The 68584-nt window shown below is 46.5% G+C and overlaps 2 long non-coding RNA genes across 2 annotated transcripts; one reads left to right on the top strand and one right to left on the bottom strand.

Moving 5' to 3' along the window:
* Positions 1 to 29771: 29771 nt before the first annotated feature.
* Positions 29772 to 31679, bottom strand: LOC134943397 (uncharacterized). The gene is made up of 5 exons (XR_010181516.1): positions 31645 to 31679; positions 31171 to 31268; positions 30607 to 30703; positions 30406 to 30511; positions 29772 to 30223 (listed from the first exon to the last, which is right to left on the bottom strand). It is a non-coding gene; the product is annotated as an uncharacterized LOC134943397 (long non-coding RNA).
* Positions 31680 to 31703: 24 nt separating this feature from the next.
* Positions 31704 to 32901, top strand: LOC134943395 (uncharacterized). Its single transcript, XR_010181515.1, has 4 exons — positions 31704 to 31714; positions 32182 to 32278; positions 32374 to 32479; positions 32662 to 32901. It is a non-coding gene; the product is annotated as an uncharacterized LOC134943395 (long non-coding RNA).
* Positions 32902 to 68584: the final 35683 nt, after the last annotated feature.

The raw sequence follows: 68584 nt of genomic DNA, 5'->3' as shown, positions 1-68584 counted from the left end.
GCCCCCTTAACCCTTGCATGCCTTTCTGGGGGTCAATATTTGTATTATATGGAGTATTACCTGCATTCCTTTGTTAGTGGTTAAATATTGCACAATGAAAGGGCGTGCGATGGTGAAGGAGGCGCAGCCCCTTGCGACGGCGTGAACAGCACCTGCAGGGCACGATGTACAGAATGTAGCGGGTGCGGGGGGGACTGCGGATGGGGGAGGGTGTCTGTAGATGCTGCGGTGGGGGAGGGTCGGATGGGGAAGGGTCGGGAGGTGCTGTGGGTGGTGGAGGGGCAGAGGAGTGGGGGCTGCAGATGGGGGAGGGGTCCGGAGGCACTGCAGGTGGGGGAGGGGCAGGGGTGCCACGGGTGGGAGAGGGGCAGGTGTGGGGATGTTGCGGATGGGTGAAGGGTTCCGGAGGTGCTGTGGGATGGGGGTGCCGGGGGTGGGGTAGGGGTCTGCTGGTGCCGTGGGTAGGGGAGAGGCAGGTACGGGTGGTGCAGCGGATGGGGAAGGAGGTCCGGAGGTGCTGCAGGTGGTGGAGGGGCAAATGCGGGGGTGCCATGGGTGGGGGAGGGGGGGGGGGGGGCGCGGATGGAGGAGGGTTCTGCAGATGCTGCGGGTGGAGGGGGGCAGGTGTGGGGGGAGACATATATGGGGGGTGGATGGTGGAGGGGGTCTGGAGGTGCTGTGGGTGGTGAAGAGGCGGAGGAGTGGGAGCCGCGGGTGGTGTAGGGGGTCTGGAGGCTGTGCGTGTGGGGGAGGGGTGGAGTGCCGCATGTGGTGGAGGGGAAGGTGCAGAGGTGTGGTGCATTGGGGAGGGGTCTGGAGGCGCTGCGGGTGCTGTACCTGCCAAAAAGGTAGTTGGAGGGTATGCAGTAACAGGGCCAGGACAGGGGTGACAGAGTCAGAACAGGGGTGACGGGGCCAGGACAGGGGTGACGGGGCCAGGACAGGGGCGACGGGGCCAGGACAGAAATGACAGGTACAGGATAGGGGTGACAGGGCCAGGGTAGGGGCGGCAGGACCAGGACAGGGGTGACAGGGCCAGTATAGGGTTGACAGGGCAAGCACAGGGGTGACAGGGCCAGGATAGGGGTAACAGGGCCAGGATAAGGGTGACAGGGCCAGGATAAGGGTGAAAGGTCCAGGATAAGGGTGACAGGGCCAGGATAACAGTGACAGGGCAAGGCCAGGGGTGACGGGTACATGACAGAACACAGGGCACGGGAGAGATTGGTATTAGGGACAGAACAGTGGTGACAGACAGATGTGTCTTACCGGAGTCACTGCTGCTGACTGCTGCTGTTCCACTCCAACCTGTTGGGATCTGCTGCTGGTGGAGACTTGGCATGGCTGACTCTCTCAGGCTGGAGTCCTGCTTCCTCTGCCCGTCCGCTCCCTCCCCCCCTCCTCAGTCACACACCGCAGACCTCGCGCAGCTGCCGGGCAGTGTGGTAAGGGGAGACTGGGAGTGACTGGTTAGCCCCCAGGAGACGCTGCGGCTGGAGGGAGGAGGGGGTCATAGCATGCACGCGGCGCGGACCTCTTGGCAGCTGGGCACTGTGGTAAGGGGAGACTGGGAGTGACTGGTTAGTTCCCAGGAGTCACTGCGGCTAGAGGGAGGAGGGGGTCGGAGCCTGCAAGCAGCTCGGATTTCTGCAGCGCTACCCGCCGGCTAAATTGTGTGAAGGAGCTGGGCGCACCTCACTGCGGGTGGCAGCGCTGCAGCTAGCGGTGGGGTTGCCGGGGCTGGAGATAACAGAGGCAGTACGGAACCTGCACTGCGGCAGGTGCCCCACAAAACTGCAGCTAAGAAGCGTGGAGTGTGCCAGAAAGTGACGCTCCTCAGCGCCAGAGAGACCCTGCTGAGTGTCCTGATGTGGGGGGTCAAGCACACAGTGAGCCGGTGCCTGTCTGTCTGTACGGCATACCCCCTCACACACCCCCATACCTCCCAACTGTCCCGATTTTCGCGGGACAGTCCCATTTTTTGGGGTCTGTCCCGCTGTCCCACCCGCGGGTCGCAGTGTCCCGCGGTGGGGGGGGGGGGCAGTTGGGAAGCTCCTGTACTTGCTGTTCTGCTTAGCAGAGCAGCGGTGAATAGTGGAGACAGAGGGAGAGGGGGCATCAGGGGGTACGGATTAAGGGGGGGTTCCAGCAGCAGAGCCGAATTAAGGGGTGGGGGCAGGGGGTACGTACCGTTGGACCCACAGTTTTAGGGGGCCCCCCCGGCTCGAGTAGCTCTGTCCCAGCTCAGAAGCTCCCCCGTCCTGCCAGCAACAGCAGCAGCATTGTCCTACAGTCAGCACACGCTGCTGCGTGTTGGCAGGTCTGTGGTGTTGCAGGGAGGCAGCAGTCTCCCTGCTTTCTTCTGCCTGTGCGGGTGTGTAGGGGGGAGCGACCACCTCCTCTGTATTTAGCCCTAGCTGAGGGGCCAAAATTCCATTTAAAAAACAACAACAGGAATTTGCATAAGGGGGCGTGGCCCCGCATCCCGCGATTAGGCCACGCCCCAACCCCACAGCAGGCTCAGCAATGAGATAGGGCTCCCCTGTCTCAAGTGCCCTGGGCCCCCTGGACTCATAATCAGCCCCTGGGGGCATGCCAGCAGCTCACAGAGTGCTGGGCATGCCCCCTCACTGACGAAAACAGGGACCCTCCCGTGAAGCCACGCCCCCTTTTCGCCGAGTGTGTGTCCCTCCTTCTGCCTGAAGAAAGCTCCTGAAGAAAGCTGGGAGGTATGTACCCCTGCCTGTGCCATGCCCATACCATCTGCTTCTGCTCCTAGTCTCCTGTAGATTTGGCCAGATCTGTGACTCATTTGACTAACTCCGCCCAGTGTTGTGACTCCGCCCAGCGTTAGCAAATGAATCACAAAGTCACAGATCTGGGCTATTATATAGGAGATTTTCTGGTGGGAGGGCAGCTTGCTTGACTGCAGATATATCAAGTTCCTAAAATTAGATTTCTTAGCTTTGAATGGGATAAAAAAGAAACTAGAGTAGAGTCCCACCTTTCAGGCGATATTGGGGACTTGGGGATCAGAGTTCAGGAGCCAGAGCAATTCACCAATGCAAATATAAAACTGCATACCAGGCGTGTGAAGCTGGAGCAGGGACCAGCTGCTGGAAGGCTGATATCTCTGGTTCTGGGCATAGTAGAGACAAGCTGCCAATGTCTTCCAAAAGGGGAGAGTTCCAGCTTTTGGAGTATACGGTCAGAAAAACTCTAAGTCAGACAGAAAGAACCCGAGATATCTGCCTGGGAAGAGCAATTAACAGGCTTGGATGGGGACCACTGCTTTCAAGTCGGATATCTCCAGTTCCCCAGGGCCGATTTAAAAAAAATCTGGTACCCCTGGAAGAGGGTACCCTCAGCTATCAGACTAGGGCCCATATACTCATGGGGCCCTTGGGCAAGAGCCCATTGAGCCCATACGAAAAGACGGCCCTGGGCGAGTGTACATTCCAGCAGCACGCCGCCACCCCTAACAGATCCAGAAGAATGAAGAGTGGTGAGTACTGAGCCAGCGTCCCGGTTAGCGGGGTGCCGGCCATTACAGCGGCATGAGGGTACGGAGACGCATGCCTTCTAAACGGGGCGGAAAGCGTCTCCAGACACCGTACACAACCTTAAAACGATTTCTGTCCATTTTAAGCACCAAATTCTTCAGCCAGTATAAAAAAAGCGGGAAGACAGAGTGCTATGGAAGGGGCGGGGCTTCACTATGAGAGGATCCAGCAGCTCACCAGTGCCATTTTCCCTCTGCAGTGGACACAGACGCTGACTGCCAGGGACGCACAGCTCATCCAGTGTGACTCCAAGTTACCTCATCAGTACCAGGGGGTCATAGCAGGGGTGGAGCGATTACTAGTGTACTAAGGGGCAGATTTATTAAGCTTGGTGGAAGGTGATAAAGCACCAGCCAGTCAGCTCCTGTCATTTTTCAAACCCAGCCTGTGACATGGAAGTTAAAATCTGATTGACTGGTCCTTTATCACCTTCCACTTTATCACTTCACCAAGCTTAATAAATCTGCCCCTGTGTCCCCTATCAAGGTACTTAGTCTGCGACCCGGCTAAGCTTGGCATTAGCGGCAAGGGTGCGGTGGGAGCTGGCTCCAACCAACTCTGTGTCTCCCTGAAGGGCTCTTTGTGGGTTAATTGTGCTTAAACTTTGTGTGTGTGTGTGTGTGTGTGTGTGTGTGTGTGTGTGTGTGTGTGTGTGTGTGTGTGTGTGTGTGTGTTTACATTATGTCAGGCAAAGAGTGTGTTTCTTGTACAGTGGAGTGTTCCTCTTCACCAGGGGGCTCACTACTGGGTACTCAGGGTTAACAGACTAGCGGGGCTGAACGGGAATGGGTTAATTCTCTGAAAAGAATGATCTCCACTTTTTCTACAAAATTGTCCCGCAATGAGAAAGAGACGCAATACTTAAAAACAGACTGTGGCTGAGTTTATGAGCAGAGACTCAGGGGGACATTTACTAAGCAGTGATAAGAGCAGAGAAGTGAGCCAGTGGAGAAGTTGCCCATGGCAACCAATCATCACTGAAGTAACATCTATAATTTGCATACTATAAAATGATACAGAGCTGCTGATTGGTTGATGGGGCCATTCTCCACTGGCTCACTTCTCCGCTCTTATCACTGCTTAGTGAATGTCCCCCTCAGTCCCCAAAACATCGTCTCAATCCCCTCCCATTTGTCCGCAAATGCGATCTCTGGCCCATATCTTGCGGTCTGACGCTGAAGGGTCAGACTTGGAGGAGGGTGAGGTAGACTTGGAGTGGTGGGGATGCGGCTCTGTCACAGGGAATAGAGGTTCTTATAGAAGCTATCAGAGATGTTCTGCATATTCCTGATAAGGTGTCAGAGGAGTGTGAGGAATCTTATTTTAATGTAAAAAAGAGGTCCTCAGTCACTATTCCTGTGTCAAAGGAACTGAATGCCCTGTTTGAAGAAACGTGGGTTAATTCTGATAAGACATTTCAGATCCCTGAAAGGTTGCTCTCCTCTTTTCCCTTTCCTCTGGAGGATAGGAAAAAATGGGAAAATCCACCTATAGTGAACGCATCAGTCTCTAGGCTGTCACGAAAAATTGTATTCGCTGTTCCTGGGGCAGCTTCCTTTAAAGACACGGCTGATCGTAAAATTGAGACTACACTCAAATCATTGTACACAGCTGCTGGGGTGGCCCAAAGACCCATTATTGCATGTGCGTGGATCACAAAAGCCATTGCAAAATGGTCAGGGAACCTAATTGAGGGGTTAGATTTCTTGTCTAGGGGGGATGTTGTTTTACTCCTGCAGCATATACAGGACTCTGCAAACTTTATAGTGGAAACCATAAAAGAGATAGGCTTGCTTAACGCACGCACCACCGCTATGGCAGTGTCGGCACGCAGGGGCTTGTGGCTATGCCAGTGGACTACTGACGCGGACTCCAGGAAAGGCGTGGAAGGCCTACCATTCACAGGAGAGGCCTTGTTTGGAGATGAACTAGACAAATGGATCTACACAGCTACTGAGGGTAAGTCTACGTATCTTCCTTCCGCAGCCCCCCCCCCCCCCAACCAAGAAGACTTGTTCAGCTTCTAAGTTACAGTCCTTTCGGGCAGCCAAGTTCAAGGACAAATCCAGAGGTGCTTCTACGTCCTCCAGCGGCGCAGGAGGTAAACCACGCAATCCAGCAACTGCAGGTGCTCAGGACCAGAGCCCAGGCTCTGATTTCTCAAAGACTTCAGCATGACGGTGGACCACAATGCCTGGAAGGCTGTCAGGTGGGAGCCCGACTACAATTCTTCAGTCAGATCTGGTCAAGTTCTTGACAGGATCCCTGGGTCATAGATCTTATTTCCCAGGGCTACAGACTGGAGCTCCAAAAGCTCCCACCTCACAGATTCTTCAAATCAGGCTTGCCAGTTTCACAAAAGGCAAGTATACCTTTACAGTATGCCATCTTAAAACTGGTACAGACTTTGGTCATTGTTCCAGTTCCACCTCATCTGCTCAACAAGGGTTACTATTCCAACTTGTTCGTAGTACCGAAACCGGACGGTTAGGTAAGACCGATTTAGAACCTCAAGTTTTTGAACCCGTACTTACGGGTGTTCAAATTCAAGATGGAGTCTCTGAGAGCGGTAATCTCAGGTCTGGAAGAGGGGGAATTCCTAGTGTCTCTGGATATCAAGGATGTGTACCTTCACATTTCCGATCTAGCCGCCTCATCAGGCCTATCTACGGTTTGCACTGCAGGAATGTCACCACCAGTTCCAGGCCCTGCCCTTTGGTCTCTCCACGGCACCGAGGGTGTTCACCAAGGTGATGGCAGAGATGATGTTTATACTCCACAAGCATGGAGTGAACATAATTCCGTACCTGGACGATCATCTGATAAAGGCACCGTCCAGGAAAAGGTGGCTGGACAGCATTGGTCTCTCAACCAAACTCCTCTAGGATCACAGGTGGATTCTGAACCTTCCAAAATCTCACCTAGAGCCAACAAGGAGGCTCCTATTCCTGGGAATGATACTGGACATGGAGTCGCATAAAGTGTTCCTTCCGTTGGAATAGACATTGGTGATCCAGTTGATGGTACGGGAAGTCCTGAAGCCAACCCGGGTGTCGGTACATCTGTGCATTCGCCTTCTGGAGAAAATGGTGGCCTCTTACAAGGCTCTTCAATACGGAAGGTTTCATGCAAGATTCTTCCAGCTAGATCTGTTGGACAAATGGTCTAGATCGCATCTTCACATGCACCAGAGGATCCGTCTGTTGCCAAAAGCTAGGATCTCCCTTCTTTGGTGGCTACAGACTTCTCACTTCGTTGAGGGTCGGAGGTTCGGAATTGAGAACTGAGCCCCGCGCTCGTTCATCATTGGTGCCGGCTCGTTTAAACATTCAAACCAATATGGAGAATCTCATCCATGTTAGCATGCAGGGCTATGGAGCCAGGGTCAGGGGGAGCCCTGTCCACCCCACCCCCCCGCCACCGGGTCACCCGTATTGGCCGTCAGGCACCTCGGCAATTGTGTAGGGCCCTTAAGGGGCCCTAACGCTCATCATTAGGGTGGGTACACGCTAGCATGATGTTGGGGCAATTTGCTGTATCGTCACAATAAATCGTTTACGTCATGCCATGTGTATGCACTATTGCGCACACCTGGTCGTATGCGACTTCTGGTTGGCCGTGCTGCGTGGCCAATTGGAAGATATGACTCGGTGCAGTGTAATTGATGGCAGAACAGGAGTTGTTCCATCGCTCATTTACATCGGGCTAGTGTGTATCAGCAATCTGGCATGGTGCGGAGCGGAGGTAAATCACCATGACCATGAGCTCGATTGCTGGTCGTCCTATTGTGTACCCCCCATTAATGATCCATAGTGATGTCAGCTCTCAGAATGTTGGCTGTCAGTAGCTGCTACCCGTACGGGATTGCCTTGGACAATCCAGTCCTGAAAGGGATGGGCTGCTGCGCATGAGCTACCTGCTGGGGACTCGGGAAGGTAATCTTGCGAGTGCCACAGGGGTCCTCAGTCCAGTCTATCCGCTGCTGCCCAGACTGCAGGTCACCCACTGCTTCTCCCTGTTCATCTTCTCCCCAGCACCCTCTGCTCTGCCTGTTACCTTCTCCCATCACCTTGTGCATCTCCCCATTACCCTCTGCCTATCACCCGCTCCCTGTCACCCACTGCCTCTCCCCATCACCCTCTGCCTCTCCCCATCATCCTCTGCCTGTCACCCTCTGCAAGCAAACCCAAGAAGCTATGCTGACATAAGACACTGTTGAGTTTAAAGGGGGTACAGATTAATATTATTCTATTAAATAAGGCACAGATAATTATTATTATTATTATTATTATTATTATTGTTGTTATTATTATTATTATTATTTAATTAAAAGGGTCAGATATTTTTATTAGACACTGGTATGCTGTATGTATTGTTTGGAGGTCATGTGATGCACTGGTGTGTGCCATATTATGAACTCAGTGTGGGGCCTAGAAAGGAGAGGACCCAAAGCATAGTTTTGCACCTGGGCACATCACTTGCAAGTTCCGCCACTGCTGCGTATCCTGCTTTTAGCCTCTTCCAAAGCTGAATCCATACTAAGCGGGTCATTTAGCTTGCATCGCGATGCAAGCTTATTTTTTGCAAATGACCCCTGTGGGCGCATGTGCAGGGGGTCCTGCAGTAATTGCAAACGCCTCTGCCTGATTGACAGGCAGAGGCATTCGCAAGGTGGCAAAGCTCCGCTTTCTAGGCGGAAACAGAGCATTGCGGGGGTTGCGCTTAACCAATGGGGCCGTGGTGAAATGAACAGGTGGTGTGCCGTCAGCGTTTTCGGGGCGGCTGCGCAAAATTACAAATAGCAGGGGGTCTCGTGCTGTCGCAGCCAGGCTGCGCCGGCAGGAGGCATCTGCAATTTCAATGGTCATGCTGTATTTGCGGCGCAATCGCAATTTCAGCGTGATCGCAGTGGGTGGGCGATGGGCTGCATGCTGGGCGGCATAGCATGTGATTCAAAGGATTGCAAATTCTGCTAAAAAGCTGAATTTGCAATTCTTACTGAATAACCCCCTAAATTCAAACACACGCACACCCAGAAGAGCCAGGAGCCATACTAAATATATAGAAAGGCTGGACTCATACAACACATATAGCAAAAGCCGGATCTACAGTAAATACATAGGAGAACTTGGATCCATGCTAAGTATATTAAAATACCCGTATCCATACTATGGGGTATATTTACTAAAGTTTTGGTTTGTAGAAGTGGAGATGTTGCCCATAGCAACCAACCAGATTTTAGCTATTATCTTCTAGACGGTGCCAGATAAATGATAAGTACAATCTAATTGGTTGCTATGGGCAACATGTCCACTTTCAAAAAACTGCACCTTAGTAAATATGCTCCTAAGGGGATACGGTCATGTGTCTGCCACTCAGGATCCCGGTGGTCACCATGCCGACGTCGAGTTCCCAAGCAATGAAAATACCGGCAGACATAATGCCGACCCACAGGGACTATTCCCACTCGTGGGTGTCCAGAACACCCATAGAGTGGGAATAGAACCTGTGGCAAGCGCAGCTAGCCACCGAGCCCAGCCGCAAGGAGCTTTGCTGCGCTTACCACCCCCCCCCCCCCAACCCCCCCCCCCCCCCCGCATTCTGCTGCTGGGATCCCAGGGTCGGTATGCTGACCGCCGAAATCACGTGCGCCGGTCTCCCAGCCCCAGCCACAACCCCCATCCCTAAGTATAGTGAAAAAGCTGAATCCACACTAAAGTCACGCAAACACAACCAGACAAGCCGGATCCATCCTAAATACATAGGAAAAGCAGGATCCATATTAAGCATTTGTAAAAATCCGGGACCACATTAAGTCTATAATAAGAACCGGATCCACAGTAAGGGCCTGATTCTGTGTCGCACACAATCCACATTTAATGTTGAGGTGCACTTTTCATACATATATATGTATATAAAACACAATTCCCAAGTGCGCTATATTCGTTGACTGTTTATTCAAAATTTCTTCCAAGATGGACCCAATAAGTATAGACTGCAAATTGGAGAATTCTTAAAGTTCAACAAGAGGCTCAAGGCCAATTAGTACCAATTATTGGTTTATTAACACATGTTTTAAACATACATGTTTTAAAAAAGTTGTAAATTTGTATAGCATTGAGAAATGTTCAGAATATGATGATGGCAAGTTAGATCCTCCCTCACCTTGTGAGCTCAAAAGGGACAATCTTCACAAACTGGATTGCTAACTCATGGCTGACAAACCCTATGCGTTTCGTCTTATCGGCTTCATCAGGGGTAGTTCAATAATAAAGGCAGGACTGAAATTGAAGTTGTAATAGTATATTCCAATGGTCATGCAGCAACCTTAATATATCTTTTTTCTTTCTTTCTTTTTTTTAAACATATGTTGATTAGTTTAACACTTTTTAACACGTTTTTGTTTACAACATAATTCCAATTTATAGAAGTAGACCTTCCATGAGATGGTCTATGAAAACTGGTCCCCTGTATGGTCCACAAAGAAGCCTCCACTGGGAGCATAGCGCTCTGGCGAAAGATTTCTCTGTATTCATACTGTGAATACATTAGTACAGAGAGTCGATGCATGTCTACTAACCCTTTAAAAAAAGAACATATGTAAAGACTGTGTCGCCACTATCAGCCACAAGCCATAACGCTAAATAACAATGCAACTGATACATTTATAGAAGACCACTGTAAGAATGTAGATATATTTTTTTATTACAGTGAACACATTAAATAAATAATAACAGTTCTCTGGAGCAAAGGGGTACAAAACGTCATAAAGAGTACACACTACACAGTATAAGAATATCGACATAGAAATAGTGGAAGTAGTGCTTTGCTGTCAGTTCATCCTGACTCTGGATTCCATCCATTGTAGTGCCAGAGCTACAGATACACCCCCGGCCACTGAGGATGATCAGCCTTAACATCGGAGCCACTGTGTAGCTTGTACCCAGGTGTGTAGCTATACCAGAGACGGATCTAGACTTTTCTTTTAGGGGGGGCGCTTTACTGTTTAATCTTGACTCCTCCCACTCTCTAGTCCCAACTCCTCCCATTTGCAATCCTAACTCCTCCTCTCTCAATTCCTGAAAAACTGAACTTTTTGAGTGAGACTGAGATAGTGCTTTGTGATTGTTCTATGTACATGTTACTGTGCTGTGGGATAATTGTATTTATTAGCCCTAGTACCCACACACCTGCAAGTGAGGGGCATATGCTCTATAACCCTTGCTCTCCTGGCTCCTCTGTGCTGCTGTGGTATAGGCTGCAGGACAGCGTTCTGCCTCAGGTTCTCCCTGGAGAGCTCTCTTCAGCTCAAAAGTGGGTGTGGCTATGACTGTGTTAGGGGGGGGGGGGCGGTCGCCCCCTTCGCCCCCCCCCTAAATCTGGCCCTGAGCTATACCTATGAGAGCCTCATAGCAAAAGTTTCATAATGTGAGCGCCCACCGGCTGGCAGCATGACTGGGTTCAAGGAGAAGGCTGGACCCCAGATCTTGTACCATTGGCTACCCTGGGCTTAAGGTGCCCATACACCTAAAGATTTATCTTCCAATCTGGCTGGTTGGAATGAAAATCTGGTAATGGATGTGAGCAAATTACATGGATGGGAGCAAATGACAGATGACCATTTCAAATGTCATTTGCTACCATCCATTACCAGATTTTCGTTCCAACCAACCAGATTGGAAGATAAATCTTTAGGTGTATGGGCACCTTACACCTTTCAATTTTTCTCTGTTGCCAGTAACTATCCTTATTTACTGTCCGATAGTATGAAACAAAGTAGCAGCACTGTTGTGGTAATAATATAACCAAATTATAAATTAAATGAAAAATCTATTATCGATACACAGTAGATAGCAATATAATGTCAATGTAAATGGCTTAACTCTAAGTCAAATAATTAAACTTTTAATAGAAGAAATACAATGTGTCATAATAAATATAACTAGGGGCTGATTAAGAGAGGAGGAGGCCAATGTGCAGAATCCATGCAAGCCCACTCCTCTCCATCATCGGCTGCAGCGCTGTAGACTTTGGCTTTGTGCCAGAGTATGTTGCGCATGCTCAGGTCTCTGGGAAAATGGCGCCAGGGCTTTATCCCCAGAGACGTATCTACTACACATGCACAAGTCACAGGGAAAATGGCCCAGAGGCCATTACAAAAATAAAGTCTGTGCAGATTATGTTTTAGCAAGAAATTTTGCAGGTAGGATAAATGGCTGACGGTGATCACAGGCTGGAAGAAGACATCCACAGAAGAAAATGGTCCAGATATGGTCCCACGGCCAGGGCCGTCTTTTCGTATGGGCTCAATGGGCTCTTGCCCAAGGGCCCCAAGAGAATAAGGGCCCTAGGCTGATAGCTGAGGGTCCCCTCTTTCCAGGGGTACCAGATTTTTGAAAATCGGCCCTGGGGAACCAGAGATATCTGACTTGAAAGCAGTGGTCCCCATCCAAGCCTGTTAATTGCTCTTCCCAGCCAGATATTTCGGGTTTTGTCTGACTTTGAGTATTTCTAAGGGTATAAGCCAAAAGCCGGGACTCTCCACTTTTAGTGGACACTGGCAGCTTGTTTCTACTATGCCCAGAACCAGAGATATCAGCCTTCAAGCAGCTGGTCCCTGCTCCAGCTCCACATGCCTAATATGCAGTTTTAGATTTTCGTTGGTGAATTGCTCTGGCTCCTGAACTCTGATCCCCAAGTCCCCAGAACCTTCTGAAAGGTGGAACTCTGTAGTATTTTATTCCAAAGCTAAGAAATATATTTTCAGGAACTTGAGATATCTGCAGTCAAGCAAGCTGCCCTCCCACCGTAAAATGATATTAAGCCCACTCCACTAGTCACCCCTCCCCTACGTATTAAACACCCCCTACCACCCTAGAAGTCATGTACCAGGGCTTCTTCATTCAGCACAATGACCCCTTCTACAGTTTAGCCCATCTGTGCAGTAAAGGAGTAATTAGCAGAAATCACTGCTTCTGGTCCTATATGCTGAGCAGAAGATAGAACACCCCCTACTGCCCGCGGGACATCAAAGCTGCTGCTGATAGCTCCTCCCACCCCTACCGCTGGAGCATGGGTAGGGGGCCCAATGCATTGCTGTGCCCAGGGGCCCACACTGCTGTTAAGACGGCTCTGCCCACGGCGTCTCATTGTGCAAACAAGAAACAGGTGTGACATGTATATCTATACAATCAACCAATCCATTTTTCACAACTATAATGAAGGGGGGGGGGGCTATTTAATTAGCCCTCTGGCAGGCGAAGCAAAATCCCTGAAAACAGCACCATTTTTGTCCGGAAATTGACTGTTTCTACTGGAAACACACACTGAACCTGTGTGTTTTCAGGACCCTTTTTTTTTTTTTTTTTTTTTTGTGGGCAACCTTCTTGGATAGCCTGAAAAAAAAATGATCAAAGAAACATAGAGAATAACTGCAAAAAACGTCAGTTTTTCGCTGCTGATGTTTCTTCGAGTCAGAGACATACAGTGAGGTAAATGGCTGAGGAGGCACTGGCTAATACCAGGGCCAGATTTACACACAATGGGGGTAATTCTGAGTTGATCGCAGCAGGAATTTTGTTAGCATTTGGCCAAAACCATGTGCACTGCAGGGGGGGCAGATATAACACGTGCAGAGAGAGTTAGATTTGGGTGTGGTGTGTTCAATCTACAATCTAAATTGCAGTGTAAAAATAAAGTAGCCAGTATTTACCCTGCACAGAAACAAAATAACCCACCCAAATCTAACTTTTTCTGCACGTTATATCTGCCTCCCCTGCAGTGCACATGGTTTTGCCCAACTGCTAACAAAATTCCTGCTGCGACCAACTCAGAATTACCCCCCATATAAGGCCAAGGATGCATTTGGGCATTACACACAGGTGCAGCAGTATATACTGCTGGAAATTTGGTGAGATTTGATCAGAGATGTGCAGAAAAGGTAGGCAGTGCCTCCCTGCCACAGACTTTTTACTCCAGAGTTTTGACTATAAAAATGATTAGAATAATACAAAGAAAATATTTCTAATATATTCTTTGTATTTTCATACACTTTATATAGTCAAACCTCTGGTGTATACTGCAGTATGACAGAAAAGGCTCTGCCTCACCTCCCCGCATGTCACTGTATCACGGATAATTGAATACTGGTCTCAGAAAGGAGTTGATGGTGTTGCTCAGTAAAAATAACTGAGGTGTAAAAAAAAGTCCACAATAGATGTTCTTAACCTAATTCATTCATAAAAAAATGACCATGACTAATAAGGTTTTGTGAAAAATGGTTGCCATTTAAGTGGTTAAGATGGAAAAGATTTCCATTGTGTTAATAAAGAGGCAGCAGCTGCAGTGCTTTGTCAGTGATTTATATTTGCTGCGTTTAGAGCAGAGGAGAGGAAAGAAACAGGCTTCTGTGACATTACGCTTTCATTGTATTGTGTGGTCCTGGAAGGTCAGTATGGTTTTACATGCTCATTGCCCGCTTTTAGAGAGAGCACGGCGTATATCTCTGACAGAGCTGGGGTGAAACGCCTGTTTGATTTCTCCCTGTAACCTTGACTGCTGTCCAATGTCAAATACGAAGTCAAACCACTGAAATAACATATCCATTGAGCTCAAACCAAATGCCACAAGTTCCTGAATCACACATATGCTAATGCCTTGTGTTTTTTCTCTTCAGACTGTAATCACTTGTCTTGTGTGTGCAGTTTTGAGAAATATTAAACATTGAACATCACACATTGGGCAGGAACACATTAGCTAGTATAAGAAAAAGTGCACCTTTCTGCTTATCTGTCCTTTTTATTATAAAAGCAGCATGGGAAAATGCGGGGGAAGGGGAGGGCTCGGTTGCCTGGTATCCCCTCTCCTTTTGGACCAGTTGGTCCTAATCTGATGTCTATATTCTACAATTCTGTGAATGGTAAACTGGTGAGCAGTCTACTACTATCCAACATTATTTTGTAACAGATTAATATAACTGGTATCCCCCTAATGCAACTGTCCTTTATGTGTTGAATAATTTATGCTGCTTTGTTTTTTAGCAGGACTAAAAATAATGTGAAAATAAACAGCTTTTTGCAAAATAATATATATATATATATATATATATATGGGAAGCAGTTTCCCGATGAACGGGATCCTGGCTGTCGATATACCGACGCCGGGATCCCGAGGGAGGACACAATCCCGGCGTCAATATACTGACACCAAACAGGATGCTGGCATCAAAATACAGACAGCCGGCATCCCGATCTTCCTGACAGAGGGACGCGCTGCCGTCCTGCAGCGGGGGTTAGGGGGAGGTTATGTTTAGGCAGCAGAAGGGGAGTTAGGCTTAGAGTGCAGGGTTAGGCACCTTGGGGGTAATTCCGAGTTGATCGCAGCAGCAAGTTTGTTAGCAGTTGGGCAAAACCATGTGCACTGCAGGGGAGGCAGATATAACATGTGCAGAGAGAGTTGGATTTGGGTGGGTTATTTTGTTTCTGTGCAGGGTAAATACTGGCTGCTTTATTTTTACACTGCAATTTAGATTTCAGTTTGAACACACCCCACCCAAATCTAACTCTCTCTGCGCATGTTATATCTGCCCCCCCCCCCCCTGCAGTGCACATGGTTTTGCCCAACTGCTAACAAATTTGCTGCTGCGATCAACTCGGAATTAGGCCCCTAGTGGGGAGGGTTAGGTTTAGGCAGCGGGGAAGGGAGGGTTAGGGTAGAGGACCTAGGGAGGAGGGCTAGGGTTAGGCAACACCGCGGAGAGTTAGGGTTAGGCACCCACAAGGGAGGGTTAGGGTAGGGAAAAGAAGAGGTTTAGGGGGCTAAATTGGGGGCTGTCATTATTATGATGGATGGGAGGCCGTTGTCGGTATACTGACAGCCGGCATCCCGTCCATCGGTAACTCATACTGAATATATATATATATATATATACAGTCATTAGTTTTGGTTATGGATCAATAGGTTGGCAGTCAGAAGGTTGACAATGTTTAATTCGACACCAAATAGTCGACATGCCGAAGGTTGACATGGTTCAACAGGGTCGACAGTTAAATGGTCGCCACATGAAAAGGTTGACATGAGTTTTAGATTTTTTTTTATGTCAAAATTTAACTTCCAAATTCCCAATTGTAGTACATGTGGATGGTAAAGTATGAAAAAGTGCTAAAACTTAAATAAAACAAAACAAAAAAAATCATGTCAACCATTTCATGTGTCGACCATTGTCATGTCGACCATTTCTACCCCCGACCCTTTGACCATGTCGACCATATGCACGTTGACCATTTGGTGTCGACCTTTTAACTGTCGACCTATTATCCGGATACCGTTACTGTATTTTTTATTTCCCACATTAGAACATAAATATGCTGACACAATAAGATAATCCTAGACAGTGACGGCTAACCAGCACAAGTCACTATGCCAAACAAGCTTGCCGGACCATACGTCTAATAGATGGAGATGTCTGTAGATACAGTATCTTAAAATATAAAATAACTTGGAATTATACATTAATAAGAACAAGAAAGAGTGAAGGTGATGTCCAGGGGGGGTGCAAGAGGGAATATCTTGTTAACTCAGGGTAGTGTGAGTTGGAAAGATGAGGATGTCTTGGTGGAACCCTGGTGATGAATTGTGTAGATGAGTCGTGGATGATATCAGAAGCTATGGTCAGGGGGAGGTGGTGTTTAATGTATTGTGCATGGTGGGATGTGTGTGAAGGGGATTCCTTAAACTACATCCATGGAAACCTGGTGGCGGAAATGTCTGAAGAAGTCATTAAGGTGAAACCAACATTTAATGGAGGGTGGAGAAGACGGTCACAAGTGAGCTGGAATTAGAGCTTTAACTTCATTATTCAAATGTTGGGATATTAAAGCAGGAATATAAACAGAAACCAGGGTCAGCATCCATTCCAAAATAAATTGTTAATCTGTGTAATTACAGTATTCAAAAAGAAAGCCAACGTGGGGCACTTCGACCAACCATGAACACTAGGGTAGTATCTGGAGTAGCGTTTACAACTCTATAAGGGTAATGTTCTCTCTAATCTGTTTCCCACCTGTAGTCTGTCAGTTTATTGCCCTGTGTTGTTCTTTAGATATGTCATCTTACAGTTACTACACCATTGAGATGACATTTTTTACTGTTACTGTCTATATACTATGTATGACCCGGCGGATACATCATGGCTCCTTTAAAATAAAGGATAATAATAATAATAATAATAATAATCTGTAAAGTAGCTTTAATTGTGTTTATTACCAGGATACCTAGGGGCCCATTTATAATTCCATATTTGCGGCTATAACTAACAGGTGTTAGCCGTAAATATGAAGTAACGCCTGAATGTAAGAAGGAGGGATGGCAGCAGGTTTCTCCAATACCTCCTGCGATCCTTCCATTACTGCTCGCAGCTGCATTCCCCCTTAGGTATTTATGGGGGATGCAAAGCTGCCAGATTTAGCAATATCCAAAATGTAATGCATTCCAGATATTAGTTCCCGCAGCTACCGCCATCTGAAAATGGTGGTAGCCCATTGTACCCTATGGGCTACAGATCGTAATTGTAGCCAGCAGAGGGTTGCCCCGGAACCCTCCCTGGCTTTAGCTGACCCCGCATGCGCAGATGCCCCAGCAGCCGTCACAGCACATTGCAGGGACGGGCTCCTTTCAGAAGAGACCTCAGCACATACATACTTACATAATGTGACAGTGCATGTGCTGGATGATACACCCTGCTGATAGGATTGCATATTGCAATGCAATCCTGGGCGGTAGCAGATCGCATGCATCGCATGAAACCCCTTGTACCATTTGCTGTCTTCAGGGTTCTCTGTAGATCCCTGTTCCATAGATCTACATAATGGGGGTCATTCCGAGTTGATCGCTCGCATGCACCCCAATGTGCATGCGCGTCATACGGGTACAAAGCGAATCGTTGCTGGGCGATGGATTTAGCGAAGAATCCATTCGCACAGCTGATCGCAAGGAGATTGACAGAAAGAGGGCGTTCGTGGGTGGCAACTGACCGTTTTCTGGGTGTGTTTGGGAAAAAGCAGGCGTGTCCAAGCATTTGCAGGGCGGGTGTCTGACGTCAATTCTGGGACCGGACAGGCTGAAGTGATCGCAGCGGCTGAGTAAGTTCAGAGCTACGCAGAAACTGCACAAAATGTTTTTGCAGAGCTCGGCTGCACAGGCATTCGCACACTTGCAAAGCGAAAAAATACACTCCACTATATAGGCAGCGACTATCTGATCGCAGCGCTGCAAAGAGTAGCTAGCGAGCGATCAACTCGGAATAACCCCCTATGGGGGTTATTCAGGTTTGTTATCAAAACAAAAAAGCAAGCAATTGGGCAAAACCAGGGCCCTCATTCCGAGTCGTTCGCTCTGTAATTTTCTTCGCATCGCAGCGTTTTTCTGCTTAGTACGCATGCGCAATGTTCGCACTGCGACTGCGCCAAGTAATTTTGCTATGAAGATAGTTTTTTTACTCACGGCTTTTTCTTCGCTCCGGCGAACGTAATGTGATTGACAGGAAATGGGTGTTACTGGGCGGAAACACGGCGTTTTATGGGCGTGTGGATGAAAACGCTACCGTTTCCGGAAAAAACGCAGGAGTGGCTGGAGAAACGGAGGAGTGTCTGGGCGAACGCTGGGTGTGTTTGTGACGTCAAACCAGGAACGACAAGCACTGAACTGATCGCAGATGCCGAGTAAGTCTGAAGCTACTCTGAAACTGCTAAGTAGTTTGTAATCGCAATATTGCGAATACATCGTTCACAATTTTAAGAAGCTAAGATTCAATCCCAGTAGGCGGCGGCTTAGCGTGTGTAACTCTGCTAAAATCGCCTTGCGAGCGAACAACTCGGAATGAGGGCCCATGTGCACTGCAGATGGAGCAGATGTAACATGTGCAGAGAGATTTAGATTTGGGTGGGTTATATTGTTTCTGTGCATGGTTAATAGTATACTGGCTGCTTAATTCCTACACAGCAATTTAGATTTCAGTTTGAATACACTCCACCCAAATCTAACTCTCTCTGCACATGTTACATCTGCCCCAGCTGCAGTGCAACATGGGGGGTCATTCCGAGTTGTTCGCTCTGTATTTTTTTCTCGCAACGGAGCGATTAGTCGCTAATGCGCATGCGCAATGTCCGCAGTGCGACTGCGCCAAGTAAATTTGCTATGCAGTTAGGAATTTTACTCACGGCATTACGAGATTTTTTCTTCGTTCTGGTGATCGGAGTGTGATTGACAGGAAGTGGGTGTTTCTGGGCGGAAACAGGCCGTTTTATGGGTGTGTGCGAAAAACGCTACCGTTTCTGGGAAAAACGTGGGAGTGGCTGGAGAAACGGAGGAGTGTCTTGGCGAACGCTGGGTGTGTTTGTGACGTCAAACCAGGAACGACAAGCACTGAACTGATCGCAGATGCCGAGTAAGTCTGGAGCTACTCAGAAACTGCTAAGAGGTGTGTGGTCGCAATTTAGAGAATCTTTCGTTCGCAATTTTAAGAAGCTAAGATTCACTCCCAGTAGGCGGCGGCTTAGCATGTGTAAAGCTACTAAAAGCAGCTTGCGTGCGAACAACTCGGAATGACCCCCATGGTTTTGTCCAATTGCTAACTTTTTTGGTTTGCTAACAACTCTGAATAACACTATGGGGGTCATTCCGAGTTGATCGCTCGCTAGCAACTTTTTGCTGCGCTGCGATCAGATAGTCGCCGCCTATGGGGGAGTGTATTTTCGCTTTGCAAGTGTGCGAACGCTCTTGCAGCCGACGGCACAAAAAAGTTTTTTGCAGTTTCTGAGTAGGTCTGGACTTACTCAGCCGCGGCGATCACTTCAGCCTGTCCGGTCCCGAAATTGACGTCAGACACCCGCCCCGCAAACGCTTGGACACGCCTGCGTTTTTCCAAACACTCCCAGAAAACGGTCAGTTGACACCCACAAACGCCCTCTTCCTGTCAATCACCTTGCGATCGGCTGTGCAAATGGATTCTTTGTTAAATCCATCGCCGAGCAACGATCCTCTTGTACCCGTACGACGCGCCTGTGCATTGCCGTGCATACGCATGCGCAGTTTTGTCGAGATTTAACCTGATCGCAGCGCTGCAAAAAGTTGCTAGCGAGCGATCAACTCGGAATGACCCCCTTTATGTCTATCTATGTGAATGCACTGATCAGTTGGTCAAACTGACATCAACTGTGAGATTTATCAGTTCCTGCTGGAAGGAAATCTCGGCTGAATTTTGGGCATAATTCAGACCTGATCGCAGCAGCAAATTTGTTCTCTAATGGACAAAACCATGGGAGTCACAACGAGTTGATCGCACGTAGCAACTTTTTGCTGCTTGTGCGATCAACTATGGGGGAGTGTATTTTAACATAGCAGGACTGCGATCGCTTGTGTAGCCCCACTATGCTAAAAAAGTTTTGTGCAGAACAAGACTAGCCCTGTAGTTACTTACCCTGGGGGTCATTCCGAATTGTTCGCTCGGTAAAAATCTTCGCATCGCAGCGATTTTCCGCTTAATGCGCATGCGCAATGTCCGCACTGCGACTGCGCCAAGTAAATTTGCTATGCACTTCGGAATTTTACTCACGGCATTTTCATCGTTCTGGCGATCGTAATGTGATTGACAGGAAATGGGTGTTACTGGGCGGAAACAGGCCGTTTTATGGGCGTGTGGGAAAAAACGCTACCGTTTCCGGAAAAAACGCAGGAGTGGCTGGAGAAACGGGGGAGTGTCTGGGCGAACGCTGGGTGTGTTTGTGACGTCAAACCAGGAACGACAAGCAGTGAAATGATCGCAGATGCCGAGTAAGTCTGAAGCTACTCAGAAACTGCTACGAGGTATGTAATCGCAATATTGCGAATACATCGTTCGCAATTTTAAGATGCTAAGATTCACTCCCAGTAGGCGGCGGCTTAGCATGAGCAAATCTGCTAAAATCCGCTTGCGAGCGAACAACTCGGAATGACCCCCCCTGTACGATGGATCCAGCGATGAAGGTCCCGAAATTGACGTCAGACAACCGCCCTCCAAACGCCTGGACACGCCTGCGTTCGGATCTCCACGCCCGGAAAACGGTGAGTATCTGCCCCGGAACGCCTCCCCACTGTCACTCTTCTTGCGATCGCGCTAGCGATCACTTTCTTCTTTCTTCTGGTCGTTGCCCGGCGGCGGCTGTCGCTGGGCAACGGCGCACTTGCGCATTGCAGGTGCCGCGCATGTGCATTTCCGACCCATTCGCACCGCAGCGATGAACCACTGAATGCGAACGGGTCGGAATGACCCTCCATGTGCACTGCAGGTGTGGCAGATATAACATGTGCAGAGAGAGTTAGATTTGGATGAGTTATATTGTTTATGTGCAGGGTAAATATTGGCTGCTTTATTTTTACACTGCAATTTAGATTTCAGTTTGAACATACCCCACCCAAATCTAACTCTCTCTGCACATGTTACATCTGCCCCACCTGCACTGCACATTGGGGGTAATTCAGCAAATTTGTTAGCAGTTGGGCAAAACCATGGAGGTCATTCCGACCCGATCGCTCACTGCAGTTTGTCACAGCGCAGCAATCGGGTCGGAACTGCGCATGCGCCGTGCCATAGTGTACCGGCGCATGACAGTCGTCGCTGCCCAGCGAACGCCTCAGAGACAGAGGCGGTCGCTGGGCGGGAGGGGGCTGAACGTCAGCTTTAAGCCACCGTTTAGAAGGCACGGTCCGGCCAATGAAGGCGTGGCTGGAGCGTTGGGGGGGGGCGTGCCGCGGCGGCTGTGTGATGTGTCACGCAGCCGCTGCGGCTAGCGGCAGCAACACACAACTCCGCAGGAGCTGTGCTGGCCGGGAGTTACTCCTCAAATACAAGAGCATCGCCGCTGTGCGATGCTTTGTATTTGTGCGGGGGGAGCCGACACTGACATGCGGGGCGGACTAGCCCTGTGCTGGGCGTCCCCCGGCCCGCATGTCAGTGTGAATGATCAAAGCTGTGCTACATTTAGCACAGCTACGATCAACTCGGAATGACCCCCCATGTGCACTGCAGGGGGGGGGGGGGGGGCAGATATAACATGTGCAGAGAGAGTTAGATTTGGGTGGGGTGTGTTCAAACTGAAATCTAAATTGCAGTGTAAAAATAAAGCAGCCAGTATTTACCCTGCACAGAAACAATATAACCCACCCAAATCTAACTCTCTCTACACATGTTATATCTGCCTCCCCCTGCAGTGCATATAGGGGTTAATTCCAAGTTGATCGCACGTAGCAACTTTTTGCAGCCTGTGCGATCAACTAGACGCCACCTATGGGGGAGTGTTTTTTTTTGCATAGCAAGGCTGTGATCGCTTGTGCAGCCCTGCTATGCAAAAAAAGTTTTGTGCAGAACAAGAGTTACTTACCTTGTGCGATGGATCCAGCGTCGATGGTCCTGGAATTGACGTCAGACATCCGCCCTCCAAACGCCTGGACACGCCTGCGTTCGCCGCACCACTCCCAGAAAACGTTCAGTTGACGCCCCGGAACGCCTTCCTCCTGTCAATCTTCTTGCAATCGCCGCTGCGACTGCTTTCTTCGCTAGCGGCATCGCTGCCCGGTGATGGCCGTAGCGCATGCGCAGTTCTGACCCGAAGGCACGGCTGCGACGAAGCACAGTGAGCGATCGGTTCGGAATGATCCCCATGGTTTAGGCCAACTGCTAACAAATTTGCTGCTGCGATCAACTCTGAATTACCCCCATGTGTTTTTTGTCCATTAGAGAAGAAATTTGCGGCTGCGATCAGGTATGAATTAGGCCCTATGTTTAGATATGTATGTTTAAATATAAGTACTGGCCTGCCTCCTTCATTCCACTTTATATGGGAAAGTGCTTTTATAGGAGCAATTCTATTAATGTAATAAAAAATAAAAATAAATGTAAACGTGTTGTGATAGACAATACCTAAGCCCCCTCACTCTTTATGAGATGACAGCAATGAAGTACTCCCAAAGGGACAATAGGCCGGAGTGACCTTTTTGTTTTGTTTTTCTGCCATGTGCATTTCCAGCTGGACTCCTATGTATATTTGCTAATCAGACAGAAAGCACATTTGCTAATAATAAAATGTACATTGTGTTCCTGGTCGTAGATAACCCCCACCGCCATACACACTATACTACAGTGCTTCTAATTAACACAAGTGTTTCCCCAGTCTGTAACAAACCTATTCTGAAATATTGACTTCTGCCTTTGCTGGCTCTAGTACTAAACTCACTGCAATTTCTGGGCATCTCAGAGATATATTGCTGATAAACCTGCACAAAGCACAAGAAAACGTTTCTGCTGATTACTGGAGCCCATCAAAGAGTGAACAACATATCATGATAAAAATGGGAAGTCAATTGCTGATGTCAATAATGGTAAAATAGACAATTTTAGTGGGTTAATAAAATCTTTACACAGAGCATAAAACTAGGGACATAAGGCTCTTCTACGACGGCTTATAGAGAAAATCTTAGTGAATGCATGACTGTACAATTCTGTTGGCGCAAGTACAGCTATTTAAAATACCTGCCTCACACATTCTTGTAGAAAGATCATTAACATTTCCAGCCTTGTATTATTATAGGGGTGTGGTATAATAGATCTACAGTAAACAGAGAGTCAGTAGGCAGTTGCGTCATGAGGGGTGCGGCCCGCACCCGGGTGTCACCCTTCCATGGGGTGACACTAAATAGAGTCGCACACCTGCACCCCCATCAGCACATCCTCACCCAGTGTCACGTCCGCGGCAGTGTGCACACCCCGCCTTCCCAGCAGTAAGCGCTGCTATCAATGCCGGTCCGCCAGACACACGCGAGCTAGTTTTAAAAACAGCTACTGAGCTACACACCCGTCCGGCGCCTACAACCCTGCAGAACACCGCCGCGGCCGGGTCTCGGAAAGCGTACACAGCGTGATGTGATGACGTCATCGCGCACGCTAGTGCCGCTTGCCATGCTGGGAGAGAGAAGTGGGAGGGGACTGTGACCTGTAGAAGGAGTGCAGCCGCTGCGTTACAAGAGGAAGGATCGGCTCTGCAGTCAAGTGCGCACCATAGTCTTCAGCAGCTATCACTCCCTGGATTCTGGCTTCTGCCAGTTGAGTGTGATCAAAAGTTAGTATTTACAGTTAAAAAATTTCCGCTAAAGATTGTATTGAAATCAGTACCATTTATTTGTACCAAATAAACTGTTAATTTCAATATAATCGATCTTGAAAATAGATCGAGGAGTTCGAATCTTCGGGTGCTGGGGCTCCCTGAGTCACTGAAAGGTCCTGATTTGACTCTTTTTTTACAAACGTCCCTCCTTGATTTACTGCATATCCAAGATGAATGCACTGGCTTAGTTATCGAGAGAGCCCACAGACTGGGTCCCCCACGTTCTTCACCTAATAGCAGACCACGTGTGGTTATATTTAAATGTCTGAACTTTCTTCATAAGGAGGCAAAATGGACGGCATCCAGGAGGCATAGGAATTTACAATGGGAGGGAGCTCGTTTGGCCATTTTCCAGGACTACTCCGCGGAGGTTTCCCGGGCACGTCGGGAATTTACCCCCCTTTGCTCCCGTTTGGTAAAGGCGAATAAAAAATTTGCTCTGCTCTTCCCTGCAAGACTACGCCTGTTTGATGGAAATTCTTTCCGGGACTTTACAAATCTTGCAGATGCAGAGGCTTATGTTTCCGAGGCATCCAAGGCAGATGACGACTCCTCTCAGGCGGATGACACCCTGGATCGAGATGGCTGAGTATTGCTCCTGGACTTCTCTGTTTCCGGTTATGTCTGCCAATTTAATTATTGCTGTAGAATCTGCTGCAGGTGTTTTTTCCCTCAAAAGAGACTTTGGTCTTATACAGCGGGCTGAACCTTTTTGCCTTGTTTTATGTTTTAGATTTTTCTTATTCATCTGTTGTCTTTTTGTGGCTATGTAATCTTTCTAGAATGCTTATATATGCTTAGCGGAGATATCTCCCCCTTCTTCTTATGTGACAAGCTGCGTTTTTCTCTTTCTGTAACATGCTCTGTGTGCTCTGATATTTTCTTGTTATTTTTCCTATGTATATTTTCATATATTATGTTGCCGAGGGTGGGTAAGGGCGCCCCCTCCCTCATTTTTTCCTCAGGTTTTCAAATTCTGGCTGGCTCATTGGCGGTCTATGACGGCCTCTGTGCTTGCTTGAACCGGTTGTTCTCGTTTTCTGAAGTTATGATTGTCCTTAGCAGGACTTTCTTTCACAATGTTAATGTTATATTTTGTGTGTTTTCTATGTTTCTGTCCCTCTTTTCTTCTCCCCCTCCCCTTCTTCTCCTTATGTGTCCACCCCGGTATGTTTTGTATCCGTTTTTCGGCGGCTGTAGATATTATGGTTACTGTGCAGGTTTTCAGGTTTTCCCAGTTCATTTGATGCATGGCTAGTTTGAGTGTCGGCACGTGGAATGTGGGAGGGATCAACTCCCCAGCTAAACGCAGAAAGATTTTGCTCTATCTTCGGAAGGTGGGGATGGATGTTGTTTTCATTCAGGAATCTCACCTTATGCCAAATGAGGTGGTAAAACTGAACACTATGGGTTGGTCTGTGGTAGCCTCTTCCTCCTTCTCTTCTAAGGCTAGGGGAGTGATTATTTTAGCACGGCACACGGTCCCTATCTCTGTCCATGCGATTTTAGATGACACTCAGGGTCGGTATGTACTGGCAGATGTCACATTGTATGCATCCAGGTTCCTACTTTGTAATATTTATGCTCCCAATCAGTACTCTAAGCAATTTTATACGAACATGGTCACTAAGCTACTAAACTACTCTGAAATTCCCATAATCCTGGGTGGAGATTTTAATTTATATTCTTCTCCAATCTTGGATAAATCCCCCCCCCTCGCGCTCCCCCCTCGTTACCACGTATTGGTATCACCTATATTTGCTCGCAGTTGTCCTTAGTGGATGTGTGGCGCGCATGCTACCCATTAGAAAGGGAATTTACATGCCTCTCAGCTGCGCACCACACGTTCTCGAGGATTGATTATCTGCTGTTATCTGACTCCTTTTTCTCAAAAGTGGCTGACTCTAAAATTGAAGATATCTGTATTTCGGACCATGCTTTATGCTGGATGAAATTGATGCTCCTCTCAGAAAAATCCCCTTTTCGCTCCTGGCACTTCCCCTCTCATTTAAGTGGCTCTCTGAAATTCCGCTCCTCATTAGATGCAGCGTGGCTGGATTATCATACGCACAATGGAGAAACTCTGAGCGATGATCCTGCTCTTTTCTGGCAGGCGTCAAAATCAGTTATTCGGGGGCACATTATGTCCTATAGTAAAAAAAGGGATTTAGATTTAAACTCACAATATTTGGTAGCCCAGGCGGCTCTTACTCACTCTTTTTTTAGGAATTTAAATCCTCCCCCACCCCTTTTACTAGGGAACGGTACCTTACACAAAAAACACTGGGGCAGATGTATTAACCTAGAGAAAGCATAAGGAAGTGATAAACCAGTGATATGTGCAAGGTGATAAACAAACCAGCCAATCGGCTCCATTATGTAAATTAACAGTTAGGATCTGATTGGCTGGTGCCTTTATCACCTTGCACATATTACTGGTTTATCACTTCCTTATGCCTTCTCCAGGTTCATACATCTGCCCCACTGTTTGATACCCTCCTTTTTCAAATGGAAGCTAAATATTCATTTCCAAGAGACTGTGGCATTTACATATATGGCAACAAGTCTGGCAAACTGTTATCCCGTTTGTTAAAAGGCAGACACCCTAAAGTGGTCATTCACTCTCTGCTCACCCAAGGTGGGGACAGAGTACGGACCTCTGCCGAGATTGCTGAGGTGCTACAGTCTTTTTATACTAATCTTTATGCATGTCCTGTTATTAACCAGACCCACAAGTCCAGCTTTTGGTCTTCTACTGATCTGCCTCAAATGTCAGAGTCGCACTGTACCTCTCTTCTTGCACCTATCACCACTGAGGAAGTTTCTTTAGCAATAGCTGGACTGAAGACTGGGAAGACTCCGGGCCCTGACGGTTTCGCCAATGACTACTATAAAATTCTATCTACTAGACTGTGCGAACCTCTTTCTGTCTTATTTAATTATTTTATGCAGGGTGCTTCCTTGCCCCAATATTTTAATTCCGCAGTCATAAAGGTTATCCCGAAGCCTGGCCGGGATCCTGAGTCTCCCAGTTCTAATCGTCCGATCTCCCTTCTAAACACGGATTATAAATTGTTCACTAAAATCCTCTCTAATAGACTCAAATTCATAGTCCCTGATATAGTGCATACTGACCAGACTGGATTTATCTGGGGTCGGCAATCAGTGAGCAATATCCGAAAGGTCTTGACTGTTATGCAGGCCTTTCAGCTTTCCAAACCCACTGACACTAATGTATTATTGTCACTTGATGCCGAAAAGGCGTTCGACCTGGTCACCTGGGACCATCTGTATGAAACGCTTCACCGCTTTGGTGCACCTGAGGACTTTGTCTCTCTTATTTCCCGATTATATGAATCTCCCTCCACTCAAGTTTTGGGGAATGGTATCCTCTCATCCCCTTTTCTTATTCAGAGTGGCACACGTCAGGGCTGCCCCTTGTCACCTTTATTATTTGCCTTAGCTTTAGAACCCCTAGCTGTTTCCCTGAGAAATTCTCCCAGATTTACAGGCATAAAAATCATGGACACCACGGTAAAATTATCACTGTATGCTGACGACATGCTTCTATTTATTTCTCATCCGGATACGTCCATCCCTGCGATTGTCTCCCTGATTGAACAATTTGGTTCCTTTGCGGGATACAAAATTAATATATCTAAATCCGAGCTTCTCCTCCTTTCAGGAGACTCTTCCCTCTTTCCATTACACCCGGTCCTGTCCCGATTTCCAGTGGCTCGAGATAGTCTTAGATATTTAGGGGTTCAGATCCCTACTTTCCTCCCGGATCTATATGCGGTTAATTTTGGTCCTATTTTGTCCAAGGTGTCTAAAACCCTTACAGACTGGGCGTCTCTGCCCTTGTCTCTTATGGGTCGCGCAGAAGTTATTAAATCTGTTGTTTTTCCCAAGATTGCTTATTTTCTTCTTATGCTCCCTATTGCCCTTGTTGAGAAAGATGTCCTTTTCCTTAAACAGTGTTTCACTAGATTTCTATGGGCGGGTAAACGTCCAAGAGTCCCCTATGCTAGGTTGCAGCTATTACGTGAAGAGGGAGGTATGGGAATCCCGGATCCTGTCCTATTTAGTAGAGCAGCGATGTACCGGTATATCACAGACTGGCTTTGAGGCAGATCAGTATTTACGAACTTGCCACTTGAACTGGCCGTATTCCATCCTTTCTCCCCTGCTGCACTCTTACACACCCCAAACTCCCGTCTCCCATCTGAGATAAAACATAATATTTTATTTTGGCATACATATCGAGCACGGCAGGCCACACACACTAAAGCACAGAGAAAACCTGACACCTCTCTTCACACTACGTTTTGGGGTAACCCATGTTTCCATCCTGGCCTTGATAACGCACATTTTTTGAGTTGGAGAGAAAAGGGGATCACAGCTATTAGAGACATATACGACCCAGGAGGCAACGCAGTGCTTTCTTTCTCTGATATCCAGATAAAATTCTGTATTTCCCACCGGGAATTTTTTATGTACTTGCAGGCTAGACACTTTGCTCAATCCCAGTCTCACCCAATGATTTCTGAGGCTACCACAGACCCGCTGCGCACCTTAATGGTGCTTACTAAAGATTGTCCTTACCATCTTAGTTACTTCAGAAACACCTTTAGGGTCTCATATAGAGACCGGCTCTGGGATTCCGCGTTGTCTTCATGGTCCAGAGATATCCCCAATATGGGATCGTGCGCTGAATTGTTAGATAACATTTTACCCACTTTTAGGTTCTTATACTCTGCCTCTTTGCAAGAGGTTCACTTGAAGACGCTCCAAAGGGCATATATAGCACCTAATCAGAGGGCACACATGGTCCCAGACGACACTGGCTGTTGCATCAAATGTACTGCGCAGAGTGCCATCTTGTACCACAATATGTGGTCTTGCCGGAAAATATCTAAGTTTTGGTACAAGGTGGTCGCTTATCTCAACACAGTATTTAACTTACGGTTAATAAAACGCCCAAAGGCTTGTTTGCTACTTGATTTTAGGGAGTGGTCTCTTGGGCCTGAAGATAGAGATATTGTTCCGGTACTCTCTGTTATCCTGACAATTGCCAAGAAACAAATTCTTAATAATTGGATCAAACCGTCTACCCCTTCTTTGATGGCTGTGAAACACATGACCCTCCGGATTATTTATTTTGAGAGGCGTGCTACTCTTCCTGATATTGAATTGGGGGTCAGGCGGTTTGCCAAGAAGTGGGAGAAGTATATTGATACTCTAGACCCGGATGTACAGTCGTTCATCTATAAACTTTTTGAGACCACAACGTGGTATCTATATAGACAAATCGATAGGGCCTCTTGACAACTTAGGCCCATGTACTGTTCCTTTGGGACCTCCTGCTGTTTTCTTAGGAAATGTAATTATATTAATTTTAATACCCCATGCTGTATGTTTAGTCTGATGCCATATGGGTACTGAACCTTCTCTTTGGTTAGAATGGCTAACCATGCCTGAATTGCTTCTCTAATATTTTTACTTAAGACTGCTTTGGCCGCTACTCATTCATGATATGATTATACTTGTATTGTTTTCCCCATTTGTTTCTCCCCCCCCCCCCCCCCCCCCTCCTGTCTGTCTTCTTTACTGACCTCTCGGGTATACTGATGTCCTGTGAATCCTCAGGTAGAATTGTATGCTTAGCCTTAGGTATATGGTGATTTCTTATGCTGAGACGCACGTTGGTAATGTCTTCATCATTTCCTAGACCTCATGTAGGTTAAGATTGTTTGTCCTTTACCTCTTACGCAAGCCTACAATTACCGACTATGTATCTGTGATTTCACTGATGTGGCTTAAAAGCACTTTACGTTGGATTATTGTAACAATACCGGTTTCTCTCCGTTTTTTGGTATGTCTGTATCATGAAGGTCTTCCCTGTTCTTGTATTCCTATAAAAAAATCTAATAAAAATTGTTGAATTAAAAAAAATTTTCAATATAATCCAGTATTACTTCAAGTTAAATATATATATATATATGACAAGAATTACTCTCCCACTGCGCTATTTCAAATAAAACACTAAAATTAATTAATTATATGGCTGCCTGTATCCTCTAAGTTCCCTGTTAGGAGGAACTAAATGTGGAAATATGAAACGAAATAGAGGAGATGGCGCCAAGGGAGTTATATCAACGCCCTACCTAAAAACGGACCCTTACAGTACTCTCCGGATAAATTACATCAGATAACAAATACTAACATAAAAATTTATTAAAACAACATATAAACCCGACACAAATGTTCATAAGTATACAGAGTTGATACATTTACATTTGTCGCACAATTTGAACAATCAGTTTGTAGTGATGAGGAAAAAGCGTAGATATATCACTACGATTTCCTCCTTCTCCTTATTGTAGATTCGGAGGTAACATCAGATAATAGATAGATAAATAACCCAACGCGTTTCGTCTTGTTCCAAGACTTCATCAGGGGTAAAATCTACAATTGTAGAATAATAAGTCAAAACAAATACATAGCAATAAGCATCTTACACTCACATATAACATGACATATTGGTATCAAAAGAACATGACATAGCAACATGAGGAGGAAAACAGAATAAATAACATGAAGAAAGAGGAAAAAAGAGAACCAAAAAGCACAGGTTGTAAAAAACATACCTCTTCATTTCAGAACATATTGTCAGCACATAAAAGGTCATTCAAAGATGTATGAACAACGTTTTAATATTTCAATGGGACTTGATTGATACAGCGGGGACCATACCTAATTAAAAAACATTTAATAACCTTTATTAATTAAAGGACACTTTTTGTTCAATTAGGCAGAGATTGGGATTAATCCAAGGGAACGGCACATACCTCATATATCATCAGCTTGAGTCTGACATTCAGATATTCGAATATGGGGAAGATTCATATGTGTATAGAATCTAACTGGTTCGCAAGCATAAGGAACCTAATAAATTGATTAATTGGGTATTAATTATAAGAACACCTACGAGTTCATAAATAGACCTCTATCTTATTTTGACACCCATAATTATAAAAATTCTGGTATCATTAATGTCTGATCACTAATGAACAGATCTCATGACTAACCCGTGTGGTTTCTATATATGATACAGAACAAAGCCACAGAATTGGCTATAACAAACACCAATGTTACCACTATACAACGATCCTCTACTAAATGATCTGATTATAACCAGCCATTTATTCATATTTGGAAAACCCAGAACTAATTGTATTAACCATCAGTATAGTGAACCCACATGATATGTTTATTAGGGAAACCCGTCCTTTATGGACGGTATCACTGATCTATGATCGAATAATTCAAAGAAATTACTCAAAGTGCTACCCACAGGGGGTGTAGTTCATTAGTGCCAATCATTAAAGAAATCTCTATAATATAGCACATACCTCGTCGGTCAGCAGCTTGAACCTGACACTCAGAGACTCAGGAGTGAAGGCAATTCAAATGGGAATAATGTCTAACCAATTTAGAACACGTGGTAGACCTGGTAAATTAATTGGGTTGATATCAATTAGACCATCTATTAAAGTACCAGTATGGTACAAAGAGTTCCCACCCCATGGAGAAACAAATACTCCTTTCACTTAGTAAGGGGAAGATCTATTAACTATAAAAATTATATAAGTGAGTGTATAACTCATACAACTTAGTTTCATATTCATGAATACATCTGTCATATTTATATAGTGAATATATATAATTAGTGCATATCATATACTCTTTAAAAAATTTAATTTATAAATGATTAGTGGTTAACCAGTCAATAAAATACATATAGTTGGTACAAAGTGTATACTAATAAATGGGACCACTTTCAAAGTTGATAATATACTATTGTAAAATCAAAAACAAAACCTTACCCTCCAGTGGTGCAGTGCTGACAGCCAAGTCTCTGTATAATGAGGCATTGGACCTGATAAGACCGACGAGGTATGTGCTATATTATAGAGATTTCTTTAATGATTGGCACTAATGAACTACACCCCCTGTGGGTAGCACTTTGAGTAATTTCTTTGAATTATTCGATCATAGATCAGTGATACCGTCCATAAAGGATGGGTTTCCCTAATAAACATATCATGTGGGTTCACTATACTGATGGTTAATACAATTAGTTCTGGGTTTTCCAAATATGAATAAATGGCTGGTTATAATCAGATCATTTAGTAGAGGATCGTTGTATAGTGGTAACATTGGTGTTTGTTATAGCCAATTCTGTGGCTTTGTTCTGTATCATATATAGAAACCACACGGGTTAGTCATGAGATCTGTTCATTAGTGATCAGACATTAATGATACCAGAATTTTTATAATTATGGGTGTCAAAATAAGATAGAGGTCTATTTATGAACTCGTAGGTGTTCTTATAATTAATACCCAATTAATCAATTTATTAGGTTCCTTATGCTTGCGAACCAGTTAGATTCTATACACATATGAATCTTCCCCATATTCGAATATCTGAATGTCAGACTCAAGCTGATGATATATGAGGTATGTGCCGTTCCCTTGGATTAATCCCAATCTCTGCCTAATTGAACAAAAAGTGTCCTTTAATTAATAAAGGTTATTAAATGTTTTTTAATTAGGTATGGTCCCCGCTGTATCAATCAAGTCCCATTGAAATATTAAAACGTTGTTCATACATCTTTGAATGACCTTTTATGTGCTGACAATATGTTCTGAAATGAAGAGGTATGTTTTTTACAACCTGTGCTTTTTGGTTCTCTTTTTTCCTCTTTCTTCATGTTATTTATTCTGTTTTCCTCCTCATGTTGCTATGTCATGTTCTTTTGATACCAATATGTCATGTTATATGTGAGTGTAAGATGCTTATTGCTATGTATTTGTTTTGACTTATTATTCTACAATTGTAGATTTTACCCCTGATGAAGTCTTGGAACAAGACGAAACGCGTTGGGTTATTTATCTATCTATTATCTGATGTTACCTCCGAATCTACAATAAGGAGAAGGAGGAAATCGTAGTGATATATCTACGCTTTTTCCTCATCACTACAAACTGATTGTTCAAATTGTGCGACAAATGTAAATGTATCAACTCTGTATACTTATGAACATTTGTGTCGGGTTTATATGTTGTTTTAATAAATTTTTATGTTAGTATTTGTTATCTGATGTAATTTATCCGGAGAGTACTGTAAGGGTCCGTTTTTAGGTAGGGCGTTGATATAACTCCCTTGGCGCCATCTCCTCTATTTCGTTTCATATATATATATATATATATATATATATGTCAGTGGCGTCATGAGGAGGGTGCGTGGGGTCGCTGCCCGCACTCGAGTGTCACCCTTCAATGGGGTGACACCAAACAACAAACAAGAGCCGCACTTGCACCTGCTGGGGTGGGGGGGGGGGGTATGCAATCATAACTGTGCCGCGGCGTAGTCTTCTTGTTGCAGGCGGGGGTATAAGATTTTGAGTCGGCGAGGGTGCGATTGTAACTGCAGTGCCCTGTTTGCCATCCGGCACCAAGCACTACACTTACGATCGCACCCCCGCCGACTCAAAATCATATACCCTCACCTGCAACAAGAAAACTCCACCACGACACAGTTATGATTGCATCCCTCCCCCTGCAGGAAGAGGAAGAATCCGCCTCGGCCGGGTCTGTACGTCATCGCGCCGCCACTCCGCCGCTTGCGCTGCTGGGTCTCAGGGAGAACTGGGAGGAGGCTCTTGCTATTCTCCTCACCCCCGCCAGCCACATTCTGCACACTGCAGCCGCCCACGTTCTCCGCTGCCCAGGGCCTTCAACTCCGCACCGCTGCCGACTACACCCCCCTCCACTGCTCAGTACTCTTACCCTGTTTCCCTATGTCCCTGTCCCTCTCTCTGTCACTGCTGTCCCACTCTCTGTCACTGTCTCTTTGTCACTGACCCTGCTGTCAATCTCCCTGGCCCTGAATTGTGGATCATACCGTGTGGCATATGTGAATTTTGTCTTCATCTATGTTGTGTAATGTGAATTTCGGCTCATTCGGTGTGCTATAATGTGAATTTCGGCTCATTCGGTGTGCTATAATGTGAATTTCGGCTCATTCGGTGTGCTATAATGTGAATTTCGGCTCATAACTTATAACTTATAATCCTTATAATTTAAGGATAATGGTATTGTATGCTGGTATGTAACTGTATGTAACTTTATGTATTAACTGCTTACTGTGTGAGTTGTAATCATGTAACTATAGGTATACTGTACTTTGTAATATATATTGAATCCATATCCTTTTTAATAACAAATATATACATCAATGAGCTATAAAACTCAGATAATGTGTGGGTGTATTGTTTTCTCTTATGGGATGCAGTGTTTTGTGATGTATAGTGTACATTCATGGGATATGGTAATAAGAGGTGCAGGTATTTACAATATATATTAGAGCGGGCATTTTAAATATTTGTGAGAAAGCAATTTGGCATTCTTAGTGGTACTGCTCTGTAACGTGTATAAGGGGTACTACTGTGTGGTGCAACATGAAAAAGGGATACTACTGTGTGGTGTAACATATATAAGGGGTGCTACTGTGTGGTGTAACGTGTATAAGGGGTACTACTGTGTGGTGTATAAGAGGTACTACTGTGTGGTGTAACATGTATAAGGGGTACTCCTGTGTGGTGTAATATGTATAAGTGGTACTATTGTGTGGCGTAAGATGTATAAAAGAGTACTACTGTGTGGTGTAACATGTATAAGGGGTGCTACTCAGGGCCGTAACTAGGCGTGTGCAGAAGGTGCATTGACCACAGTGCACTTTCTCTGTGGGTGCACCTTCTGCATACACCCCAAGTGGCCGCATATCCCTCCCGCTGACGGCCGCCCTCCCGCTCCCCTGTTCTCTGCCGCTGATCGCTAACGCTGTGTATAGTCAGCGGCAGCGATGGACAGTTTATACCCTCTGTGCTGCTGCACTCCCGAGACTCTCTGTGAAGGGTACAGTGTTCTGTACAGGAGCCGGCAAAAGTGCATCAAGAACGCAAACATCACGTAAGTGCCTACACAGAGACTACACTACGCTATATTACACTACACTTCACTACACTATACTACACTATATTACACTACACTTCACTACGGTACACTATACTATACTACATTATATTACACTACACTACAGTACTCTCCACTACACTATATTACACTACAATACACTACACTACATTACACTACACTATACTATACTACAGTACACTACACTACACTACACTACACTAATGCCTAAAATTAGGGGGGGATGTAAGATGCTCTGCCTGCTGTAATGTGTAAAAGGGGGAATCTACCTGCCGTAATTTATAAAAGGGGACTGTACGACAGACTGTGTAAAAGGGGACTCTAACTGCTGTAATGCCTGCCGTATTGTGTGAAAGGGGACTCTACCTGCCATAATATGTAAAAAGGGGAATCTACCTGCCGTAATGTGTAAAAGGGGGCTCTGACTGCCGTACTGTGTAAAAGGGGACTCTGCCTGCCGTACTGTGTAAAAGGGGACTCTGCCTGCTGTACTGTGTAAAAGGGGACTATGCCTGCCATAATGTGTAAAAGGGTAATCTACCTGCCGTAATGTGTAAAAGGGGGCTCTGACTGCTGTACTATGTAAAAGGGGACTCTACCAGCCGTACTTTGTAAAAGGGAACTCTACCAGCCGTACTGTGTAAAAGAGGACTCTACCAGCCGCACTGTGTAAAAGGGGACTCTGCCTGCCATAATGTGTAGTAGGGGACTCTACCTGCCGTAATGTGTAAAAGGGGACTCTACCTGCTGTACTGTGTAAAAGGGGACTCTACCAGCCGTACTTTGTAAAAGGGAACTCTACCAGCCGTACTGTGTAAAAGAGGACTCTACCAGCCGCACTGTGTAAAAGGGGACTCTGCCTGCCATAATGTGTAGTAGGGGACTCTACCTGCCGTAATGTGTACACTACACTACACTACATTACACTACACTATACTACAGTACACTACACTACACTACACTAATGCCTAAAATTAGGGGGGAATGTAAGATGCTCTGCCTGCTGTAATGTGTAAAAGGGGGAATCTACCTGCCGTAATGTATAAAAGGGGACTGTATGACAGACTGTGTAAAAGGGGACTCTAACTGCTGTAATGCCTGCCGTATTGTGTGAAAGGGGACTCTACCTGCCATAATATGTAAAAAGGGGAATCTACCTGCCGTAATGTGTAAAAGGGGGCTCTGACTGCCGTACTGTGTAAAAGGGGACTCTGCCTGCCGTACTGTGTAAAAGGGGACTCTGCCTGCTGTACTGTGTAAAAGGGGACTATGCCTACCATAATGTGTAAAAGGGGAATCTACCTGCCGTAATGTGTAAAAGGGGGCTCTGACTGCCGTACTGTGTAAAAGGGGACTCTACCAGCCGTACTTTGTAAAAGGGAACTCTACCAGCCGTACTGTGTAAAAGAGGACTCTACCAGCCGCACTGTGTAAAAGGGGACTCTGCCTGCCATAATGTGTAGTAGGGGACTCTACCTGCCGTAATGTGTAAAAGGGGACTCTACCTGCTGTACTGTGTAAAAGAGGACTCTACCAGCCATACTGTGTAAAAGGGGTCTCTGCCTGCCATAATGTGTAAAAGGGGACTCTACCTGCCGTACTGTGTAAAGTGGACTCTACCTGCCGTACTGTGTAAAAGGGTACCCTACCTGCCGTACTGTGTAAAAGGGGACTCTACCTGCTGTACTGTGAAAAGGGGGACTCTACCAGCCGTACTGTGTAAAATGGGGCACTGCCTGCCGTAATGTGTGTAAGTGGTACTACTGTGTGGCATAATTTGAATAATGCTACTGTGCAGCATAATATGAATTGGTATTATTTTGTGACCACGATTCTTCCCCATCAAGCCACACCCCTATTTTTTTGGTGCACGTGTGCAGCACGCACTGGCCCTATTTTAGGTATGATGTGGGGGGGGGGGGGGGAGGGGGCACCAATGCTGTTTCTTGCACACAGCAGTAAAATGTCTAGTTACGGCACTGGTGCTACTATGTGGCGTAATGTGTATAAGGGTTCTACTGTGTTATGCAATGTGCATAAGAGACACTACTATGTGCGGTTAGGGTATTAGGGTTGGTGTAGCGGTTTGGGTTATGGTATTAGGGTTAGTTTAGGGGTTTGGGTTAGGGTATTACGGATGGGCTATTAGGGTTGGGGTAGCAGTTTGGGTTAGAGGTCAGGTATGGATTAGGTAATAGGGATAGGGTAGTAGGGCTGGTGTAGAGGTTTCCCTGGAGCATGCATGCTTTTGACGCACGCAAAATAACCACCCCTGTCATGGTACCACCCCCCGTCATTTTGTTCTGGACCCCTGGTGGGGTGCGCACCTCGAAACCAATAGGGTTTGAGAGATTTTCAAAGAGGCAATAGACCTTCCCATCAGGAAATTAATATTATATAATATGGACTCAAACCCAAAAACTACAACCACGGCCCATAAATAGGGCAGACCTCTTTACAAATTTATTAACAATATAATTGCCCTGGAGCACCCACAAATCTGTATACTTTACACTGCAAGTATGTCCTACAAATATAAGAATACAGGAACACTAGACAAGCGCATTGATTAGAGGTAGTCAGTCTATAATAATGTTTTTCTAGTTGCTTTTTTATAATATCTTCAGTACTTTGTCCTAATTAAAATGAAAACAACACATTGCACTGTCAGATATCAAACCTTATAGTGACCTGTTTTATCTAATTGCTTTGATATTTTGCTTTGATACTTTAATTGCTTGCATCCAGAACTTAATTGTCCTCTATAATTATGTATTCACCATTTGACCTGTTTTTTTATTTTTATTTTTAACAGAATCTTCTTAGAAAAAAAAGAATACACAGATACCTAAATGAATACATAATAATTAAGAAAAATGCACCTGGGAATATAAATTACTTGTCAAATATATTGCAGTTGGCAATCACAAAATGAAAAAAACTTATTTGACAACCCTAAAACCATTGTTACTATTTTATTATTTTATTTTATACATGCAACTCATACAACAGTGCCCTCTATGGATAATGAGAAAAACTGCACCCAATCTAAACAAAAACAAAACAAAACAAAACAAAACAGAGAATACTAAAAAACAAATAAACAATAAAAACTATAATTAAAGCAGCAATAGAACAAAATTTAATTAACCGCTTTCTTGGGAACACAGAGTTTTCTGCAGTTCTTATGGCTGATTCCACTTTGTTGTTATACTTTCTGATGAAGTCCACAGCACACCCGGGAAACACGCGTCAAGTGGTACATCATAATCACTGCTATTCTGCTAAGTTATTCTTATGCGCCCTACACACTGGGCGATAACACTGCAAGATATGAACGATCTCGTTCATTAATGAACGAGATAACGTTCATATCTGTCAGTGTGGAGGCATCAGCGATGAACGATGCGCGGCCCCGCGCTCGTTCATCGCTGGTGCCCTTGTCGGCTGTGCATGCAGGCCAATATGGACGAGATCGTCCATATTTGCCTGCACGTCTACGGAGCCGGGTGACGGGGGGAGTGAAGAAACTTCACTCCACCCGTCACTGCCCCCCCCGCCGCCGGGTCGCCCGTCTGCCGTATCGGCGGTCGGGCAGCTCGGCGGCACATCGCCGAGTCTGTAGGGCCCATTACTGACTTTGATTACAAACTATATGAATGTTGTACTATTACTGAGGTTGTGTTTGATGGCCATAGGTGTGTGGAGTTTGTATATTCTCTCTATGCTTGAGTGGGTTTCCTCTGGGTACTCCATACTCCTTCCACAATCCAAAAAACACTGGTAGGTTAAAAGGCTCCTGATAAAATGTAACCCTAGTGTGTATGTATGTGTATGTGATAGGGAATATAGGCCCTCATTCTGAGTTGTTCGCTCGGTAAAAATCTTCGCATCGCAGCGATTTTCCGCTTAATGCGCATGCGCAATGTTCGCACTGCGACTGCGCCAAGTAAATTTGCTATGCAGTTCGGAATTTTACTCACGGCTTTTTCATCGGTCTGGTGATCGTAATGTGATTGACAGGAAATGGGTGTTACTGGGCGGAAACAGGCCGTTTTATGAGCGTGTGGGAAAAAACGCTACAGTTTCCGGAAAAAACGCAGGAGTGGCCGGAGAAACGGAGGAGTGTCTGGGCGAACGCTGGGTGTGTTTGTGACGTCAAACCAGGAACGACAAGCACTGAACTGATCGCAGATGCCGAGTAAGTCTGAAGCTACTCAGAAACTGCTACGAGGTGTGTAATCGCAATATTGCGAATACATCGTTCGCAATTTTAAGATGCTAAGATTCACTCCCAGTAGGCGGCGGCTTAGCATGAGCAAATCTGCTAAAATCCGCTTGCGAGCGAACAACTCGGAATGAGGGCCATAGATTGTGAGCTCCACTGGGGTAGGGACTGATGTGAATGGCCAAATATCCACTGTAAAGCGCCGTGAAATATGCAAGAAGGAATTTACAAATACATGGCAAATATAATGCAAAGCAAACCTCAAAAAAGTGCACAGTAAGCAGTGAATTCTCTGCAGGACAGCTTATTCCCCTGCAAAACCTGCCTTGCAGTCATTTTCCACTAACTTCTCTCAGCTCTGATCACCATACTGGACTGTTCTTCATGATTCCCAACTATCATGGATGAAATATCTGGACAGCAATTGACCACACTAATGAATCACCCTAAGACACTCCATCACCCACACACGTTGTCCCACTATCTACACCCAATTTAAAATATCCCCCAATTTTTGTAAGCAAACTATTTGCTGAATTGAACCTTGAACCTGTAGGGATATATCAGGATTGTGAACCCTTGAAAATATTCTTTACTGACGATTTTATTAAAAATAAAAAAAAGGAACTGACAACCACTTTCTGTCCCTCGTTTTTTGTGCAGACGTGCAGATCTTTAACACGTTGTCTACTGACAGGTTTTTTTTTGTACTGAACTCGCGGCTTGGTTCAAACTGCTTTGAACAACTGCTTTGAACGAAGGGCACTAGGGTGAAGCGCACCAAACAGTACAGGCAAAAGAGCTACACATATTTTTTTATTTTCCTGTTTATGAACTTGCAGCTCAGTCAAAACTGCATGGTGTCACAGGGCTTATAGATGCACGTGAACAAAGCGTAACAGACAGTACAAATAACAGAACTATATATTTTTTGTTTCTGTTTTTGAACTTGCAGCTTAGTTCAAACTGTGTGGAGTTACAGGGCTTATAGATGCGTGTGAACAAAGCGCACTATGGTAAAGCACACCAAACACAGTGCCAAATTTCCCACTAGGCTTGTGAGGCATGTTCCTATGGGCGTCACCTGTCACCTGCTGGGGGCGGCATTGCAGATTCCCTTTCCCAAGATTGATCCTTCTTTTTAATGGTGACAGCCAGCCCGGATCAGCAGCTACTTTAATGGGAAGGTGGGTCGCGGGACAGGGGGTTCGCGGGACGCGGCATGGGGGGTCACGGGAGGCAGGGGTCATGGGTCACAGGTTGTGGAGGGGGGTGTCACCGTTGGGGGGATGTAGAGAGGTAGAGGGTACCTGCTGCCGGGTACCATAACGGAGGCTTCCTAACTGGGGCAGAGACAGAGACCGAGAGCCTAACAGAGCTCTGCAATTGTGAATAATTCCCCTGGCTCATCTACCCTGTATCAGCAAACTAGCAGGATCAGGTCTTGAAAGTGGCTCAGGAGGAAGCTGACAGATCTGACGGGGAAGGGGGAAAGTGTGATGGTTGTGGTGGGGACGGCCAACAATGTGGTGCCTAGGGGCAGTCTGACCATAAAATCCGCCACTGACCAAACAGTACAATTTACAGCAGAGTACACTGCAGTGTGCCCTATACACAGTCACTATACAGAGCACCGCCACTTGTGAGTCTGAACACAGTGCAGCCTATACAGCAGAGTACAGCTCAGCAAACAGCAGTGACTGTGTGCCCCCGGCCCCTATACACACTCACTTTATAGTGCACTGTCACTTGTAAGTATGGAGTCTCAGCACAGCCAATACAGCACAGCATACAGCAGCATGCGTTAAAGGAAAATGGTGGCGCCTTATATAGAATACAAGTCCCGTGAGAATCCAACACCAAAAGTATGGCTTTTGGCCTTGACATAGGATCGGGTGGACTTAGATCCCGACAGTTCAGAGTGTCCCAGAGAAGTGGACCAGTAGAGGAGTCGTCCATTGCAATCAGTTTGAGGTAGCATTTAAAAAGAACATTCTATAACATGATAGGTAGAGCTGATTGGTTGCTATGGGCAACTTCTCCACTTTTCAACTTCTTCACTCTTCACTGCTTGATACGTCTCCCCAAATTACCACTGGCATTGTCAGTTCCAGAGTCCTGTTCTAGCTGTGGAATAGAGAGATGCTATGTAACCTCTATATTCTTTACAGTACTTCCTCACCCACCATGAACTTGAATTAACCCTGAACAAAGAGCTACTGTTGCTGGACTGAGATGACACAGACACTAAAGATTACATTTAACATGAAAGATTAGGTACAGTACATACAGACAGCACATACATCACTCCAACTGCATCCACAGGTATTTGCAGGGTGACCCATCTGTTTTTTTTGGGTGGTATTCATGTGACCGCCGGTCAGCTGACCGACAGTCACATGACCTCCTCCACCAGCCCGACGGCTCACTATCCCGATGGTCGGCATGCCGACCAACTGGGACTATTTCCACTCGTGGGTGTCCACGACACCCATAGAGTGGGAATAGAACCCGTGTGGCGACCACAGGTCGCCACCAAGCCCGCAAGGGGCTTGCTGCACTCGCCCCTCCCTGCCGGGATCCCGGCGTCGGTATGCTGCCGGGATCCCGGCGTCGGTAAGCTGACCGGCGGTCTGCTGACCGCCGGTCAGCAGTACTACACCTGTTTTTTTTAGTTCAAAAATAGAATATACGTTTTTGCAGAAATACAGAATGTTACCTATATGTCACTAATACTTAGTTGTCACAAATGTTACAGGGTTTCTCATACGTCCTAGAGGATGCTGGGGACACCAAAAGAACCATGGGGTATAGACGGGATCCGCAGGAGACATGGGCACTTTAAGACTTTCAAAAGGGGTGTGCACTGGCTCCTCCCTCTATGCCCCTCCTCCAGACTCCAGTTTAAGAATTGTGCCCAGTGAGACTGGACGCACTACAGGGGAGCTCTACTGAGTTTCTCTGAAAATACTTTTTGTTAGGTTTTTTATGTTCAGGGAGGCTGCTGGCAACAACCTCCCTGCTTCATGGGACTGAGGGGAGAGAAGTATAACCAACTTCTAGTGAGTTTAATGGCTCTGCTTCTGGCTACAGGACACCATTAGCTCCTGAGGGTTTGATCGCTAGGTACGCCTAGATGCTCACTCCCACAGGCGGCCGTCACCCCCCTTACAGAGCCAGAAGTCAGAAGACAGGTGAGTAGAAGAAGAAAGAAGACTTCAGTGACGGCATGTCCCTGAGGTACCGCGCAGAGAGCGCACGCTGCGCATCAAGCTCCTGCTCACACACACAGCACTACTGGGTGCAGGGCGCGGGGGGGGGGGGGGGGGCGCCCTGGGCAGCTTAAAATCCTCAGCATAAACTGGCAAGAGAGGACATTAGTGCAAAGGGCACTGTCCTAACCCCGCCAGTATAATCAGTATTACAAAGAGCGGGACGGAAGCGCGCCATTAAGGGGGTGGAGCTTCGTCCCCACAGCTCACTCGGCGCCATTTCATCTCCGCTGGCTGCTGGTCCTTCCTCACACTGCTGAACAAGTATCAGGGTGCAAAACGGGGGGGGGCAGGTTGTTTGGTGTAATAATATAATATAAGAAGCGCTACAGGTCTGGGGCATTTTAGTAATCGTTTCAGACCCATTGATTTGGCGCTGGGGTGTGAGCTGGCATATCCCTCTGTGTCTCTCTGACTGGCTTTTCTGTGGGTCTGTCCCCTATAAGCCCAGTGTGTCTGTGGGTGTGTAATGTATTACACGTGTGTCGGCATGTCTGAGGCTGAGTGTTCTTCACAGGAGGAGGCTGTATTAGAGACGCAAAAGGCAGTGGGGGTGACTATGTCGGCATCGCCGACTCCTGATTGGGTAAATGTTTTGAATGCTTTGAATGCTAATGTAGCTCGTATTAGTTAGAGATTAGACAAGTCTGAGTCTCAGACCAAGACATGGAAGAAATCTGTGGAAGATATGTTATTACAAGTTCAGGTCCCCTCGGGGTCACAGAAACGTACGTTTACCCAGTTGGCTGGCACTGATCCCGACACGGACACTGATTCCAGTGTCGACTATAGTGATTCCAGATTAGATCCAAAATTGGCAAAGGGCATTCAGTACATGATTGTGGCTATTAAAGAGGTATTGCATATCACTGAGGACCCTGCTGTTCCAGATAAAAGGGTCTGTATGTATAAGGAAGAGAAACCTGAGATAACGTTTCCTCCCTCTCATGAACTGAATACTCTATTTGATAAAGTCTGGGAAATTCCTGACAGACAGACTTGGTATCTGCACACTCAATATAGTATTACAGTATTATGGGTATATGTAATACATCACCATATACCCATTTAATAGGAACCCCTTTTCCCAAGTAATTCACAATATTCTATATCTCAGGGGGTGCTGTCAACTACAGTATGTATGAACTAGAATTTGAGAGGAAAAACAAGAGGAAATCTGTACTGTTGACGCACTAGACAGAGGTGATTTTGTTATAAAATATAACCTTTATTAGATATACATTAAAATGAGAGATATATATATATATATATATATATATATATATATATATATATATATATGTTATTATCCCATACTGCAGTGAAACATAAGGGTTAAAATCACAAACCTAACATACATATAAGTGAAGAAAAAATAAAGAATTGTGAATGAGAGATTTAAAAAGCGTGTCCACGTGTGATTTCTTAATGTACAACCCTCACAAGGTTGTTAATGTATATATATATATATATATGTTGCTAATATTCAGTAATTTTTTGCATGATGTTGTTGAGTAGCTGTTAATGTCAAAATGTTTAGTACCACTGGGTCCTGTCATACAAGCACCCTTCACTCAATAAAAATTACCTCCCGGGAAATCATCCCCATTGGCGAGGCTGTGAGGGTAAATAGATATGACAGATTTAGCTGACCTCCAATTACGGGATATTTGGGTTGGGGATCACTATTTATCCATGTCCCCTAAAGCCATATTCCTGAGTCTAATTCCACTGCGAGGTGGATCTCCATATATCAGATAAAGAATCACCTGAAAAATAAATCCCAAGACATCATGGATATTTCATACTCTAATTCATTTGTTAGGTCTAATTGCTTAACAAAGTATGCCAATAAGTAATGTTGCTTTAAGGAATACAGCAATTCCAATTCACATATATAGCAACCTTCCTTTGCTTTAGCAGTCAGGTCTTATTCAGTCTGATCAAAATGCAGGGAATATTGCTTTCATTAGAGGTATAGCAACCTCAGTTTATGCTAGAAAGCAAACCTATCATATAGAGTTTAACTAAGAAATAATGTATTCCATGGGGTAAATTTACTAAGGTGGGAGATTTTTAGAACTGGTGATGTTGCCCATAGCAACCAATCAGATTATATCTATTATCTGCTAGAAGCAGCTAGATAAATGGTAAGTAGAATCTGATTGGTTGCCATGGGCAACATCACCAGTTCTAAAAATCTCCCACCTTAGTAAATTTACCCCCATGTGTCAGAGACTTATAGAATCTCTATTTGCACTGTTAAAGGGATAATCCTTATTATGTTACAGTGTAGTTGGATTCTCATATAGGGGAATATGACAATCCCACCTGCTACATATATAATAGCCCTTAGTAATCCAGATTCACTCGTTAAGAATTTACTTATCTCGTAGGAGTGTGTGTTATCCTGTTGATATATCAGGAGATAGGTATACCCAGGGAACTATGTATCTCAATACACTGATTAAACGTCAATTATATAGAGGCAAATTAGGCTATCTGTGATCAATTCATAGTGTAGATTTTACCATTCGTTATATAGCTCAAATTACAGATTTATGTGTATCTAGACACATTCATTTGTTAAATGGTAAAATCTACACTATGAATTGATCACAGATAGCCTAATTTGCGTCTATATAATTGACGTTTAATGTGGAGGGTAAAATAGGGAAAGATCAAGATCCACTTCCACCTCGTGCTGAAGCTGCTGCCACTAGTCATGGCCGAGACGATGAAATGCCATCAACGTCGTCTGCCAAGGCCGATGCCCAATGTAATAGTAGAGAGCATGTAAAATCCCAAAAAACAAAAGTTCAGTAAAATGACCCAAAAATCAAAATTAAAAGCGTCTGATGAGAAGCGTAAACTTGCCAATATGCCATTTACGACACGGAGTGGCAAAGAACGGCTGAGGCCCTGGCCTATGTTCATGGCTAGTGGTTCAGATTCACATGAGGATGGAAGCACTCATCCTCTCGCTAGAAAAATGAAAAGACTTAAGCTGGCAAAAGCACAGCAAAGAACTGTGCATTCTTCTAAATCACAAATCCCCAAGGAGAGTCCAATTGTGTCGGTTGCGATGCCTGACCTTCCCAACACTGGACGGGAAGAGGTGGCGCCTTCCACCATTTGCACGCCCCCTGCAAGTGCTGGAAGGAGCACCCGCAGTCCAGTTCCTGATAGTCAAATTGAAGATGTCACTGTTGAAGTACACCAGGATGAGGATATGGGTGTTGCTGGCGCTGAGGAGGAAATTGACAAGGAGGATTCTGATGTTGAGGTGGTTTGTTTAAGTCAGGCACCTGGGGAGACACCTGATGTCCGTGGGACGAATATGGCCATTGACATGCCTGGTCAAATTACAAAAAAAATCACCTCGTCGGTGTGCAATTATTTTAACAGAAATGCGGACAACATTTGTCAAGCCGTTTGTTGCCTTTGTCAAGCTGTAATAAGTAGGGGTAAGGACGTTAACCACCTAGGAACATCCTCCCTTATACGTCACCTGGAACGCATTCATCAGAAGTCATTGACAAGTTCAAAAACTTTGGGTGACAGCGGAAGCAGTCCACTGACAACTAAATCCCTTCCTCTTGTAACCAAGCTCCTGCAAACCACACCACCAACTCCCTCAGTGTCAATTTCCTCCTTAGACAGGAAAGCCAATAGTCCTGCAGGCCATGTCACTGGCAAGTCTGACGAGTCCTCTCCTGCCTGGGATTCCTCCGATGCATCCTTGAGTGTAACGCCTACTGCTGCTGGCGCTGCTGTTGTTGCTGCTGGGAGTCGATCGTCATCCCAGAGGGGAAGTCGGAAGAACACTTGTACTACTTCCAGTAAGCAATTGACTGTCCAACAGTCCTTTGCGAGGAAGATGAAATATCACAGCAGTCATCCTGCTGCAAAGCAGATAACTCAGGCCTTGGCAGCCTGGGTGGTGTTAAACGTGTGTCTGGTATCCACCGTTAATTCACAGGGAATTAGAGAATTTATTGAGTTAGTGTGTCCCCGGTACCAAATACCATCTAGATTCCACTTCTCTAGGCAGGCGATACCGAGAATGTACACAGACCTCAGAAAAAGAGTCACCAGTGTCCTAAAAAATGCAGTTGTACCCAATGTCCACTTAACCACGGACATGTGGACAAGTGGAGCAGGGCAGACTCAGGACTATATGACTGTGACAGCCCACTGGGTAGATGTATTGCCTCCCGCAGCAAGAACAGCAGCGGCGGCACCAGTAGCAGCATCTCGCAAACGCCAACTCGTTCCTAGGCAGGCTACGCTTTGTATCACCGCTTTCCATAAGAGGCACACAGCTGACAACCTCTTACGGAAATTGAGGAACATCATCGCAGAATGGCTTACCCCAATTGGACTCTCCTGGGGATTTGTGACATCGGACAACGCCACCAATATTGGGGGTAATTCCAAGTTGATCGCAGCAGGAAATTTTTTAGCAGTTGGGCAAAACCATGTGCAGTGCAGGGGGGGCAGATATAACATGTGCAGAGAGAGTAAGATTTGGGTGGGTTATTTTGTGTCTGTGCAGGGTAACTACTGGCTGCTTTATTTTTATACTGCAATTTAGATTGCAGATTGAACTCACTACACCCAAATCTAACTCTCTCTGCACATGTTATACCTGCCTCCCCCCTGCAGTGCACATGGTTTTGCCCAATTGCTAACAAAATTCCTGCAGCGATCAACTTGGAATTACCCCCATTGTGCGTGCATTATATGTGGGCAAATTCCAGCACGTCCCATGTTTTGCACATACATTGAATTTGGTGGTGCAGATTTTTTTTAAAAAACAACGGTAGCGTGCAAGAGATGCTGTCGGTCGCCCGAAGAATTGCGGGCCACTTTCGGCATTCAGCCACCGCGTGCGGAGACTGGAGCACCAGCAAACACTCCTGAACCTGCCCCGCCATCATCTGAAGCAAGAGGTGGTAAGTGTAACGAGGTGGAATTCAACCCTCTATATGCTTATACAGCTACCTACGATATAGGCAAAGGAGGGGGAATGCACCTGACTCAAGCGCAGTGGAGAATGATTTCAACATTGTGCAAGGTTCTGCAACCCTTTGAACTTGCCACACGTGAAGTCAGTTCAGACACTGCCAGCCTGAGTCAGGTCATTCCCCTCATCAGGCTTTTGCAGAAGAAGCTGGAGAGATTGAAGGAGGAGCTAAAACAGAGCGATTCCGCTAGGCATGTGGGACTTGTGGATGGAGCCCTTAATTCGCTTAACCAGGATTCACGGGTGGTCAATCTGTTGAAATCAGAGCACTACATTTTGGCCACCGTGCTCGATCCTAGATTTAAAACCTACGTTGGATCTCTCTTTCCGGCAGACACAAGTCTGCAGAGGTTCAAAGACCTGCTGGTGAGAAAATTGTCAAGTCAAGCGGAACGTGACCCGTCAACAGCTCCTCCTACACATTCTTCGGCAACTGGGGCTGCGAGGAAAAGGCTAAGAATTCCGAGCCCACCCGCTGGCGGTGATGCAGGGCAGTCTGGAGCGAGTGCTGACATCTGGTCCGGACTGAAGGACCTGCCAACGATACTGACATGTCGTCTACTGTCACTGCATATGATTCTGTCACCATTGATAGAATGGTGGAGGATTATATGAGTGACCGCATCCAAGTAGGCACGTCAGACAGTCCGTACGTATACTGGCAGGAAAAAGAGGCAATTTGGAGGCCCTTGCACAAACTGGCTTTATTTTACCTAAGTTGCCCCCCTCCAGTGTGTACTCCGAAAGAGTGTTTAGTGCAGCCGCTCACCTTGTCAGCAATCGGCATACGAGGTTACTTCCAGAAAATGTGGAGAAGATGATGCTCATCAAAATGAATTATAATCAATTCCTCCGTGGAGACATTCACCAGCAATTGCCTCCAGATAGTACACAGGGACCTAAGATGGTGGATTCCAGTGGGGACAAATTAATAATCTGTGAGGAGGGGGATGTACACAGTGAAAGGGGTGAGCAATCGGACGATGAGGAGGAGGTGGACATCTTGCCTCTGTAGAGCCAGTTTGTGCAAGGAGAGATTGATTGCTTCTTTTTTGGTGAGGGCCCAAACCAACCAGTCATTTCAGTCACAGTCGTGTGGCAGACCCTGTCGCTGAAATGATGGGTTTGTTAAAGTGTGCATGTCCTGTTTATACAACATAAGGGTGGGTGGGAGGGCCCAAGGACAATTCCATCTTGCACCTCTTTTTTCTTTCATTTATCTTTGCATCATGTGCTGTTTGGGGACTATTTTTTGAAGTGCCATCCTGTCTGACACTGCAGTGCCACTCCTAGATGGGCCAGGTGTTTGTGTCGGCCACTTGGGTCGCTTAGCTTACCCATCCAGCGACCTTGGTGCACTTCTTTTTTTCTTTGCATCATGTGCTGTTTGGGGACTATTTTTTGAAGTTCCATCCTGTCTGACACTGCAGTGCCACTCCTAGATGGGCCAGGTGTTTGTGTCGGCCACTTGGGTCGCTTAGCTTAGCCATCCAGCGACCTTGGTGCACTTTTTTTTTCTTTGCATCATGTGCTGTTTGGGGACTATTTTTTTGAAGTTCCATCCTGTCTGACACTGCAGTGCCACTCCTAGATGGGCCAGGTGTTTGTGTCGGCCACTTGGGTCACTTAGCTTAGCCATCCAGCGACCTTGGTGCACCTCTTTTTGTCTTTGCATCATGTGCTGTTTGGGGACTATTTTTTGAAGTGCCATCCTGTCTGACACTGCAGTGCCACTCCTAGATGGGCCAGGTGTTTGTGTCGGCCACTTGGGTCGCTTAACTTAGTCACACCTCATTGCACCTCTTTTTTTCTTTGCATCATGTGCTGTTTGGGGACTATTTTTTAAATCTGCCATCCTGTCTGACACTGCAGTGCCACTCCTAGATGGGCCAGGTGTTTGTGTCGGCCACTTGGGTCGCTTAGCTTAGTTATCCAGCGACCTCGGTGCAAATTTTAGGACTAAAAATAATAGTGTGAGGTGTTCAGAATAGACTGGAAATGAGTGGAAATTATGGTTATTGAGGTTAATAATACTATGGGATCAAAATGACCCCCAAGTTCTATGATTTAAGCTGTTTTCGAGGGTTTTTTGTAAAAAAAACACCCGAATCCAAAACACACCCGAATCCGACATAAAATTTTCAGGGAGGTTTTGCCAAAACGCGTCCGAATACAAAACACGGCCGCAGAACCGAATCCAAAACCAAAACACAAAACACGAAAAATTTCCGGTGCACATCACTATTTTATATATGTAGCAGGTGGGATTGCCGTATTCCCCAATATGAGAATCCAACTACACTGTAAGATAATAAGGATTATCCCTTTAACAGTGCAAATAGAGATTCTATAAGTCTCTGACACATGGAATACATTATTTCTTAGTTAAACTCTATATGATAGGTTTGCTTTCTAGCATAAACTGAGGTTGTTATACCTCCGATGAAAGCAATATTCCCTGCATTTTGATCAGACTGAATAAGACCTGACTGCTAAAGCAAAGGAAGGTTGCTATATATGTGAATTGGAATTGCTGTATTCCTTAAAGCAACATTACTTATTGGCATACTTTGTTAAGCAATTAGACCAAACGAATGAATTAGAGTATGATATCCATGATGTCTTGGGATTTATTTTTCAGGTGATTCTTTATCTGATATATGGAGATCCACCTCGCAGTGGAATTAGACTCAGGAATATGGCTTTAGGGGACATGGATAAATAGTGATCCCCAACCCAAATATCCCGTAATTGGAGGTCAGCTAAATCTGTCATATCTATTTACCCTCACAGCCTCGCCAATGGGGATGATTTCCCGGGAGGTAATTTTTATTGAGTGAAGGGTGCTTGTATGACAGGACCCAGTGGTACTAAACATTTTGACATTAACAGCTACTCAACAACATCATGCAAAAAATTACTGAATATTAGCAACATATATATATATATACATTAACAACCTTGTGAGGGTTGTACATTAAGAAATCACACGTGGACACGCTTTTTAAATCTCTCATTCACAATTCTTTATTTTTTCTTTACTTATATGTATGTTAGTTTTGTGATTTTAACCCTTATGTTTCACTGCAGTGTGGGATAATAACATATATATATATATATATATATATATATATATATATATCTCATTTTAATGTATATCTAATAAAGGTTATATTTTATAACAAAATCACCTCTGTCTAGTGCATCAACAGTACAGATTTCCTCTTGTTTTTCCTCTCAAATTAAAGACCTGACAGAAAATTTCAGATTCCCAAAAGGATTCCGGTAGTTTATCCGTTTCCCTCTGGGGATAGGGAAAAGTGGGAGTCACCCCCCATTGTGGACAAGGCCCTATCGCGGTTGTCTAAAAAGGTGGCTCTTCCGTCACCTGGCACGGCAGCCCTTAAAGACCCTGCGGATCGTAAGCAGGAAGCTACGTTAAAATCCATGTATACGACCACAGGTACACTACTCAGACCGGTCATTGCTTCTGCGTGAGTGAGTAGTGCTATTGAAAAGTGGGCAGATAATTTGTCATCTGATATGGATACCCTAGATAGGGATAACATCCTCTTGATGCTGGGTTATATCAAGAACGCTGCGGCTTGCCTAAAAGAAGCGGCGAGGGATATTGGCCTTTTGGGATCAAAGGCCAATGCCATGGAAGTCTCAGCTAGACGAGCATTGTGGATTCAGCAGTGGAATGCTGATGCTGACTCTAAGAAATATATGGAATCCCTGCCGTACAAAGGTGGTGTCTTGTTTGGTGACGGCCTCGCTGATTTGGTATCTACGGCTACCGCAGGTAAGTCATCATTTTTGCCTTATGTGCCTTCGCAACAAAAGAAGACATACCACTATCAAATGCAGTCCTTTCGGCCTAATAAATACAAGAAAGGGCGAGGTTCTTCCTTCCTTGCTGCTAGAGGAAGGGGAAAGGGTAAAAGATCACCAGCCGTGGCGGGTTCCCAGGAGCAGAAGTCCTCCCCGACTTCTGCCAAATCCAGCGTATGACACTGGGGCTCCGCTGCGGGAGTCCGCACCGGTGGGGCCACGTCTCAAACTCTTCAGTCAGTTCTGGATTCGTTCGGACCTGGACCCATGGCTTTTACAAATAATATCCCAAGGGTACAAACTGGAGTTTCAAGGCGTCCCCCCTCACCGATTTTTCAAATCGGCCTTGCCAGTTTCTCTTCCGGACAGGGAGGTAATTTGCGACGCCATACAAAAGTTGTGTCAGAATCAGGTTATCATCAGGGTTCCCCAGTGACAACAGTGAGAAGGCTTTTATTCAAGCCTATTTGTGGTCCCGAAGCCGGATGGCTCGGTCAGGCCAATCCTAAACCTGAAAACCCTCAATTTCTACCTAAAAAAAAATTCAAATTCAAGATGGAGTCTCTCCGAGCGGTGATCTTCAGTCTGGAGGAAGGGGATTTTATGGCGTCGGTGGACATAAAGGATGCCTACTTACATGTTCCCATTTATCCTCCACATCAGGCTTACCTGAGGTTTGCAATTCAGGATTGTCATTACCAATTTCAGACATTGCCGTTTGGCCTGTCCACGGCTCCGAGGATTTTCACCAAAGTAATGGTGGAAATGATGGTTCTGCTTCGCAAGCAAGGAATCACAATTATCCCATACTTGGACGATCTCCTGATAAAGGCGAGATCCAGGGACCAGTTGGTAAAAAACGTTGCCCTGTCCCTGACAGTTCTTCAACAACACGGTTGGCTCCTGAACTTGCCAAAATCACAGTTGATTCCGGCGACGAGGTTGTCATTTTTATGGATGATACTGGACACAGAACTACAGAGAGTTTTTCTTCCGGTGGAAAAGGCTCAGGAACTTCAGAGCCTGGTCAAACAAATTCTGAAACCACCAAGAGTGTCAATCTATCAGTGCACTCGGTTGTTGGGGAAGATGGTGGCGACCTACGAGGCCATTCAGTTTGGCAGTTTCCATGCCAGAGTGTTTCAGTGGGACCTGTTGGACAAGTGGTCCGGATCCCACCTGCACATGCACCGAAAGATAATCCTGTCTTCCAAGACCAGAATATCACTCCTATGGTGGCTACACAGCTCTCACCTCCTGGAGGGGCGCAGGTTCGGGATCCAGGACTGGATCCTAGTAACCACGGATGCACGTCTCCGAGGATGGGGTGCAGTCACACAAGGGGAAGACTTCCAAGGAAGATGGTCAAGCCAGGAAACTTGTCTCCGCATAAACGTTCTGGAGGTAAGGGCCATTTACAACGGCCTTGTGCAGGCGGAACATCTTCTTCGCAATTTGCCCATGCTGATCCAATCGGACAATGTGACAGCAGTAGCATACATAAACCGCCAGGGCGGAACAAAAAGCAGAGCGGTAATGGCAGAAGTCACAAATGTTCTCCGCTGGGTGGAGAAGCACACAAGCGCGCTGTCAGCGATCTTCATTCCCGGAGTGGACAACTGGGAAGCAGACTTCCTCAGCAGACACGATCTCCATCCAGGAGAATGGAGCCTCCATCAAGAGGTCTTCACAGAAGTGACAAGTCATTGGGGTATTCCTCACATAGACATGATGGCGTCGCGCCTCAACAAGAAACTTCAGAGATATTGTTCCAGGTCCAGGGACCCTCAAGCAATAGCAGTGGATGCACTAGTGGTACCATGGGTGTTTCCGTCAGTGTATGTATTCCCTCCACTGCCTCTCATTCCAAAAGATCTAAAGATAATAAGAACAAAGGTTCAAGCAATCCTCATTGTCCCGGACTGGCCAAGGAGGGTTTGGTATCCAGATTTTTAGGAATTACTCATAGAAGATCCCTGGCCTCTTCCTCAATGCGAGGACCTGTTACAGCAAGGGCCGTGCGTATACCAAGACTTACCGCGGCTACGTTTGACGGCATGGAGGTTGAACGCCAGATCCTAGCCTGAAAGGGTATTCCCAGTGAAGTCATTCCCACACTTCTTCAGGCCAGGAAGGCAGTAACGTCTAAACATTACCATCACATTTGGAGGAAATATGTGTCTTGGTGTGAATCCAAGAAGGCGCCTGCGGAAGAGTTTCAGCTAGGACGTTTTCTCCATTTTCTACAAGCAGGTGTGGAGGCGGGCCTAAAGTTGGGCTCAATTAAGGTTCAGATTTCAGCCTTATCGGTTTTCTTTCAAAAACAATTGGCCTCCCTTCCAGAAGTTCAAACTTTCGTGAAGGGTGTGTTGCACATCCAACCTCTATTTGTGCCCCCTGTGGCACCATGGGATCTTAACGTGGTGTTGCAGTCCCTTCAATCGCATTGGTTTGAACCTTTACAGACGGTGGAGTTAAAGTTTCTCACTTGGAAAGTGGTCATCCTGTTGGCTTTGGCGTCCGCAAGGCGGGTGTCTGAGTTAGCGGCCTTGTCTCACAAGAGCCCTTATTTAATTTTTCATGACGATAGAGCAGAATTGAGGACTCTGCAGCATTTTCTGCCGAAGGTGGTTTCATCTTTCCACATGAACCAGCCTATTGTGGTGCCAGTGGCTACTGACGCTTTCGTTGAGTCAAAATCTTTGGATGTGGTCAGAGCTCTGAAAATTTATGTCGCCAGAACGGCTCGGGTTAGGAAAACCGAAGCTCTGTTTGTCCTGTATGCTCCCAACAAGATTGGGTGTCCTGCTTCCAAACACACCATTGCACGCTGGATTTGTAACACGATTCAGCATGCTCATTCCACGACCGGATTACCGTTGCCGAAATCGGTGAAGGCCCATTCCACTAGAAAGGTGGGCTCGTCCTGGGCGGCTGCCCGAGGGGTCTCGGCATTACAGCTTTGCCGAGCGGCTACTTGGTCGGGTTCGAACACTTTTGCGAAATTTTACAAGTTTGATACCCTGGCCAATGAAGACCACAAGTTTGGTCAATCTGTGCTGCAGAGTCATCCGCACTCTCCCACCCGTTCTAGAGCTTTGGTATAACCCCATGGTTCTTTTGGTGTCCCCATCATCCTCTAGGACGTATGAGAAAATAGGATTTTAATACCTACCGGTAAATCCTTTTCTCTTAGTCCGTAGAGGATACTGGGCGCCCGTCCCAGTGCGTACTGTATCTGCAGTCATTAGTTATGGTTACACACCTGTTGTGTTCTGTTTATAGTCAGCCTGTTGCTGAAATTGTTCATGCCGTTGGCTTGTGTACTGTTGAATACCACGTTGTACGGCGTGCTTTAGGTGTGTGCTGCTGTTATGATTATCACCTTAGTTTAACAATAAATCCTTTCCTCGAAATATGTCCGTCTCCCTGGGCACAGTTCCTATAACTGGAGTCTGGAGGAGGGGCATAGAGGGAGGAGCCAGTGCACACCCCTTTTGAAAGTCTTAAAGTGCCTATGTCTCCTGCGGATCCCATCTATACCCCATGGTTCTTTTGGTGTCCCCAGCATCCTCTACGGACTAAGAGAAAAGGATTTACCAGTAGGTATTAAAATCCTATTTTTTTTAAGATTCCTCTTGATTCTAATGAGAGAGGTTGGGAAATTGTCGTCAAGGATGACACCCGGCAGGGGTGCTGGTCAAAGGGGGAGAACCATTCAGGCCGCAGTCAAAACTGCAGCAGTCCTCTGGGCCTGACAATCAACAGGACTCCTCTCAATGGAGTCACAATGCCAGGACAGCCGTCAGGGTAGTCAAGATGGGGAGGAGGATACTAATTACATGGGCCCAACTTAACGAACATACTGATATGCTCCTTATCATCCGTGATTAGGCCACACCCCAGAAAAGTGCCTGGACCTGTGCCCAGCTCTGTACAGCCCTGACAGCCATGACCCACCCTATTAATGATGCAGGTGGTCCTACCATCTGTGGGCCCACATCTCCTTCCTCCTTCGCCAGCCTACATGGTGATAAAGAGACTACGGGGCTCATTTATCAATGAGTGATGAAACTTGTTGTGAATGATAAAACTTGCTGTGTATAATAAATGGTGCTCCAGACAATCAGCTCCCAACTGTCATTTTTCAAACACATGTCAGTAAGGAGCTGAACACTTGACAGTTAGCTGCTGATTGCCTGGAGCACCATTTATAATATGCAACGAGTTTTATAATTAGTTGATAAATAAGCATGTACAAGATCGCAGCTGACGCCAGATACATTCCCCAAAAACGGCCATAACTCGCCTGCATTTTACCAGCCACTCCCAGCTAACACCTCCAAACAGCCACTTCCTGTCAATCACTTCTCCATGAAATCCTCAGTGTGAGCGAGTTCGCAGCGGCACCTTGGCGCTTGCACATTAGGATCGCAGCACATGCGCAGTCTGCTGATAATCGCCCCGGTGCGTGATAATAATCAGCTATTGGGAATGTTAAAAATGCTGGATGGGATGCAGTATGCTAATTGGGGTCCCATTTGCTGGAAGGTAAAATTTGACACACACAAAAAACCATGTACAACTCATGTCAACCTTTTCATGTGCCGACCGTTTCCCCATTTCCGTGTCTACCTTTTCATTGTATCGATCTGTTTCACATGTTGATCTTGTACATATTGACCATTTGGTGTCGACCTTTTCACTGTCGACCTATTATACCGTAACCAAATAATCTAGAGGCTTTAGGGCCTAATTCAGATCTGATCGCAGCAGCAAATTTGTTAGCAGTTGGGCAAAACCATGGCCCTCATTCCGAGTTGTTCGCTCGCTAGCTACTTTTAGCAGAAATGCAAACACAAAGGCGCCGCCCTCTGGGAGTGTATCTTAGCATAGCAGAATTGCTAACGAAAGATTAGCAATTGCGAACGAAAGATTAGCAATTCTGCTAATTTTAGCAGAATTGCTAACGAAAGCAATTTCCTTGCAGTTTCTGAGTAGCTCCAGACCTACTCCTAGATTCCGATCACCTCAGTCTGTTTAGTTCCTGGTTTGACGTCACAAACACGCCCTGCGTCCGACCAGCCACTCCTCCGTTTCTCCAGACACTCCTGCGTTTTTACCTGGCACGCCTGCGTTTTTTAGCACACTCCCTGAAAACGGCCAGTTTCCGCCCAGAAACACCCACTTCCTGTCAATCAGCAGAGCGATTGAAAAGCTTTGTTTGCCTGTGAGTAAAATAGCATAGTTTTGTGTAAACTTGCTTAGCACGTGCGCCCTGAGATGCATACGCATGCGCAGATCTGCCGGGTTTTAGCGTATTAGCAATTCTGCTAAAATTAGCAGCGAGCGAACAACTCGGAATGAGGGCCCATGTGCACTGCAGGGGGGCAGATATAACATGTGCAGAGAGAGTTAGATTTGGGTGGGGTGTGTTCAAACTGAAATCTAAATTGCAGTGTAAAAATAAAGCAGCCAGTATTTACCCTGCACAGAAACAATATAACCCACCCAAATCTAACTCTCTCTGCACATGTTATATCTGCCCCCCCCCCCCCCATAGTGCACATGGTGGGTCATTCCGAGTTGACCACTCGCTAGCTATTTTTTGCAGCGTTGCGATCAGATAGTCGCCGCCTACGGGGGAGTGTATTTTCGCTTTGCAAGTGTGCAGTTTCTGAGTAGGTCTGAACTTACTCAGCCGCTGCGATCACTTCAGCCTGTCCGGTCCCGGAATTGACATCAGACACCCGCCCTGCAAACGCTTGGACACGCCCGCGTTTTTCCAAGCACTCCCTGAGAACGGTCAGTTAACACCCATAAATGCCTTCTTCCTGTCAATCTTCTTGCGATCGGCTGTGCGAATGGATTCTTCGTTAAATCCATCACCCAGCACCGATTGGTGCATACGCATGCGCAGTTTTACAGAGTTTTGACCTGATCGCAGCCCTGCAAAAAATAGCTAGCATGCGATCAGGTCGGAATGGCCCCCATGGTTTCGCCCATTAGCAAACATAATTTGCTGCTGCGATCAGATCTGAATTACCCCCTTAATTTGATGAAAAACACTTGCTAACAATCATTGTTTTTTGACCCTGTATGTATATAACAGCACTTGTGATCCACAGCTGCCTATTATATATAATTTCCCATTTCCCATTATTTGTTTGATAAAATGTAAACTTATCAGTACATTAATAAATGTAATTGTTGCCTTTCTCTATTGTTATGTATGATTTGGGTTTTTTCTCAGTCACTGGGTTGCTGTGTTTTCCGTATGGTAGTCACTAGGATGCTCTCTGTATTGTATTGTGGTGACATGGATCATCTCTGTATTGTAAGGTGGCTAGAACAAAGGATTTGATAACATCACTTAGGTTTCTGTATGGAAATGCCTACAGTTTATTTGGCCCCGCCTACATGAGGCCACTTAAAATATTTCCAGGGCCACTTTAAGTTCCCAATCTGCCCCTGGGTTAGGGGATCTTTCCGTACTTTCAATTGAGCAAAAGGAGGTGGAGAATATGGATTTGGACAATATAATCACAGGCTCTGCCTCAATAAAGGGTGGCCAGACTTCTATTTATGTCACTGATCATCTCATACTGTAATTCTGGTTGTAATCTACATTTCTTTAAGGATAGTATATTGTATGTTCAGAATCAGTTTCTCCTTAATAGTTGCAAATAATTGTATATGGTGTTTGCTGATGCACGTGCGCATTACGGTGCATACGTATGTGCAGTTAATCGGTGATCGCTCACTGTGCGAAAATGCACAGCAGTGATCAGATCTGAATCACCCCCTTTGTAGCCATAAATAATACTGAACATTTCCAGATAGAGTGTATGTTCCCTATAACCATTAAATAGTACAGTGGGAAGCACGGATATGTTAGTAAAGGGATTTGTGTAATAAAAAAACAACTAAAAGGGTTTGCAAAATAATCAGATCCTATTTAATTAATAATTTTCTTTGTCATAAATTAAACGTTCTGTTAATGGTTTCAGCATTAAACAATGCAGCATATGTTTGTTACTGTATCCCATGTAAAGTGTGGTCACCTCTCCTGTGATATTTAGTGGTAAAGACGGAATATGTTAGTAAATGGTTTCCTGGGCTGAATATTTACTGAACTAGAACAAGTTCAAAAACTGCACACTGCCAGTGACCCGCACCAAATGTTAATTACCTACATTTAGATGCCGGCTTTTCTTTCATGTCATACCTGGTCCATTGGTGAACCATGCAAAGTGGTAACTCAACGCAATAATTACACATCAGCGAAGTAATAAATCTGCAATTAAAATGCTTGATTAGAATTCCACTTCAACTCCCACTGCAACGGATGTTATGTTGCTGCTTAAATAAGAGAGAGGTTTATGAAGGAGACATGTTACAAACCCGGTGTTTTAACCACTGATATTTGTATGTGGGATACAGTTATGATGCCGGCAGTCAGAATACCGACGCAGGGATCCCGTCTGCCAGAATGCCGGCAGTGACGCCAGGGCTATTCTCACTCGTGGATGTCAACAACACCCATAGAGTGGGAATAGAACCTGTAGCGAGCGCAGCGTGGCAAGCGTAGAAAGCACAGCGAGCCTGCAAGGGGCTTCACTGCGCTTGTCCCCCTGCCCACTGGCGTTTCTATAATGGGTGCAGTGTGTGCGGTGTACACGGGCCCCTGAGTCCAGAGGGGGCCCCCACCGCACACACTGCACCCATTTGTAAAATACTTACCCCTCCGAAGTCCAGCGCCGGCATCCGCAGCGCCGCTAGAACACAGTGAAAATGGCCCAGCGGCCATTTTCACGACGTTCTGCGCATGCGCAGTAGAGAGCTCTCAGGGAAAATGGCCCCCACGCCATTTTCCCTGAGATCTGCGCATGGGCAGTAGAGTCTGAGTCCTCTAGTGCTCAGACTCTACGGCGCTCCGGGCAGAGAGGAGGGGGCCCGACGGAGGAGGCTGAACACGGGCCTCCTCCTCTCTTAAAACGCCCCTGCCGGCATTCTGATGGCTGGGATCTGACCGTCGGGATCATATACCCAACGCATGTATTTGATACAGATGACATTAAACAGAATTGCCACAGCCTGCAGGGAGATAGAGAATAGACTGCTGCTTCTCCGGAGGGTTCAGGGAGACTGCTGAAGAGCTAGAGAGTAATTGCAGTCTGATCGCCACCTTTCCCCCTGGACTCACCCCTGGCAGTGCAGCTAATTCAAAACAAAGATTAAAAAAGATATAATACATTAAATAATGACAATTCTGCTGCTCCCTTGCTCTTATACTTATTTACGCAATGGTATGGGAAGTTTGGAACTCGGGGTACTCATAAAGTGATATTTGGCTGGACTTTGAATATTTGTTTTTGTCTTTTGCTAGTGTGTTTAATGTTTTTACAACTTTTACTGCATTTACTATCCATGTCACAAACTACTACCTACTACTACTACTACTACTACTACTACTACTACTACTACCTACTACTACTACTACTACTACTACTACTACTACCTACTACTACTACTACTACTACTACTACTACTACTACTACTACCTACTACTACTACTACCTACTACTACTACTACTACTACTACCTACTACTACTACTACTACTACTACCTACTACTACTACTACCTACTACTACTACTACTACTACTACCTACTACTACTACTACTACTACTACTACTACTACTACTACTACTACCTACTACTACTACTACTACTACTACTACTACTACCTACTACTACTACTACTACTACTACCTACTACTACTACTACTACTACTACTTACTACTACTACTACCTACTACTACTACTACTACTACTTACTACTACCTACTACTACTACTACTACTACTACTACTACTACTACTACTACAGTGTTGGGCCAGGCAAAATACAAGAGGATCATATGTAAGTGACCACTCACTGTTGGTTTCAGGCAGGGCTGGATCTAGACCTTGTGGCGCCCCGTGCGAAAAAATAGGGGCGTAGCTTCATGGAGAAGGGGCACGGTCAGTTATGCCCCCTGTAGCTGTGCCCACAGTAGTATTGCCCCCAGTACTGTGCCCCCTGTAGAGTTGTGCCCCCAGTAGTATTGTCCCCAGTACTGTGCCCCCTGTAGAGTTGTGCTCCCTAATTGCGCCGTTTACAAAAACAATAGAAAAATAAATAAAAATAAATTAATACTTACAATCCCTGCTCCTGCTTCCCGACCGCTGCTGCCCTCCGTCTCCGGCCGCCGGCGCCGCTCCTCGGATCTGTGGGAGAGACATCATGATGTCTCTCCCATAGCACCGCATAGACACTAGAGGTCAATTATGACCTCTAGCGTCTATGTGCCGCTCCCACAATGCAGTGCAGTGCGTGATGACTTCATCGCACGCTGCACAGCACTGGGCATCTACACAGCACTGAGCGGCACCAGTAGCGGATCTTGCCACGGCGGCGGTGCCCTCCTAAGGCGGCACCCCGGGCAAAAATCCTGATTGCCCGTAGCAATATGCGCTACTGGTTTCAGGCGTCAAATTTTCTGGCCCAAGTCTGTTTAACCCATGAAAAACTACGAATACTTATTCAAAATGGTAACATATGGTGTTTGTGCCCACTTTGCCAGCCTACTGTATTTCATGCCCAAAAGCTTTGGCACATTCAAAATACAATTGAAGTTTGTGTAAGTGATATGCTTTTCTGTTTTTTCTATGTTAACTGAATGATTCAACTTGATTTAATTGATTTAATACAACATGTTCTGGATAAGAAGCTGAAGCTTGAATAAGAAGTTATTTCAACCTCATACCGAGTATGTGCTGGGAACTCCCAGGAGCATAAACCTCCCAAATCCTGGGCAGATCGGAACAATGCAGTCCTGATCGTGACAGTGGGAATGAACCCTCCAATACGGGATGTCCTCCTGAAATCAGGACAGTGCGGAAGTATGCATACAGAGTACAGACAGATAAACTTAAGCCATTAACTATATGCTACAGATTTTAGAATCAACAGATCTCAGACATCCTTAAGGATATGGGGCCTAATTCAGGTTGGATCGCAGTGTGCGATCCAGCTGGAATTATTGAAAAAAACATGCGAGCGTGTGCGCAGCTCCCGTCCTGCGCATGCGCCCGCATTTTTTGCGGGGGAAGGGGGTGTCATGGAAAATGTGAAGTCACAGGGCGGGAGACAGAGCATTTGCAAGGACAGATCCGGATGAACGGGGGGTCGTGCGGCGCGAACGGGGACGTAATTACGGCGGCTGCGTGACGTCACACACAGCCGCTGCGAACTGGAAGATGGCGGCGAGTCTCCTTCGGCGCAGCTAAGATGCACCAGCAAGAGGCTTCCTCTATTTCTGCTAACAAGCAGAAATTGCGATGCAATTGCAATTTCTGGTTATTGAAGGGGGGGAGTCGGCTGGCAGCATGCTGGGCGGCCTTGCCCTGTGATGGGCGGCCCCCATCATGCGATCCAAAGGACAGCAAATTATGCTTATTAGGAGAATTTGCTATCCTTACTGAATTAGACCCATAATCTGTGGGAAAAAAGAGGTAATACAGTATATAGCTCTATAGGTTGAACTCGATGGACAATTGTCTTTTTTCAACCTCAACAACTCTGTTACTATGTACTATGGGCCTAATTCAGACCTGATCGTAGATGTGCCAAATTTAGCACATCTACGTTCAGCTTCCCTGACATGCGGGGAGACGCCCAGCACAGGGCTAGTCCGCCCCGCATGTCAGTCCCTACCCCGCCGCACAAGTACAAAAGCATCGCACAGCGGCCATGCTTTTGTACTTGAAGAGTAGTTCTCTACCAGCGCAGCTCTTGCACGCTGGCAGGAAGTTACTCGTCACTGTCCCTGTGACGTCACACAGCCGCCGCGGCCTGCCCCTTGCATGGTCCGGACACGCCTGCGTTGCCCGCACTGCGCCCCTAAAATGGCAGCCAAACGCTGCTGACCCACCCCCTCCCGCCCAGCGACCGACTCTGCCTGTCAATCAGGCAGAGGCGATCGCGGGGTTGAGACGGCTGTCGGCTGTCTGGAATGCGCCGACGCACTACGGCACCGGCGCATGCGCAGTTCAGACCTGATCGGCAGCAATCGAGTCTGAATTAGGCCCTATGTTACTTTGTCCACTTAATGAAAATTTGTTCTATACTGTATGTATTATTTTGTCAGAATATTTATACATACTTTACTGTAGATACTATGGGGGTCATTCGGGAGTTGATTGTAGCTGTGCCATTGCGGGGGCTGACCGCAGCGGGTATGTGATGTCACACATAGCTACTGCGACCCGGGACGTGGCAGGTAGCCGCCTGCCAGCACAGCTAGGATGTGCACTAGCTGCGCAGGCAGGGAGCTACTCGCCGGGCGCGAAGGCATCGCCGCCGTGCGATACTTTCCCCCCATGCGTGGGGGGAGGGGGGGGATCAGAGCCAGACATGCGGGGCGGACTAGCCCTGTGCTGGGTGTCCCCACACATGTCTGAGAAAAAGATTGTAGATGTGCTAAATTTAGCACATCTATGATCAGGTCGGAATTAGGCCATCACTAACATTCCCAATAGCTGCTTGGGCCTAGATGCATACCTGCTTACTCTATTGGAATGTCCGGGAGGCTCCCCGAAATTTGGGTTGCACTACTGGCCTCCCAGAAGAGTGGGCAAGTACTGGCCGGATGCCCCCACCTGAAGCCCCCTGCAACCAACACACCTACCCAGAGGTGTAGCTAGGTGCAGAGGCGGAACTACCGGCAGTGCAAGCAGTGCGTTGCACTGGGGCCCGCCTCTGTCCAGGGGCCCAAGCATGTAATGAGTCAAACTGACTCATTACATGCCGCTGTGCGCTGCGGGCAACCGCTGCCCGCAGCGCACAGCCGCCCGGAGAGGAGCAGCGGCACGGACGGGGGAAGGAGGAGGAGGGAGGTGAAGGAGGGAGCCGCAGCAGCGCTTTGTTACTGGTGGAGGCGCTGCTGCTGCTGCCCCTCTGCTTCCCTATAGGCTGTCTTCCGAGAACAGCCTATAGGGAAGCAGAAGGGCAGCAGCAGCAGCGCCTCCACCAGTAACAAAGCGCTGCTGCAGCTCCCTTCTTCACCTCCGTCCTGCACCTCCTCTACTGCCCGGGAATCGTCTGACGCGGCTGCACTGAGGAGCCTGAGCCGGCGGAGAGGGTAAGTATAATTCTTCTTTCTTTCTTTTTCTCTTTTTCTTTCTTTCTCTTTCTTTCTTTCTTGGGCCTGCCTGCCGCAATGTGTAAAAAGGGGGGACTGCCTGACGTAATGTGTAAAAAGGGGGAATCAGCCTGCCACAATGTGTGAAAAGGGGGGACTGCCTGACGTAATGTGTAAAAAGGGGGAATCAGCCTGCCGCAATGTGTAAAAATGGGGGACTGCCTGCCGCTATGTGTAAAAAGGGGTAATCTGCCTGCCGCTATGTGTAAAAAGGGGTAATCTGCCTGCCGCAATGTGTAAAAATGGGGAATCTGCCTGCCGTAATGTGTAAAAATGGGGACGCTGTCTGCCGTAATGTGTAACAAGGGCACGCTGTCTGCCGTAATGTGTAAAAAGGGGACGCTGTCTGCCGTTATGTGTAAAAAGGGGATGCTGTCTGCCGTAATGTGTAACAAGGGCACGCTGTCTGCCATTATGTGTAAAAAGTGTACGCTGTCTGCCGCTATGTGTAACAAGGGCACGCGGTCTGCCGTTATGTGTAAAAAGGGCATGCTGTCTGCCGTTATGTGTAAAAATGGCACGCTGTCTGCCGTTATGTGTAAAAAGTAGAGATGTGCACTTGAAATTTTTCGGGTTTTGTGTTTTGGTTTTGGGTTCGGTTCCGCGGCCGTGTTTTGGGTTCGACCGCGTTTTGGCAAAATCTCACCGAATTTTTTTTGTCGGATTCGGGTGTGTTTTGGATTCGGGTGTTTTTTTCAAAAAACACTAAAAAACAGCTTAAATCATAGAATTTGGGGGTCATTTTGATCCCAAAGTATTATTAACCTCAAAAACCATAATTTCCACTCATTTTCAGTCTATTCTGAACACCTCACACCTCACAATATTATTTTTAGTCCTAAAATTTGCACCGAGGTCGCTGGATGACTAAGCTAAGCGACCCTAGTGGCCGACACAAACACCTGGCCCATCTAGGAGTGGCACTGCAGTGTCACGCAGGATGGCCCTTCCAAAAACCACTCCCCAAACAGCACATGACGCAAAGAAAAAAAGAGGCGCAATGAGGTAGCTGTGTGACTAAGCTAAGCGACCCTAGTGGCCGACACAAACACCTGGCCCATCTAGGAGTGGCACTGCAGTGTCACGCAGGATGGCCCTTCCAAAAAACACTCCCCAAACAGCACATGACGCAAAGAAAAAAAGAGGCGCAATGAGGTAGCTGTGTGAGTAAGCTAAGCGACCCTAGTGGCCGACACAAACACCTGGCCCATCTAGGAGTGGCACTGCAGTGTCACGCAGGATGGCCCTTCCAAAAAACACTCCCCAAACAGCACATGACGCAAAGAAAAAAAGAGGCGCAATGAGGTAGCTGTGTGAGTAAGCTAAGCGACCCTAGTGGCCGACACAAACACCTGGCCCATCTAGGAGTGGCACTGCAGTGTCACGCAGCATGGCCCTTCCAAAAAACACTCCCCAAACAGCACATGACGCAAAGAAAAAAAGAGGCGCAATGAGGTAGCTGTGTGAGTAAGCTAAGCGACCCTAGTGGCCGACACAAACACCTGGCCCATCTAGGAGTGGCACTGCAGTGTCACGCAGGATGGCCCTTCCAAAAAACACTCCCCAAACAGCACATGACGCAAAGAAAAAAAGAGGCGCAATGAGGTAGCTGTGTGAGTAAGCTAAGCGACCCTAGTGGCCGACACAAACACCTGGCCCATCTAGGAGTGGCACTGCAGTGTCACGCAGGATGGCCCTTCCAAAAAACACTCCCCAAACAGCACATGACGCAAAGAAAAAAAGAGGCGCAAAGAGGTAGCTGTGTGAGTAAGCTAAGCGACCCTAGTGGCCGACACAAACACCTGGCCCATCTAGGAGTGGCACTGCAGTGTCACGCAGGATGGCCCTTCCAAAAAACACTCCCCAAACAGCACATGACGCAAAGAAAAAAAGAGGCACAATGAGGTAGCTGTGTGAGTAAGCTAAGCGACCCTAGTGGCCGACACAAACACCTGGCCCATCTAGGAGTGGCACTGCAGTGTCACGCAGGATGGCCCTTCCAAAAAACACTCCCCAAACAGCACATGACGCAAAGAAAAAAAGAGGCGCAATGAGGTAGCTGTGTGAGTAAGCTAAGCGACCCTAGTGGCCGACACAAACACCTGGCCCATCTAGGAGTGGCACTGCAGTGTCACGCAGGATGGCCCTTCCAAAAAACACTCCCCAAACAGCACATGACGCAAAGAAAAAAAGAGGCGCAATGAGGTAGCTGTGTGAGTAAGCTAAGCGACCCTAGTGGCCGACACAAACACCTGGCCCATCTAGGAGTGGCACTGCAGTGTCACGCAGGATGGCCCTTCCAAAAAACACTCCCCAAACAGCACATGACGCAAAGAAAAAAAGAGGCGCAATGAGGTAGCTGTGTGAGTAAGCTAAGCGACCCTAGTGGCCGACACAAACACCTGGCCCATCTAGGAGTGGCACTGCAGTGTCACGCAGGATGGCCCTTCAAAAAAATACTCCCCAAACAGCACATGACGCAAAGAAAAATTAAAGAAAAAAGAGGTGCAAGATGGAATTGTCCTTGGGCCCTCCCACCCACCCTTATGTTGTATAAACAGGACATGCACACTTTAACCAACCCATCATTTCAGTGACAGGGTCTGCCACACGACTGTGACTGAAATGACGGGTTGGTTTGGACCCCCACCAAAAAAGAAGCAATTAATCTCTCCTTGCACAAACTGGCTCTACAGAGGCAAGATGTCCACCTCATCATCATCCTCCGATATATCACCGTGTACATCCCCCTCCTCACAGATTATCAATTCGTCCCCACTGGAATCCACCATCTCAGCTCCCTGTGTACTTTGTGGAGGCAATTGCTGCTGGTCAATGTCTCCACGGAGGAATTGATTATAATTCATTTTAATGAACATCATCTTCTCCACATTTTCTGGAAGTAACCTCGTACGCCGATTGCTGACAAGGTGAGCGGTGGCACTAAACACTCTTTCGGAGTACACACTTGTGGGAGGGCAACTTAGGTAGAATAAAGCCAGTTTGTGCAAGGGCCTCCAAATTGCCTCTTTTTCCTGCCAGTATAAGTACGGACTGTCTGACGTGCCTACTTGGATGCGGTCACTCATATAATCCTCCACCATTCTTTCAATGGGGAGAGAATCATATGCAGTGACAGTAGACGACATGTCCGTAATCGTTGTCAGGTCCTTCAGTCCGGACCAGATGTCAGCATCAGCAGTCGCTCCAGACTGCCCTGCATCACCGCCAGCGGGTGGGCTCGGAATTCTGAGCCTTTTCCTCGCACCCCCAGTTGCGGGAGAATGTGAAGGAGGAGATGTTGACAGGTCGCGTTCCGCTTGACTTGACAATTTTCTCACCAGCAGGTCTTTCAACCCCAGCAGACTTGTGTCTGCCGGAAAGAGAGATCCAAGGTAGGTTTTAAATCTAGGATCGAGCACGGTGGCCAAAATGTAGTGCTCTGATTTCAACAGATTGACCACCCGTGAATCCTTGTTAAGCGAATTAAGGGCTCCATCCACAAGTCCCACATGCCTAGTGGAATCGCTCCGTGTTAGCTCCTCCTTCAATGTCTCCAGCTTCTTCTGCAAAAGCCTGATGAGGGAAATTACCTGACTCAGGCTGGCAGTGTCTGAACTGACTTCACGTGTGGCAAGTTCAAAGGGCAGCAGAACCTTGCACAACGTTGAAATCATTCTCCACTGCGCTTGAGACAGGTGCATTCCACCTCCTATATCGTGCTCAATTGTATAGGCTTGAATGGCCTTTTGCTGCTCCTCCAACCTCTGAAGCATATATAGGGTTGAATTCCACCTCGTTACCACTTCTTGCTTCAGATGATGGCAGGGCAGGTTCAGGCGTTTTTGGTGTTGCTCCAGTCTTCTGTACGTGGTGCCTGTACGCCGAAAGTGTCCCGCAATTCTTCTGGCCACCGACAGCATCTCTTGCACGCCCCTGTCGTTTTTTTAAAAATTCTGCACCACCAAATTCAAGGTATGTGCAAAACATGGTACGTGCTGGAATTTGCCCATATTTAATGCACACACAATATTGCTGGCGTTGTCCGATGCCACAAATCCACAGGAGAGTCCAATTGGGGTAAGCCATTCCGCGATGATCTTCCTCAGTTGCCGTAAGAGGTTTTCAGCTGTGTGCGTATTCTGGAAACCGGTGATACAAAGCGTAGCCTGCCTAGGAAAGAGTTGGCGTTTGCGAGATGCTGCTACTGGTGCCGCCGCTGCTGTTCTTGCGGCGGGAGTCCATACATCTACCCAGTGGGCTGTCACAGTCATATAGTCCTGACCCTGCCCTGCTCCACTTGTCCACATGTCCGTGGTTAAGTGGACATTGGGTACAACTGCATTTTTTAGGACACTGGTGAGTCTTTTTCTGACGTCCGTGTACATTCTCGGTATCACCTGCCTAGAGAAGTGGAACCTAGATGGTATTTGGTAACGGGGGCACACTACCTCAAGAAATTGTCTAGTTCCCTGTGAACTAACGGTGGATACCGGACGCACGTCTAACACCAACATAGTTTCCAAGGCCTCAGTTATCCGCTTTGCAACAGGATGACTGCTGTGATATTTCATCTTCCTCGCAAAGGACTGTTGGACAGTCAATTGCTTGGTGGAAGTAGTAAAAGTGGGCTTACGACTTCCCCTCTGGGATGACCATCGACTCCCAGCAGCAACAACAGCAGCGCCAGCAGCAGTAGGCGTTACACGCAAGGATGCATCAGAGGAATCCCAGGCAGGAGAGGACTCGTCAGAATTGCCAGTGACATGGCCTGCAGGACTATTGGCATTCCTGGGGAAGGAGGAAATTGACACTGAGGGAGTTGGTGGGGTGGTTTGCGTGAGCTTGGTTACAAGAGGAAGGGATTTACTGGTCAGTGGACTGCTTCCGCTGTCGCCCAAAGTTTTTGAACTTGTCACTGACTTATTATGAATGCGCTGCAGGTGACGTATAAGGGAGGATGTTCCTGTTGGTATAGTGCGATGGATCGATACCATAGGTGTGCAGTGGGGAGCCTTAGATAAAGTATTACCTCAGGAGTTACCTTGTATACAGACAGAACGAGACTTGAGATGTATATCTCCTTTATATAGTACTGAAATAGCAGGATCAATACAACAGGTTTCAGTATCATCAGCTTATCTCCTTCTCCCTCA

Source organism: Pseudophryne corroboree, chromosome 7, assembly GCF_028390025.1.
Source record: "Pseudophryne corroboree isolate aPseCor3 chromosome 7, aPseCor3.hap2, whole genome shotgun sequence".
NCBI classification, from domain to species: domain Eukaryota; kingdom Metazoa; phylum Chordata; class Amphibia; order Anura; family Myobatrachidae; genus Pseudophryne; species Pseudophryne corroboree.
Note: the sequence above shows the minus strand (reverse complement) of the source record. Positions and strands in the feature narration are given on the sequence as shown.